The sequence below is a fragment of the Carassius carassius genome, chromosome 30 (assembly GCF_963082965.1).
Source record: "Carassius carassius chromosome 30, fCarCar2.1, whole genome shotgun sequence".
NCBI lineage: Eukaryota > Metazoa > Chordata > Actinopteri > Cypriniformes > Cyprinidae > Carassius > Carassius carassius.
The window spans coordinates 23,130,630-23,202,718 of record NC_081784.1 but is presented as its reverse complement, the minus strand read 5'-3'; the positions used below and the strand labels follow the sequence as shown (position 1 = coordinate 23,202,718).

Sequence of the window (72,089 nt, the reverse complement as noted above, 5' to 3'; positions counted from 1 at the left end):
CCTACGACACCCTCCCAAGCCCCAGCAACCTCTGTCTGTGGTATGGCTCAGAGGAGAGCTGCCAACTTTGCAATTCCCCAAATCCGAGCCTCCAGCACATCCTGTCAAGCTGTAAAACAGCATTGACCCAGGGTCGGTATAGGTGGCGCCATGACCGAGTCCTGTGGAAGCTAGCGGAGATCCTGGAGGTACGCAGGGTGGAATTAGCCAGGGAGCGCCTACCACCAACATCAAGACGGATGATCCACTTCGTCAGAGAGGGAGGAGGGGCCCCTAATATCACGCAGCCACAGAGATCAGTCCTGGCAGGCAGTTGCGTGTGGAATCTGAGAGTGGACCTCGACCGGCAGCTCTGGTTTCCAACTGAGATCACCACAACCAACCTTCGTCCGGGCATCATTCTCTGGTCTGGCACAGCCCGGGCAGTAATTTTGGCAGAGCTCACTGTCCCGTGGGAAGGAGGAATGGAGGCAGAGTTCGAGAGGAAAAAAGATCGGTACCTCGACCTCATAGCCGAATGCAGAGAGGTGGGGTGGTCAGCTGTCAGCTATCTGGTGGAAGTCGGCTGCAGGGGTTTCGTGGGAGCATCTACCCAGCACTTCCTGAAAAGCATGGGAGTTACCGGCCCCAAACTAAGAAAGGCTCTGAAAGACCTGACCGAGGAGGCAGAGCAGGGAAGCTTTTGGCTTTGGTTAAGAAGGAAGGACCAGGCGTGGGGAAAGTATGGTTCCTAGGGCTAGCATGAACCAAGGGCTAACGTCCCTGTCGTTGCTCCACCACTGTGAGATGTTCCGGGATTAATGGAGCGAAACATCAATGAAGGGTGACTCCCAGCTGATGACCCTGCAGCTACCCGCAATGGCACCGTCGGAGGTGCAACAAGCAGAAATGCTTAGCAGGCAGTCACTTGCCTGTGCTACTATCTGATATATAATGCAGCACAGCAATTTCATCTAAATCAATTGAAGGGTTACATAAAAATGATTGACGGCTTAGATTCAGCCTGCAGACTACTAATTAATGAGCCCTGCTCTATAGTCCATATAGACTGCTATAGATCTTTCTGTGGAAATGTACATAGCTGACAGAGAGGAATTTTTAAGCAGTGAAGTTTCTCCTTTGCTGGCACGTCCCAAAAGTCAATGGCTCAGACCTATGTCCAAATAAAGCCTTCAGAGATTCTGATGGACAGATGTGGCCCTGCAGAGCGCAAACAAACTTGAAAAAACTAACTGCATCTGACCCTTTGATTGTCAGCAGGGCTCGGGTAGCCAACACACTCGCTTTGTTTATGGAGGTGATGGGGTGAAACAGAGGCACACATGGTCCCTGTGGTCCTACTTTTTGATTAACTATCAGGTGGTGAAGGTTAATCCTGCTCTTGCTGTTTAACTTCATCTGAGCCATTGATCCACCTATCAGAGAGGATGTAGTGTGTGCCATTAACAAACAGCAGAAGACATCTGACTGTTCAAAAGGTTGGAGACCCAAATCTGAGACCATGGCGCCGAGACCAATTGACACCTCAATAGGGACAAAGATGGGTGGCAATGTGTAATCTAAACGCACAGCTAATGGAAAAGTGAAAGGCATTGAGAGTTGCAATCTGAAACGAGTCCAATCGCTTCTTCTGCCTGCTCCTTCATGAAGAGTGATTTTTATGACTGGTGAAGAAGGTTGGTGATGGCAGCTGCTTAAGTGGGAGACAATGCAAGTGTGAAATATAAACTGTAGAAGAGAGACAATTAAAAAGACATGTCAGTGGGTTAAATTATGAAACTGTCTTTATTTTAGACTCTAATTCTATTTATTTTAGACTAATAGGTTCGAATGACCCATTCCATAACAACCAGAATTGAAACTATTCAAAAGAATCAGTGAAGATGTTTTTCATTGCTTGGAGTTTTATACATTTCTGCTTCCCGGAGGAGTGTGAAAGGACATTATTCCAGGTAAAGAAAGTGCCTTTAGAAAGGACAAAAATGATAGACTGAACTCAAGGCTATGGATGGGGAAAAGCATGTTGAATAGACATGTCATTACAAAGGTTTTGCAAATGAGTCTTTCAAATAATAAATTCTTTGCATATGCCATTAGAATTTACATTTTTATGTTTTCACCTACAGTAATTTGAATCACAGAAATGTAGTCCACAAATAATCACGTTATTCTGTTCTCCAACATGCTTATATTCATAAAAGCATCCACACCTCAATTGTTATCCTTATAGCTATAAATTATTTAAAGTGAATACACAAGATTTCCACTATAGGTAAAAAAATTAGAAGAATATATAAGTGCAGTAAAAGATAAAATTAATTTGCAATATCAAGAATGTTTTTTACAATTAAATAAATGAAATGAGACAACACCGAAGACTCTCATAATCATCATACAAATGGCGGGCCTGCTGAATTCATGCATCTCAATAGTTTACTTTTTTTTTTCATGTGTGACAGTCAGGGTTGTAATTGGGTTGGGGGGCAGATGCCCTTGCATATCGGTAGTCATGGAATCCCCAATGTCAGCCCCACTGCAATATGGAGAGGTAAGCCTAGTCCAGGCATGGTTTTACAAGGGTGATAAATATGAGATAAATCTTATATATTTTTGTATTTGCAATCTGGACAATGTCAAAAGTTACTATTTACAATGTGTTGTTGCAGTGTTAAGCATTGTAGCCAATCACAGACATATCTGTTGATTTCTGGTATGTAACGGCCAATCAGAAAAGTTAGTTATAGTTGGTCAGAATTCACTCATCACTGAAAACATTCAGTGCAGTTCTACATGCTCATTAATCATCTCGTAACAACCTAAGCACAGATGCGATGAAAATAAGAGATTCATTTTGCAGTTTTGAGAGTTTCACTAATTATAACAGATCTGATTAGAACAATACAAAAACATATGCAAATGATTGAGATCTGTATGGAAGCATATGGGTAGCAATATTAAATTTTGAATGTAATATGCAAAAGGACAATGCAATATGTAAAATGGCAATGCATTTCTGTATTTACATTAACATTTACCAATACATTTGTGCAATGTTTGGTGCAAAATGAAAATTAAATTACATCATTTTCATTTGCCATTTTATACACTAGTTTTAATATGTAAAATGAATACTAATTTTAATGCTTTATAAGTTGCAAAATTACAATGAAAATGTATTACAGAAATGATTAGATATGTATAACATGTTCAAGCAAAAACTGTGGCAAAATTTTCATTCAAATGCTATTTTTCTTAATTGCATTAACACTCACAGTCAAGACACTTACGATTGCATTTTCATTCAATGTCCCGCAATGAATGTAGCAAAATTCAATATGCACATTGAAAATGCATTCCGAGCCGATCACGTCTCCGTCCCCTCCCTCCATGTCAATCACTGCGTGAACATGGCGGGGCTTGCAGAAGGTCAAGAGACTCAAGACTCAAGAAGAGAATTCAAGTGAGAGAGCATGGACAAGACAGTTGGTCGGTTTATGGCTTCAATATTTCATTCGCACTTGTGGGCGGAGCTGAAACGCTGCTTTCATCTGATTGGTCGAATTGCTCCGCCTTCAGCTCGGTCTTTTCATTCTTTCAGGCAGAATAAGAGTCAGTACGAGTGCAGCACTGTGATGTCTGAAACCACCGCTCACTGTTAATTAGCATAATATTTTAATCAGATGTAGCTGGGCACATAATCCGTGCTGCTGCGACCTGCAAATTATTTCTAGGTTGTAGTATTGTATAAATATAGTGGAAAGGGTATGAAAATATTCTACTCAAGTAAAAGTACCATTACATTAATTAAATTTTCTTAAGTACAGGTAAAATTACCAGTCTAAAAATCTACTCAAGTACAAGTAAAAATTTTCTATTTTAAAATTTACTCATTTTACCAACTTACACATCTGATCCAGCTAATCTAATCATTCAGGCTTATTTGAAAACTACATGGTATGTGTGCTGAAGCAGGGTTAGAACTAAAATCTGCCGGGCTGCGGCCCTCCAAGAACCGAGTTTGACACCCCTGGGATAGGCCTATAAATCTCAAACCAGTTTTTTTTAATTAAAGGAATCAGTTATTTAGAATAAAATGAAAAAATAATTGATATCAACAAAATTCCGATTTTCAGTGCAGAGGAAACACAGAAGCTTCATCAGAAGTGGATTTTAGATGTATATTTACCCACTGTTAAATGCAAGACATGAATGCATTTAACCTGCAGTTACAAACACAAAAACAATGTTTCAATATATAAGACATAAAATGTTAAATACTCATTTGAAAAAAAAAATGTATATATAATAAAATCAGAAGATACTTTAAATGTGAAATCAAAACAGCCAGTAGGTTTCAGAAAGTCACTGTTAATAAGTGAGTGTCACAGTGTCTGGTCTGTGTTTCCCTGAGTGTCCACTAGTGGTCTCACTTCCCCATAGGCACCTCACCGCAGGCACTACATTTCCCACAAAGCCTTGTCCCTTCATCACTGTTAATTGCACACCTGTTAATTGCACTCAGCTGTCTCCACTTTCATCGTTTTCACCTGTCTATATAAACCGGTCTGTTTCTGTCTGTTTCATGGAGTCCTTGTTTTCCGTCACCCGGCTTTCTCGTGTTCCCTTGTGTTTTTCTTGTTCCTTGTTTTTGGACTGTTTTTGTTGTTATGACCTCTTGACTGTTTTTTGGATGTAATTTTGGATTCCCCATTAAATACTGCGATTGGATCTCTTGTTTCCTGTGTGCATTCGTTACAGAAGGACTCCATCATGCCCAGATCCAGCAGTGTGGGATTTCGTATCCGTTCCCCAGCCAGCGTGGAGGAGTGGAGGGGAAGGTTCCGAAACCTAATCACTCTCCGTCAAGAGGGGAGTAAGGTGGGTGGTTTGGCACAATTATTCTGGACCATGGCGGTAGGAATGGGGTACAATGATGAGGCACTTAAAGACCTTTTTAACGCCTGCCTGGATAACCCTGTGCCCTGGATAACTCCCTGAGTGGGAGATGAAGGAGCTGGAGATCCTGGATTTTTGGGGGTTCACCATGTACCTACAACATCAGTCACAGTGGGATACCCCAGCCACACCTGTCTCTCCAGGTGTGATGGCCAACTCTAGACCTGTGTCTCCAGACCGGAGGACCACCAGCCCAGCGCCACTGCACAAGATGGCAGCCACAGGTGACTGTCCAGAGTCGAGTCAGGTCCCCGTGGTCCCTCCAGAGTCGAGTCAGGTCACCATTAACACTCATGAGTCAAACAAGATGACAGTTAGACCTCATGAGTCAACTTAAGTCACCAATGATTTTCATGGGCAAGGTCAAGTCACCGTTGATCTTCCTGAGTCAAGTCAAGTCACCGTTGATCTTCCTGAGTCAAGTCAAGTCACCGTTGATCTTCCTGAGTCAAGTCAAGTCACCGTTGATCTTCCTGAACCAAGTCAAGTCACCGATGATCTTCCTGAACCCAGTCACGTCTCTGCTGAACTACCAGAGCCTCTTCATGGAGGCCATCCAGGAACTCACCGCCTGCCCTGTCATTGCCACGGAGGCCACCCTTAACCTGTTCATGTTCTCTATTTCAGGCTTACCTATCCAGACTTGCTCTCCTGTGCCATCGATCCCATTGTGGTGGTCTTCTGCGCTGCCCTGGTGGGCTTCTGTCTCGACCACACGGCTGTGGTGGCCCTCTGCGCCGACCTGGTGGGCTTCTGTCTCGACCGCACGGCTGTGGTGGTCTTCTGCGCCGCCCTGGTGGGCTTCTGTCTCGACCGCATGGCTGTGGTGGTCCTCTGCGCCGCCCTGGTGGGCTTCGGTCCCGACCGCACGGCTGTGGTGGGCTTCTGCGCCGCCCTGGTGGGCTTCGGTCTTGACCGCACGGCTGTGGTGGTCTTCTGCGCCGCCCTGGTGGGAGGTTTTTTTGCTGGCAGATTGTGTAGTTGTGACATCTACCAGCAGGAGGTAACTGCACTATGCCAAAAAGTCTGGTAGCCTAGAGCTGTGTTCAGATGCTTCTTGTCACCAGCTTTTACTGAAACACTTAGTGGGAGAAATAAGTCCATAAAAAGCCCTGAAAGAAGGGCAGGCAGTTATTACAGAGCAGAAAGAGAGGATGTCCCATGAGGTTAAACCTTAGTGCAAATCTGTCAATTTGCGACCTTATACACTTGATGTGTTACTGAGGGAGAAAAGAGAGGAAGTGGGAAGAGGAGAGGAAAAATAGAAAGGTAGAACGACAGGTGCGCCCATATTGCATGCGTCTTTCCTTCACCTCTCCTCAACACACAGTGTTTCTCACTCTCTGTTTGCTGCTGTGCTGAAGTCACACAGCCCTCGTTTGCGTTGCTTTGGTGAATAATTTACACCACACGAGGTGTGAGAGGTGGTGGGCAGTATGACTTGTATGTGTGAGTGTGTGTGTTGTTGAACAAGCATTTGTCACTGCGTACGTCTGTCATATTCAATTCTGAATTAACTTATTATTGATTCACTTGGGGATATTACAGTTAAAATGTCTTTGGATTTGTTTATGCATTTCACAAGCATCTAAATCCAGCTAGACCAAACTGTTGCTCAAAAGTTTTGGGGGTTATTTTTTTATTTATTATTATTATTATTATTATTATTATTATTACTTTTATCCAGCAAGGATGCAATAAATTAATCAAAAGTGACAGTAAATGTATTTTCTTTTGAGCTTTCTGTTTGTGAAAAGTTTAAAATTGTTTCCATAAAGAAATTAAGCTGTTTTGAACATTTATATTATTATTACTATTATTATTATTATTATTATTTTACAGTAATAGCATTTAAAGTTACTCTACAAGCAAACAATATTGTAATATTTTTTTATGTTTTTATATTTATAATTTGTATTAAAATATTATTTATTAATTGGACTTATTACAAAGTGACATCCTTTTTATTTTTTTAAATTATATTTATAAAACGTGTTTGTAATTTCCAAGGCAAGGAACCTTCATATATTCTGATTAAATAACTTTTTTTTCTTTCTTTTGGAATATACTGGTGCCTATAAAGTGCCTGCCAAGATGCATATGAAGTACTTTATAAACATTGCATTGTGACAGAAAGGGTAATGCAAAGTTTACATTATAGATTCTAGCTGCTCAGCTGCTTGCAGTTTACTTCTTGACTGCTGTTTATCACTTTTGGGACTCACATTTCCAGGTTGGTGTTCCTCATACATTTGAGGGACCTGAGCTAACAATCCATGTCCTTACATAATGTGCACATCAGAGCTTTGTAAATTGTACGCCCTTTAGTCACAGTGAATGGCTCTTTTACGAGAATCTGCCCTCTTGGTCCCCCATTAACTGCTCTATAGTTTGTTGCAGCATCAGTTTTGATATTAAAGAACTTTTCACATTTGAATTTATGTTTCATCGCTCTATTGCTCTCTTTTTCACACACACAAAACATGCATGTTTGCAAGCACACACTCATCTGTTCCCAGCAATGAGCACTAAGATTATTAGGCAGCATGAGATGTCTTGAAGCATGAGTGAATTAAAGCAATGTGAACACCAATAAAATGCCATTATATCCAGAATTAACTAGATTTAACACCAGTATTGCAATCCTGTTATGAAAGGAAAAGGCTGACTCACCTGATTTTTCATCTCTTCAGCGAAGCTCACGCATCGTTGGTTCACGAGAGGAAGCAAGCGTCCTCCGATAGCATATCAGCGGGACGAGCCATTCCTGAAGCCGCTGGCCAACGCTGCCTTCCACTGTCGTTCCTGCTGCGCTTTCCGGCGCCTATATCCTTTTTATATCCTCGTGTGTGTGTTCGCCCTGCGACACACACTCGTAAAAGAGCTGCATCTTTTTAAAGATGCCTTCTTGCGGCTCGTGCAGAGCCCCGCTCAGCGAGGGAGACCGTCACGTCATCTGTGTCTCCTGCCTGGGTGAGAATCATGCAGCGCTCGCGCTCGCTGACGGCGGCTGCCCTCACTGCGAGCTGTTGCCAATGGTGACTCTGAGGACTCGCTTGGCATTTTTCTCCGAGCCTGCATTCCCCGCTGCGCTGCAAAAAGCGCCGCTCCCAGCGGATTCCGGAACCGTCTCCAGCTCAACCGAGCTCGCCGGTTCGCCCTGCTTCACCGACCTCCCCTGCATCGCTTCCCGATGGTCAGCGCCCGCTGTCTGCCGCTGCGTCTTCCGAGGAAGTCGATCTCAGGGCCGCGTCGGGGGAAGAGGACACGTGCTCTCTGCTAGCTTCGGGCAGTGAAGGCAGGGCGAGCTCCGGGGATCACGCTCTTTCTGCTCAGAAGCCCAGCAGACGAGCTGACATCGAGAAGGAGCTGATGCGAGTGCTCACGTTGGCCGCGACGAGCCTCGGCCTCGAGTGGTCTGCACCAGCGCCCCCCTCTCGTTCCCGGCTGGATGGTAGTTTTCTTCCGGATGAGCGTACTTCTCCGAACTCAAAGCCCGCCCCATTTCTTCCTGAGCTTCACGAAGAGGTGGCAAAGGTTTAGAACGCTCCATATTCAGCGCGAACTCGTTCGTCTGTCTCACCAGCATTCTCTACACTGGATGATGCTAAAAACAGAGGCTACCAGTCACTTCCGCCGGTGGAACAGGCGATAGCGACGCACCTTTGCCCGCCCTCTGCTGGACGGCGGACGAAAGCGGTGTTGCCATCTAAAGCCTGCCGCATAACGTCATCTCTGCTTGCGCGGATCTTTTCTGCTGCTGGGCAGGCTGCGTCTGCACTACACACCATGGCCACGCTGCAGATATTCCAGGGTGATCTCCTCCATAAGCTGGACAAGATGGGACCTGAGGCTATCTATCTCGCGGATTTGAGGAGTGCTTCGGATCTCTCTCTTCGCGCTACTAAGTCCGCTGCACAGGCCATGGGACGAGTTATGGCTTCCGCTACTGTGGCTGAGAGACATCTATGGCTGACGCTGTCAGACATGGCAGAGTCTGAACGCACTGTGTTCCTCGACGCCCGGCTGACTCCCGTTGGCCTCTTCAGATCTTCTGTCAACGAGTTCGTTGAGATATTCGTCGAGGACCAGAAAGCGTCTCAAGCATTCAAGCACTTCCTTCCGAAGCGCTCCGGTTCTGCAGCGAGTCGTGCTAGACCGGCCCCGCAAAGCTCTCAGCCACACCCCCCACTTCCTGCTGCTTCATCGCAACAGCGTTAGCAACGCAGTTTGAGACTCTGCTCTCGCTCTACCGGCCGTCGCCCCGCGCCGCGGGGACCACGGCAGAGGATTATGGTGAGGCCGGAAGCCCTGAAGTCATCCTAGCACTTCTAGGAAAGCGCCGGTGTACGAGTCCCCGAGTCCCGCTGTGGCCGAACTCTCACCCAAGCGCGCCGCTGTTTCAGTTCCAGGAATTGTGACTGTCTCAGCGTCTTCTGCAACGCGCAAGCCTGTACAGTTGCCCGCTTGCCTGCACACAAAAGCCTTATCACGGCTACCCAGATATTTCCCGAAAAGAGTGTAATTTCTGGTGTCCCGGCCACGGCCGATGGTGCTATAAATGTAGTGACGATGCCCACTGCTCAGTGCCCATCTCCACATATAAGCACAGCCCTTCACACAGGGCTCGCGCCCATAAAAGCGACTCAGGTCGATCGCGCGCACTACATAGTAAACGTGCCCACTCCTCAGTGCCCACAAACACTATGTCACACACGGCATGTTGTTTCTGTAAAACGAAACCCGTGCACGTTCATTCTGCCCAGGCAGACAGCGAGTCGAAAGCAGTAAATGTGCACGCTTACAGCACAATTACTCATAAACAGCACGAGTCCCACGGGACCCGCTCAGCCCTCCCTCACTCGGTTAAGCACCGTGGCGGGGTCGAGGACGAGCGATCTGCCCGCTGTGATCAGCGCGCTCCCCGCCTCAAATGTCACAGGCATAACGCCCATGCTGCAGCACATCGAAGCGCTGCCGTTGCCCAGCCAACAGAGCGCGCTTCGCATCCAACCCTTAGCCATTCATGCAGACGCATGGTCAGCGCTTCCAAGGGTTTTGGATTGGGTGCTAGACATTATAAAGAGAGGCTACTCGCTACAGTTTTTTCGACGTCCGCCACGTTTTAGCGCGCGTCAAAACTACGGTCAAAACAGAAGTAGCACACCTACTTCGAGCCGAAATATCAAAACTGTTGAGCAAAGGGGCTGTGGAGCCTGTATCTCAAGCTCAAAGCGAAGGGGGGCTGTACAGCAGATACTTTCTAGTGCCCAAGAAAGACGGGGGTCTCAGGCCCATACTGGATCTAAGACAGCTGAACAAGGCATTGATGAAACGCAGTTTCAAAATGCTCACGACCAGGAAGCTCCTCGCGCAGATTCGCAGAGGGGACTGGTTCATGTCAATAGATCTGAAGGACGCGTATTTTCAAATACAGATAGCGTCACGTCACAGGCGGTACTTGAGGTTCGCCTTCGAGGGCCAGACATACCAGTATACAGTCCTGCCGTTCGGCTTGTCCCTGGCTCCTCGTACATTTACGAGGTGCATGGACGCAGCGCTCGCTCCTCTCAGACTTAGAGGCATGCGAGTGCTGAACTATTTGGACGACTGGCTGATTCTGGCTCAATCACGATCAGAGCTCGTGGAGCACAGGGCCATTTTACTCGAACACCTCGAGAAACTCGGTCTCAGTGTCAACTGGACGAAGAGTTCGCTGAACCCCAGTCAAACGATACTGTTTTTGGGAATAGCTCTGGACTCACAGTCTATGACGGCGCGGCTGTCGCCACAGCACGCATTGGGCATTCAGCGCACAGCAAGCTCTCTCCGCTGCGGCGCGACCATCTCGCTCAGAGAATTTCAGAAGATGCTAGGTCTCATGGCTTCAGCATCACCAGTTCTTCAGTTGGGCCTACTCCGCATGCGCCCCTTGCAGTTCTGGCTGAAAGTGCGAGTACTGCGCAGAGCGTGGATATCCGGGCGGTTGCGTCTCAAGGTCAATCAGAGCTGTGTTACAGCCTTGAAACCCTGGACAGCAAACGACTGGTACCAATCAGGTGTAAGCCTGGGGACTTCCTCGAAAGTGAAAGTGGTGTCGACGGACGCCTCCACTTCGGGATGGGGAGCGCTGCTCAAGGGCAGACCGTTCTTTGGCCTGTGGGCGGAACGGGAAAAGCTACAACATATCAACTGTCTGGAAATGCTGGCAGTGGAGAACGCGCTGACGCCCTTTTGTCCCCGAATCAAGGGCCACCATGTCTTAGTCCGTTCGGACAACATGTCTGTGGTGTCCTACATAAATTGCCAGGGCGGTCTCAGGTCCCGGAACCTGTACAGGTTGGCGGAACGCCTCCTGGTTTGGGCTCAGCGCAACTTGCGCTCGCTGAGAGCGGTTCCTGTGCCTGGGCTACAGAATCTGGGTCCAGACAGACTGTCCAGGAACAACATTCCCATGGGCGAATGGTCTCTACACCCACAGACAGTCCGGCTGCTGTGGGAGAGATTTGGCAGGGCGGAAGTGGACCTCTTCGCGTCCCACGAAAATGCTCACTGCCCCGCGTTCTTTTCCAAGAACGAAAGCGTGCTGTCACGGAGGTGGCCATGCTGCCCGCTCTATGCTTTTCCCCCCGTCTCCCTCCTTCCGCAGGTGATAGAACGGGTGAGGGAAACGAAATGCTCAGTACTGCTTGTAGCACCACTTTGGAAGAACCAACCATGGTTTCCAGATTTGATGCAGTTAGCAGACGCTGCCCCGTGGCCAGTGCCGTTGAGGAGGGACCTCCTCTCGCAGGCCAGGGGCTCGATTTGGCACCCTCAACCGGAGTTGTGGTCCCTCCATGTGTGGGCGCTCAACGGTTACCCGCTGATCTCTCAGTGGGAGTGCTAAATAATATCACTCAGACTAGAGCTCCGTCGACTCGGCGGCTATATGCCTCGAAGTGGTCAGTGTTCTCCAGCTGGTGCACAGCTCGGGGACGTTCACCCCTTAATTGTGAGGTGACGGAGGTTCTCTCCTTCCTGCAGGAGCTGTTGGATAAGGGCAGAGCCCCCTCCACACTCAAAGTTTACGTGGCGGCTATCGCAGCGTTTTCTGAGAGAACGCTCGGTCAGTCAATAGGAAGGAACGATTTGGTCATCCGCTTCCTTAGAGGAGCTAGGAGGCTGAATCCTCCCAGACTTCCGTCAGTCCCTGTATGGGACCTCTCGACGGTTTTGGAGGCCATGAAAGGTTTCCCTTTCGAGCCTATCCAAACGATTAGCCTCAAGCATCTGTCATTCAAGTGTTCTTGTTGGCTATCGCTTCAGTGAAGCGTGTGGGTGACCTGCACGCGCTCTCGGTGAGACCGACGAGCTTGGAGTTTGGGCCTAATGACTCAAGAGTCAAACTCAAACCTAGGCACGGTTATGTGCCGAAATCCCTCAATACACCTTTCGGGCTCAGGTTATTTCCCTGTCTGCCCTGTCGGTGTCTGAAGAGGATGGAGACTCAAGTCTTCTTTGCCCCATTAGTGTTTTAAGAACTTATGTGTCTCGCTCTGCTGTCTTCAGACAGACTGAGCAGTTGTTTGTCTCGTTCAGTGGACGTTCCAGGGGAATGGCTGTTTCGAAACAGAGCCTATCCAGATGGATAGTTGACGCTATTGCGTTAGCTTACACTTCCAGGGGCCTTCAGTCCCCACTGGGTGTCAGAGCACACTCCACAAGAGGCGTCACCTCATCGTGGGCGTGGTCTAGTGGGATTTCCTTACAGGATATATGTATGATGGCAGGATGGGCCTCGCTGTCTACATTTATCAGGTTCTATAACCTAGAGGTTCCCGCTCTGCAAGCAAAGCTGTTGTCGGTATAGTTGAATCAGTGTCCTGATTGGAACTCTGAGATCGCAAGCGCGATGCGCTGCCGACTGTTATATGGGCAGTATTGCATAAGAGCCACATTCCCACATTGGTCAGGCCTTGCCTGGAATATGGGATGTCATATTGCCGCGTCTACGGACGCTGCTAGATATGGGACGGAGGGTTTCCCCCTCCTGTTCTAAAACTCTCTGTGAGTCCCTCTGGTGATTGTGCACTGTAAATCCTGGGCGTCGCTTCCAGGTTTATTGGTGTGTGATCTCTGCACGCACGGCGTTTTACATTGGGTTCCTGCAGCGTCTTAGCTAAGACGCAGTACGAGAGAACTCCCGTAAGAGAACGTACTCGGTTACTAATGTAACCTCGGTTCTCTCTAGAAGAGGGAACGAGTACTGCGTTCTCTGCCGTGCGTACGATTCACTCTGGTTCGCTTCGGCGATGAAATAAATCAGGTGAGTCAGCTTTTTCGAGCTCCCTTTATAGGGCTAGGCCACACCCCTTTCGGCGGGAAGTGTCATGGAGGGCGCGAGCGCCCTCATTGGTCTGATGTTGCATCAGCCTGCGCTCGATAGGCTTATGCAGTTGCCGCAGAGCAGCCAATGAGCGAGCGAGCCGTCTCGCCTATGGCTGTGTGCTGCTGCAAATGCGCTTTACAATAATTCAAAATTAAGGATAATTTTTTGCTTCAGTGTATCGTGAAAAGAGACTTTTCCCGCAGCGTCTTAGCTAAGACGCTGTACTCGTTCCCTCTTCTAGAGAGAACCGAGGTTACATTAGAAACCGAGTACGGTTTGTGCTTTACAAGGGTTCAAATTAATATTATTATTATTATTATTATTATTATTGCAAGCAACAATCACATTTATTTATGTATTTATTTATTTTTCATAAGTAGTATGTATGTAGTTGCAAAATCATTTTTATGATATAGTCATCAGTCACATTGCATTTACAGCTTACCTGTATGTGACATAAATAAATAAATATTTCATGTGACATGAATAAATAAATAAGGTTACATTTTTCCAGCAAATATTTCCATAATAATAATAACATCCTCAACAAAAAAAATACTTTAGATACAATTTGATAAATATGTACATACTGATTAATAGTTAGATTGGATTAATATGTACATACTCAAATTAATATGTACCAGTCAAAAGTTAGGACACATCACTATTTTTAATGTTTTTGAAAGAAGTCTCTTATACTCACCAAGCCTCCATTTATTTTATACATTTATTTAAAATATTGAGCAGCACAACTGTTTAAAAAAATTACAACAAAACAGCATATTAGAATTATTTCTGAAGGATCACGTGACTGTCAGGGATCGGGCAGACCCGGTTCCAACAAATCACCAGCGCTCACTCTCTCCCGAATACTAATCACCAGCACCTGATCTCCATTACCCCTGCACTATAAAACACCTCCGGAAACCCCAATGCATTGTCAAGCCTCCAACAGGGATCGACCTCGTGAACTTGTCTCCGACTCACCTCGTCTTTACGAAGACTGCAGCCATAAAGTATACTCACATTTGAGAAAGTAACCTGTGTGTATTTGTTCTCCTGTCTCCAGAACACCCCAGGCATATTCCATGATCTGAACTCCCCTACATGCCTTGATATCTCCTGAGTGCCTAAGTGATCCTTCAACTATTGAACTCCCACTGCAAGAGAAGAGACAAGGATCGGAATCTCGTATTGTGTGGCTTTGACGTCTCGATATATAAGCATACTCACCTGGCTTTCACAGAAGCATACTTACCTGGCTTTTATGGACACGAACTCCAGAAAACCCCGCACCGAGTTTGCACTTCCTTCCCTCGCACTATTCCCTTTAAATAAAGACTGTGTTGAATCCACTTACCTCTGCCTCCGCATACTAACCTGACAGAAGGCTTGACCAACACGGATGGATTTCAACACCAACCGAGGACGGCACTTCCATAAATCCCGCTTCCACACTGGTGTACATCGCGAATACGATCACTCGATCAGTGCCCTTCTCAGGCATGGAGGAGGACTGCAACGGGTTCTTATTACAATGCTCTCTTGTGCTAGAACAACATGCACAACAATATCCCACGGATCGTTAAAATTTTTTTTTTGTGATTTAGCAGTTATCCGGGGCTGCGCTGAGATGGGCAGAAGCACTCTGGTTCCAAGAAACCGCAGTCACTTCATCATTCCAGAGTTTTATTAATCATTTTAAAGAGGTGTTTGGCCGTTCAGTGGGTGATTCCTCAGTAAGTGAACGATTACTACATTTACGTCAAGGAAAAAAATCTGTGTCAGAAAATTCACTCGAATTCAGAACCCTGTCCGCGGCGAGTGGATGGAACGAGAAGGCCCTACTGACGGTGTACCGAGAAGGGTTAAATCCTATGCTGCGGTTACAGCTTGCCATATACGATGACAGTATGGGGTTAGAAAAATTCATGCAACAAGCCCAACGAGTGCATCTTAGATCCAAATCATGCTATCACGACACACCTGCTCCAGTTCTTCTTTCCCAGCAGCTCACGCCTGAGAAACCCCCGGAAACACTGCCAGAGAGCAAGTTGAAATCAAGAGACTGATTCCTACTGAACGAATTTGTCGATGAGAAAACAGACTCTGTCTCTATTGTGGGAAGGAAAATCATTGCCCATATCGTCCCTCACGTTTACTGGTGAGTTCAGTCCTTCCCAAACCCTCTGTGTCGTCCCCATTAACCATCAGTGTCACCTTAAGAATTAGAGATGTCATCATTTCAGTCACGGCCATCGTGGACTCTGGATCCGCAGGTAACTTCATCTCGGGAAAGTTAGCAAAAACCCATGACCTACGAACCACCAGAACCCAGAAACAATACTCCATCTATGCAGTGACAGGCGAGATGATAAAAAAAGGGTATGTGACCTCCCAAATTGCACCCATCACACTCAGTGTACAGAATAATCACCACCAGTCTTTCACTCCCTTCGTTCTTGAGAAAAGCCAGACAGACATCATCCTAGGGCGTCCGTGGCTGATCCAACACCAACCTTCACTAAACTGGGCTACAGGAGAGATTACTAGTTGGGGCTGTAACTGTCATGAAACACACTGCTTATCTCACACCAATGAAAAGCCATGATTGCGCTATAGACCTCGTACCTGGAGAGCCCATTCCTAAGGGTAGGTTATACTGTCTGTGCCTTCCAGAACAAGCTGCAATGCGTGAGTATGTTGAAGAAATCTTGAAACAGGGATATATTAGACCATCTTCCTCACCAGCGGCAGCAAGCTTTTACTTTGCCCCTAAGAAGGATGGTGGTTTACGAGCCTGCATTGATTAATGGGCATTAAATCAGATCACAGTGAAATTTAGTTATTCCCTACCGTTAATTCCATCCTCCCTAGAACAACTTCGCGACGCTCGCATCTTCACCAAGTTAGACCTAAGAAGTGCGTATAATCTGATCAGGATCCGAGGGGGAGATGAATGCAAGACTGCTTTCATTACACCAGCCGATAACTATGAGTATCTAGTGATGCCCTACGGTCTTGTAAACGCCCCTTCTGTTTCCCAGAGTTTTATGGACGAGGTCCTCCGGGAGTTCCTAAACCGATTCGCCCTCGTATACATCGACGACATACTCATCTACTCCCGGAATGAAGCGGAACACCAGCAGCACGTAATCCAGGTACTCCAGCAGCTTAGAAAATTCTCCCTGTTTGTGAAGGCGGAAAAATGTCTCTTTCACCAGACCTCCGTAGAATTCCTCGGTTACCAGATCAGCTCAAGAGGGGTTAAGATGGACCGCTACAGCATCATCAACTCTCCATTAACATCTCCTCTTAAAGGTAAACCCAAGACACTCCAGTGGACCCTGGAAGCAGAACAGGCCTTCCAAGCATTGAAAACCGCCTTCACAAGAGCTCCCTTGCTACAACACCCAGACCCAGAGAAAAAATTCATTGTCGAAGTGGATGCCTCCACCACGGGGGTAGGAGCCATCTTATCCCAGTACTCTGAGCAAGCTCGGAAACCAATGGCCTGAGCATTCTTTTCTAGAAAGTTATCGGCTCCAGAAAGAAACTACGATATCGGCAACCAGGAATTAATGGCGGTGAAACTGGCCCTTGAGGAATGGAGGCACTGGTAAGAGGGAGCCCGGCTGCCTTTCCTTGTACTTACGGATCATAAGAACTTACAGTATCTAAAGGAAGCCAAAAGACTTAACCCTCGTCAGGCCAAGTGGGCACTATTTTTCACACATTTCCATTTCCTCATATCCTATCGTTCGGGATCGAGAAACACAAGAGCTGACACCCTATCCCGACTACATGGTTTAGAGGAAGCCCAAGAGGAAGTGGAACCTATCGTGCCCACCAAACTCTTTGTAAATTCAATGTAATTCAATGGGATCTTGACAAAGTACTCCGTGAACAAGCCCAGAACCAGCCAGCTCCACCAACGTGGCCCGTAGGTAAAATCTATGTGTCGGAGGATTATCAAGTTCCTCTCATTTCGGACGCTCATTCCTCTGTCGGAACCGGTCACCCAGGATTAACTAAAACTCTCTCAGCTCTTCAGAGGAAATACTGGTCACGGATGCAGGAGGATATCCTGGAATTCATCAACGGGTGTGCACTCTGCGAGATAACCAAGGTACCTCGACAACTACCTACTGGAAAGCCCCTACCCTTACCCATTCCTTAAGGACCTTACCTTACCTCTGCCTCCGCGTATTAACCTGAAAGTGACACTGAAGACTGGACTAATGATGCTGAAAATTCTGCATTGCATCAAAGAAATATATTATATTGTAAAGTATAGTAAAAAAGAAACACATTACTTTAAATTGTAATAATATTTCACAATATTACTTTTTTCCTGTATTGTTTATCAAATAAATACAGGCTTGATGAGCATAAGAAACTTCTTGGAAAAAAAGTAATGTGTCCAAAAATTTTAACTGTACTGTATAGGTAAAAATATATAAAATTTATACGTTAAATAAAAAGGTTTGGAATCATATTTGTCTCAAGTTTTTTTTTATTGGGAGTGGAGGCTTCTATCATGAATTTTGCCTAGGGCCTCCAAATGTCTAGAACTGGCTCTGCCAGTAACATTTCTCTGCCTATTTTCTCTGCGCACTTCAAATCTCGATGTACCGTACAACTAATCAGGACAATTGTAATAATTTGTTTAATATTTCATCATATTTTGACAGCCCAAAAGCTATTAGTACAGGTGGATTGGAGTGTATTAGGAATACACTAAAGTAATAAAACTAATGAGCAATAAGTGAATTTCTTTGACCATTTCAAACTGACTAAAGGTTTGTTTTAGGTTTTTTGTTGTTGTTGTTGTTGTTGTTGTTTTGTTTTTTGGCAAAGCTGTCTGAATGGTGTGGCACTAACTACCTGTCCCTCAAAATGGAGAAGACAAAGGAGGTTGTGATGGACTTCAGGAGAAACTTTGTTTACCTCCCCCCACTGACCATCAACAGCACGACTGTGGAGAGAGTCAGCAGCACTAAATTCCTAGGGGTGCACATCACAGAGGATCTCACCTGGACCACCAACACCATGTCACTCTCCAAGAAGGCACAACAGCGCCTACACTTTCTCCGCCTACACCTTTCCACATCACAGAGAAACTGTCTGAAACATTCTTTTTTTGTGCAATTCAAATCATTTTTGTGCAATTCTCCTCTATGCGCACTAGAGACTTTTCACACACATGAAGTTTCATTAACAAGATCCGGGAGGAACATGTCAGATACTTAGCCTAATTAGCACAGGTGGAGCACACTTAAGATTCAAGATTTTCATTCGTCACATACACAATTATATAGAGCATAATAACCAGCAGTGAAATGTGAGTCTGGTCCACTCCATGGACAGTGCAATTATTAAAGATTACAGCACAGATGAAAATATACATAAATATAGCTATGAAAGAATGACTCGTTCTTCCAGAGTCACATTAAAGATTCGTTCAAAATGAAAAGCTCTTCAGGGCTTTGCAGTCTTGACTGGAGCCTTTCCCATACCACACTGAGATACACTGAGTCAATACACTTTCTATAGCCCCTGAATAGAAATTTTTCAGGATTACTGGTGAGACCCTGAATTTACTCAGCTGTCACAGATGGTACAGTCTTTGCCTGGCTTTATTAACCTGTATTTGAATGTGAGTAGTCCAAGTCAGGTCCTCTGAGATGTTTACACCAAGGTAGTTGAAGCTGCTCACCCTCTCCGCAGGTGTCCCGCTGATCATAAGAGGAGTATAGGGCTGCTGCTGTCTCTTCCTGAAGTCCACAATCAGTTCTTTAGTTTTGCTCACATTCAGAGAGAGACAGTTGTCCTGGCACCATGATGTTAATTTCTCTACCTCATCCAAGTATGCGGTCTCATTATTGTTGTGAATGAGGCTCAGAACCACAGTATCATTGGCAAATTTGATTATAGATGAAGAGCTGTGCGAAGACGCGCAGTCATGTGTGTAGAGAGAGTAGAGCAGGGGACTCAGGACACAGCCCTGTGGGGCTCCTACATTCAGGGTGATAGAATTGGAGGTGTACTGGCCTAGTTTCACCACTTGAGGTCTTCCAGTGAGGAAATCAAGAATCCAGTTGCAGAGTGAAGAATTCAGGCAGAGTTCCATTAGTTTAGAAGCTAGCTTTATGGGGACTATAGTATTAAAATCTGAGCTATAGTCGATAAATAGCAGCCTTGCATAGTTCCCGTTATTGCTGTCAATGTGTGTGAGAGAAGAGTGCAGGATGTGAGAGATGGCGAGGCGACGTCAGTGGATCTGTTTGGGCGATAGGCAAACTGAAGAGGGTCTAAAGTATCTGGGATGGAGGAGCAGATGACGTTTTTTACCAATCCCTTGAAGACCTTCATGACTATTGATGTGAGGGCAACTAGACGATAGTCATTCAGACAAGAGGGTTTATTGTTCTTAGGCACAGGGATGATGACAGATTTTTTGAAGGAGGTAGGAACCACCGATGTAGCAAGAGACTCATTAAAAATGGATGTAAACAAACCAGCGAGCTGATCACGATAGGACCGCAGAACACGGCCAGAAATACTGCTTTCCTTACATTCACTCGCTTTAGTGCCCTCCGAACCTCGTCCTCCGACACGGTGATCACATGACGATCGCTGCTCTGACTGCTGCTTCCTGACGCGCTGATCGGCAGACTCGCACTGCTTAGATTGCTTTCAAAGCGGCCGTAGAAAGTGTTTAGCTCATCAACCAGTGACGGATCTGCTCTCACCTCTGCAGAGGATTTGTTTCCAAAGGCATAGATGGTCCTTAGTCCTTGCCACATGCATTTGGAGTCATTTAGCTGGAAATGTGACTATGCATTCCCTGTATCTGTGTTTGGCGACTCGTACTGCGCATCTTAGAGCATAGCACGATGCTTTGTACTTGCTCATGTTTCCTGATAGAAGTCCGGCGTTGTAAACAGCAATGCGTTTGTTTACTGCTGCACGGATTGTTTTGTCCACCCACGGTTTCTGATTAGAGAAGGTCCTTATAGTTATTGTATCTGTAGCTTGTTTGGCTAGCGTGTTTACAAAGCTTAGTGCTACATCCGTGAACTCGCTGACGTCAGATGAACTTGCCCAAAACATGTCTCAGTCTACGTCATCAAGAGCTGCCTGTAGTGTGCTTCTGAGTGGGTGGATCATCGCGTCACCACCCTCTGCACCGGGGGATCTTGAACAAGCCTTTGTTTATATTCCGGTGTGAGGAAAATGGCCGCATGGTCTGATTTGCCGAAAGCAGGTAGTGAGCGAGCTTTGTAGGCATTCTTAAACTGAGTGTAGTAATTAAATGATCCAGTGTATTCGGTCCTCTGGTTGGACAGGACACATGTTAAAAAAAATTAGGCATATCTTGCCTGAGATTGGCTTTGTTAAAGTCCCCAGCGATGATAATAGCAGCGTCAGGATGTTTGTTGATGTTGCCACTGAGCACATCGTGAAGCTCAGACAAAGCAAAACCGGTGTCTGCTTGTGGTGGGATGTAAACAACAGTAACGATGATCGATGAAAACTCAGATAGATAATGGCAGATAATGGATAAATATTCCAGATGAGGCGAGCAGGAGCGCGACAGAGTGGAGATATTCCTGGGGTCACACCATTTCTTGTTAATCATAAAACACACTCCTCCACCTTTGGATTTGCTGGCCCTGGCTGTCCTGTCCATCCGTAAAACAGAGAAGTTTTCAGACAGCATTACAGCAGCGTCCGGGACCAAGGGCGTGAGCCATGTTTCCGACAAACAAAGGATGTTACAGTCCCTAATGTACCATTGGAAACTTATCCTGGCTCTAAGATCCGTCCATCTTATTCCCCAGAGACTGGGCATTGGCGAGCAGAATGCTTGGTAGAGGAGGACTGTGAGCTCTTTTCCTCAGTCTGTTGCGAATCCTAGCGCGTTTCCAGCAGTGTTTCTTGATCCGTCACCTCGGGTGGTTATTCAGGTGGCCATTGTTCATCTCGGCGTTCCGGAGAATCTCAGATGGCTACGATGGGTTGGAGGAAAAAGTGTCCTTTATAAGTGACACTAGTGGGAGTAAGTGGGGTACTCTAGGTTCGGGCAATTCCCGAGCTCGGAGCCCTTCCCCCTGACAGCATGCCAAATATGCATTATAATACTTCAGCTAATTATATGTAAGTGCGAAATCGTGAAACTGCTGTATGTACATAATCCCACAAAAGACTCAGTAATATGTGCGTTTACATGCTCATGCATTACAAATAATCTTGTACTGTTTCCCAGCCAGCTGCTTGACTTACAATGTTTCTCTTTGCACATGTACAGTACTATGTGAAGCATTCGTTTAGTCTACATATTTTTCTTTTTTAGCTTATGTTTGAGTAAACATTTATATATATAGTACATTTATAGTCAAAATCTGTCAGCAGGTTAGTTTGTATAGGTTTATAATGTTTTACTAAGTTGTTGTATGTCTGTATTTATGTAGATCTGTGGTCCTGTGAGGCACGACATTTCATTCCACTGTGTGTCCACACATGTAGCGAAATGACAATAAAGGTCAACTTGAACTTGAACTTAATTCAAAATAAAATATTAATGCATCCATGTCAAATAATCCCGGGTTGCTGTGGTCACGCAGGTTTGTTTACACATTAAACTCGTGGCCACAAGAAAAAAAATATGTTCCCTCAACATAGCATCTTGAGGCCATGACATAAGGATGTCAGTACCTCAACAAAATAACTTTGTGGCCACGACATAGGCCACGACATATAATTACGTTCCCATGAGTTATTATGTCATGGTGTGACAAAACTAAGTGAACCGATCATGTCATCTCCCAGGCACTGTAATTATTTATTTATTTATTTTTATCAGAGAACACCATTATGAAAATCACTTTTAACAAGTTTCAAACATGTTGAAGATGGAATTACTGTAAAAACCTAGCCAGTGAACTTTCTTGAATATTAATATGTATTTCATCATTCTCCAACTGCATTTGTAAAAGGTATAATATTTAACAAATTAATTAAATTAAATTTGTGTTTGATGAAAGCATGAGATTACTACATTTACAGTGTATTTTAAGTTAGTAGCCATGTCAATTTATTTTTTGTAAATTTATCATAAGGTAAATATATTTTAAATAAAATTCAGTATATTTATTTTTCACTAGGGGTAACCTTACCGAATGCAGGGTGTGTTTTGCCGGGGGGGATGCGTGGCATTTCCCCCTTTATGGTCAATGTATCCCTGCCTCTGCTTAATTATTTTTATCCCCAGTGGGGATAAATTTACCCCCCCCCCCCCAAAGTGATCCGTGCTACTACACTATTGGCGAGACGGATCACAAAACTTATCACGGATCTGTAGTTTATTTAAAGTAATTTTTTTTTAAATGCGCTACTTTGGCTAGCTGTATTCACCACTCTGCAGACTTGCTCAATGTCCCGCACACGGCGCTATCTGATTGGTTACACCTCATGAGTAATAGCCTATTAACACTTGCGAGACGGTTGAAGCTGGTCCGCTGGGCAGTGGAGTTGCTAACTTGGCAACTTTGTCGCTAGATTTAGCACCTTTTTTCCAAAAGAAGTGACTAGCGACAAATCTAGCGACATTTTGGACAATCATTATTTAGTCTCTGAGACTCTCTGGTGCTGCCGTACGAGTGCGAGGTCTCTCTTTCCCAGCGCGAGCCTGTCTCTCTGTATCTGCTGTGTTCAGTGAGTGAAGAGAGGAACAGCATTTTCAGTAAAAAAAAAAAAAAAAGATATTCTGTTGCTTTCAACTCTATTTTACAAGCAAGTATAGCCGACATCAGTCACAGCACAACCACTGACTTTATCGTATGTTTATTTGATTTCATTATTGCAGATTAATGTTTGAGAGCTGGTTGTGTAGTCTTAATGGACCGCGTTTCAGTCATTGTAATATTCATTCCGTTGTCTGACAACAGAAACATTAAAATATAGTATTAAAACAGTTTTATTGAGAATTAAATTAAATGGCTAAATTAAATCGCAGTATGTGAGCACAGGGAGGCAATACAACACGACGCACTTACGTCACAAATATGCTAATTAGCGCATGACGTCATATACTTCATGTTCTCATGATTTATTTTTATGAATTAAAATGTTTCAAAACACCCCCCCCTCTGTTTTTTTCACAAATCGCACCCTGACCAAATGAGTAAAAATGCCTTTTAGAGATCGCAGTAGTGAATATATGCATCACAGGTTAATGTGTTAGTATACATTCATGGTTTTGAAGTGCTTTAAAAGTCCAACATGGCACTTCAACACTTTCACTAACCTCCACCTCTTCAGATAACCTCGCAATTGCTTCAGTCATCATTAAGAAATCATTGCCATCAGCTCTTGACTATGTGTAACAGTTCACTGAACACACGCTGCTTCCATTCTTTTACTTACTCAGTGCTCACAAAGAGAACCACCAGGAGTGGCACCAGGCATCTAGAAGCTTTTAAATCCCATGGGGCTTCAAATTGAATGAAAGCACAAGCCAGAGAGATGTGCCCAGGCTGTGTTCCTCCCCAGGGCTTCATGCATCAGTACAGGCTGTGTATGTTTTTTGTGAGTATGTAGAGCAGCAGTACTGTACTGTTCGATTCTCTTCTCTTTCCTGGAGCGTTCTCTCCTGTGATCCAGTGTTTAAATGTTATTGCTGCTTGACTGAACACATGATAGCGGCATGGAGCAGGGTCACACACACTCAGCACACACATATAAAGCTGACGGATAACACACTGTCTGTATTTTGTTCTTATGCAAGTCCCAGGAACTTAAGAACCAGGTCTGTCTTGGCAATTGTGGATTGATTGACAGGTCAGAGTGGTGAACATTTCCTCCCACATACTCCATATAGCTATAGCCACTTTTTCCCCTCATTCGTTCATCCATGGTTTTCTGTCTCTTTATGTCTATATTTTAAGTTAAAATTATGAGAATTGGCAAAAAAATGCAAAACACAGATACATATAGCCATTAGAGCTGCAACTAACGATTATTTTTCTGTCGACTAATCTAACGATTATTTTTTCGATTAGTCGACTACTCTAACGATTATTTTTATTACAATAAATAATTAATCTAATGTTCTTTTTTTGATTAGCTAATGAATCCTTCGGATAACTTTACAAAAAAATATAAGTGCAACTTCTAATATAATATTTCAACCTTTATTCATTTTCAACCAATGTGGTTGAAGTTTTTACAGTATACAAAAATAAAGAGGCAAAGAAAATTATTTTACTATGGTAAATATGAGTTTACGATAGCGCTTACCACAGTAGCCACAAATGTACAGTTGTCTGAGACGTCATGAAATGTTCTTTAGCATCACAAAACAATAAAATGTAGTCACGGTTCTGCTATGGTTTAGCATGGTTTCCTAAGATCTGGAGCTGATTCAGGGTAGCTCGGTGGTTTGTAACTGTTGTCTCGCGGCGCGCTGCCTTTTAAGGGGCCGTTCACATATCACGTCTTTTGTGCACTCAAGTTTGTTATTTCCAAAGTAGGTGCGCAGTTTGCGCGCTCATAATGGCAGCGACGTGGTCGAGATGCGTATGCGAAAACAGGGGCGTCCACACCGCATCGAGTTAAAAAAATCTCAACTTTTCAGAATGCCGCAAGCGCACCGCGGGTCATGTGACAAGAACTAACCAATCAGCTTCATCCTTTCCCGTAACAACGTTGAAAGCTCAGCTAAGATGAATTAACTGCTGATCATAGCTGTATATGGATTGCCATTTTGAAATAAATTTAGTAGCAGAGCTACTGCAAGTGATTTTTACTGCTGCAAATCCATTTATCCTTCACTGAAATTTCCGCGTCTTCAGGGAGAGAGCACGTCATGGTTGCTTAGGGGCGCAACTGCCCGAGCGCTTTGGAAAGAAGGAGAAAGCGGCGCGACTAGCGTTTCCCATGCGTTTTAGCCGCGATATGTGAACGGCCCCTAACACGTGTTCGAAACCCGCGCCAACACAGACTTACTTTATTTTTTATTTTATCCTTACTTCAGCCGCTATGGGTGATCATACCAATAACTTGTAATCTATACAAGAATATTAGAAACATGCAATGAGCAAGTCTGCGTTTATTAGACACTTAATATCACATCAGTTTGTACTTTTAGAATCGCCGAATCTGCTGCGGTCATTCCATCACATCTGCAGCAGAGACCTGAACCAGGAAGTTGGTCACCAGATCACACGGTATCCAGTTTAACCGTAACACCGGAGAGCACCAGGATGTTTTCCTCATCGCAGTTGTGCTGCCGTGGTACACCATATCGGTTTTTCAAAGGGAACAAATGTCCATTTTATTTGGCCTCTGTTTGAAGTATTCCCATACTTTTGATAACAGTGGTCTCTGTTTTTGTGATAGATTGCAACTTTCTCCATTCCCAGTATGCCATTACGCGAGATGTAAACAGTGTGACGCGTTGACGCATTTCACGCACGTCGACGTATTTTTGTTGTCGACGTAATCGATGACGTCGACGCGTCGTTGCAGCACTAACAGCTATAGCCATTTTTTTGCCTCATTCGTTCATCCATGGTTTTCTGTCTCTTTATGTCTAAATTTTAAGTTAAAATTATGAGAATTAGGAACACACGACAAGGAGAGCTCACATAAACACCCCGGAGGGTGGATTTATTCACAAACAAAGAATCCAGGTGAGTGCAGAGGGTGCTGAGGTGAGCAGGTGCTTCTTCAAGAGTATGTTCCAGTGTCCATGAGGTGCTCATGTTTGGGCTGAATGGTCACGCACTGGTTTCTGGAATGCAAAGGGAGAGAAAATGTTAAATCTCAGCTTCATGGAGAGTATGTCTCAAACACCGTTGGGCCTCACGCGGCTTATCTGGTCATGGGCTGATGACATCCAGCTGTGACCGATCAGCCCATGATGAGTGTGTGCAGGTGATCCTCGTCCATTTCCAGGGCAACACTGATGTAAGCTCGGGATGAACATCACACTCCCCCCACCCCAAGCGTTGTCCTGGTTGAAAAATATGCTGTTAACAAGGGGTATATTGGGGATGGGTGGGGAATGACCCCTGACAGACCTGCAAAAGCAGACCAAATCTGAGAAAGGCCGTCAGCATTGGGATTGGCTGCTCCAGCGCGGTGGCGGACGATGAAGTGGAAGTCCTGGAGTGTGAGGAACCACCATGTCACCCTAGAGTTAGTGTCCTTGGCCCGGGCCATCCACTGTAGGGGCGTGTGATCCGTTATGAGGGTGAATTTAGGGCCGAGTAGGTAGTAACAGAGCTCCAGGACTGCTCAGCTTCTTTTCAACGGTCGCATAATTTTTCTCAGCTGGGGACAGCTTCCTGCTAATAGATAACATGGGATGTTCTTCACCTTCCCGGACTTGAGACAGAACCGCTCCCAATCCCATTTTGGAAACATCTGTTTGCAGCAGGAGGGGGCAGCTGAAGTCTGGGGCACATAGGACGTGGTTCAGAAGTGAGTGCCCACTTCACCCCCTGGAAGGCCTCTTCAGTGTCAGAGTTCCAGGCTATTTGCTCTGGCTTCCCCTTTCTGGTCAGGTCTGTCAGGGGGGTATCTAGAGAGGAGAAGTTAGGGATGAAGCAGCAATAATACCCTGCCAACCCCAAAAAAGAGTCTTCGTGCTGGGTCTGGGGGTGGCGTGAACTGCCTCCTCTTTCTTCTCCTGGGGTTTTATGAGGCCGTGCCCCACCTGAAAGCCCAGGTACTTCACTTCGAAGAGCACTTGATGACACTTGTGAGGGTTGGCGGTGAGTCCAGCCCTCCGAAGCTCCATTAGCACCCCCCACAGACGTTTAAGTTGTCCGCCCAACTCTCCGACTGGATCACCACATCATCCAGGTAGTCAGCTGCATTGTTGGTGCGGCCGTAACAGGATATCCATCAAATGCTGGAACGTGGCCAGGGCCCTGTGTAGGCCAAAAGGAAGGGTCCAGTACTGCCAGTGGCCACTAGGAGAGGAGAAAGCAGTAGGTTTTGCATTTTCAGAGAGAGGTACCTGCCAGTAACCCATGGTGAGGTCTAGAGTAGAAATCTACCAGGCCCTTCCTAAGCGAACCAGTAATTCATACTCCCAGGGCATTGGGTAACCGTTGCATTCTGAAACCTCATTGAGACATTAGAAGTCGTTGCAGAAACGAAGGGTGCCATCTGGTTTGGGAACCAGAACAACTGAGCTGGAGAACGGGTTGTGCGATGGTTCTATAACCCCTAACTTCCAACATCTGCTAGATTTCTATCTCACTAGCCTGCCGACAAGCTTCAGGGATCCAATAGGGCTGTTTCTTAACGGTGACACCTGGGGGAGTTCTGATGTCATTCTGGAGCACCTAGGTCTGCCCGGGTGTCGTGGAGAACACATCGGAGAACTGACTGATCAGGTGTTGTAGCTCGGTTTTCTGGGCAGCCAACAGGTGGAGTTTTATGTCCACAACTACGGGTTCTGTTCTCCGCCAGCCTGGCTGTCTCACTCGGTACGTCACCGGTCCAACCGGCTGCCCAGTTATAATGCCGTTGTTGGGTTTGCGAGGTGTTCCCGGACTAATGGCATGACCCTATTTTCTCCCTCATTTCGGTGACGTGCTCGGTTACCGACTGTTGGGGGGTGGGCTGCTGTTTCTCCCAAGCCTCCTTCGCCACATTGAGCAAAGCCCGGGGTTGTGAGCCGAAAAGGAGTTTGAACGGGGTAAAACCGGTGGATACCTGAGGAACCTCTCGTATCCCGAAGAGCACTTAGGGCAGCATCAGATCCCAGTTCGCCTGTCGTCCGCTACCACCCATCGCAACATTTGTTTTAGGGTCTGGTTGAAGCATTTGACAAGCCCATCAGTTTAAAGATGTTACACTGAGGTCCACAGTTGCTTGTCTCCAATCTACAGTCTCACATCCTTCAGATATCATTCTAATATGCTGATTTGCTACTCAAGAAATGGTTCTTATTATTATGAATGTTGAAAACAGTTGTACTACTTAAAATATATGGGAAACCAAGATGTTTTTCCAGTAACCATCGATGAATAGAATATTAAAAAGAAAAATATTTATTTTAAACTTTTAACATTATAAATGCTTTACTATTGCTTTTGATCAATTAAAAAGTATTGCATTGCCTAAGAGAAAACAAGAGGTTAAAGCATGAATTCATTAATTTTCTTACTTACGTACTTATTTGTTGTCTACATAATGTGTCTCGATCATGAATTGCAAAAAAACTAAAAACAACCACTGAGTCAGCATGATTCTCTCTGGGTCTGACCAGCAAATATTTAAATATCAAACATGGAAGCCAATCCACTGACCGTTATTAAGGCAAGCAATTAACCATCTCATGCATTCAAGGACTAGTCACCAAGATAACTGTCCTGAGATTCAGTGTCCCAGAAACATCATTGCAGAAAAAGTTTCTATACTTGATCATGTCCACATCCAGACCACCTATTCTCGTTCTAAGTTTTGCTCTCTCTCTCTCCCTCTCTCTCGTTATTACACACACATGCCCCTTGATCACATTTCTAAAGCTTCCCTCACAAATAACTCAAGCAGCCAGCAGCACAGTTCACCGGGGCCTCCATGTTCAGCAGTATGTGTTATTAATTCCCAGAGTGTTGTTACTGAGAGAGCTCAGGAAACATTGGCTCTTTTTCTCACTTAGTCTGTAAGCTGTGCACAGCAGCTGTGCCAGGCTGAAGATAGGCGATGACTTGCTCTTATTAAAGGTCAAACATGCTATGAGCATGACAAAGAATAGGTCTGTTTTATAAGATCTCATACATCAAAGGATGGTTAGTAGAAAGCGAAGAGCGCAGATGTAACTTCATGTCCACAAGCAATCATGTTTCATATTCAGATGGTGTTAATCAAGTAAATTTCCCTTTTTTTAGTCACAGAAAAGATGTTATAGGTTTTTTTGTTTGTTTGTTTTTTTTCTCGACTCTTATTGATTGAGTAACTGATCATGCAGTCTCAGCTTCAGGCAGCACACCAACCATCCACCCACAGTCCATTCATTCATGCCAAAAGTCTGCTACATGAAATTACTGACCAACTGACTGATTAATTGACTTGGAACTCCACCAAATGATGTAGATTATTGTATATGTAACTGCTTGATAAAGTTAAAAATGGCAACGTTGAAGGAATGCTACATTAGGTACCATCATTGACAATGAATAAGAAAATGTTTGCTAAATAAATAAAATATTGCATTAAACAGTTACTTTTGATTTTATTTTCGAATTGTAGTGTTCTAGAAACTTTTGCAGTAAGAGTTCTGCGAGTCTGGTTATTCTTCAAATGGAACAGCAGTGTACTTAATTATGTCACTCAGCTTGCCTTGGCTACCCCGGTTATCCTCACTGTATATTTACAATAAAAGGAAATACAATATAAAACACAACTGCCTCTGTTTGTGTTCATTTATAAAATCATGAACATATCAACAGCCACAAAAATGTGGTTCAGTCAATATGTACATACTTTGATTATCTCCACTGCATGGATAATAAAATAAACAGTGACTAGTGCAAATAGCCCGTCTTGTTAACAGAGGCTATTTACAACACCTCCACCTACCAATGTCTGGTTGACATAGACTACAATGCAAAAGATCTCATCAATCACATCAAAATGTGATAATTCTCACTTTTTTTCTGGAAATGATTGAACTTTTGGTTTGACTCTGTTTAAATTGTGGATTTAGCTAAAGTTTCAAAACAGCAAATTATAAAAAAGTGCTTGTGATTATTATTACAAGCCGTATAATAGCTTATAATGGACTGTATAGTGGCGTGATGGTATTTATAGTGGGGGGTTCTTTGGTTTGTACTGTAATGGAAGGCCTACGAAGTACTTAGAACAGTAATGCAATAATAATATTACAGCCTAATAATAGCTGTATGCAATGTTCAAATATGATTAGTAAGCTACTACCACTGTTATTACTGTTGTCACTTTTACCTCCCATAATTACTAAAAATACCAGGAAAAAGCTACCAGAAAATAAACATTAGTAGTCATAGGCTTCTACTACATTCTTTGGTATGAAAGCAAAACAAATTTCATCTTTCAGTAGTTGTTAACCTAGATTTAAAACAGCATATTTTTTTAAACATTTTGAGAAAGACTTTTTTTTCTATTTTGCAGAGTTCTTTTAACTGGGTTCATCTGAGCACAAGAAAAGGCCAAAGGCAAGCATGACATGGCATGTATGCCGTCCCACTTTCAAGTGAAGAGAATTAAAATCGGTCCCCGTGGTTTCATTGTGAAATCACTTCTCTGAAATCTGTCATATATCACCACCTCAGGACACGCTGCACTGAAAAGTGTTAACAAGCTTGAAGACACTCAGATTCCCATCTATACAATAACACACACACACAAACATTTACCAGTACAAGCAAACATATGCATCAGATTATGCATTTTTTATGCATATTATCTAACATCAAACAAACTCAAATCCTCAATTCCTCAAATTCCACAGTCACATTTTCAAGGACACATTCAGAGTCACAAATCAGATTTACCAAGGACAACAATCAATCTTATTAAGAATAAATAATTTACAGCAACAGAGGACAGACCAGATCACACTGACCTATTTTAAAAATTTTGTAAACACGTAAACATGTAAACACTTGATCGGATTGAAAACCGAAACGGGAAAGTACTGCGCATGCACTGTGACGTAGACATAGTGTAATGACGTATGACGCGCGGAACGTGCTGTTCTTCCTGGTGAATAAAGTGTCATAAGTAAGTGTCCTGTCATTATAAAACTCCCCTTTCACTCAGCGTATGTGAAGTGGAACAGGACCACGTTCCACCAGTCCTTGTCCCGTTCTTCGTGATCCCATGTTTCAAACTTTAGTTAGTGTGTTATGTTGTTGTTAGAGTATAAATAATGTCTGTAAAATTCTAAAGCTCAAAGTTCAATGCCAAGTGAGATATTTTATTTAACAGAATTCGCCTACATCGAACGACCAATTTGGACTACATCCCTCTAGTTCCTGCAGTAATGACGTGACTAGAACCATTTTTTGACTAACCTCCGCCCACATGAATACACAAAAAAGGGGGCGTGGCCTTGTTGCTCTCCGACGGAGAAGAGGAAGAGTTGCGTTTGTGTTTGTCGCCATGTCATCGAAACGCTGTTATTTTCATCTCGGAGTCCAATCACCTTTGTTTGGTCTTCCCAGGGACACTGTACTTAGAGATCAATGGTTACAATTTATGTTTAACTCAGTTCCCGAAAATTATAATCCACATGTAAAACTATGTGCAGCACATTTTGCTGAGGACAGCTTCCTCAATCTCAATCAGTTTAATGCCGGATTCGCACAAAGATTATTCTTGAAAGATGGAGCAGTTCCCTCTTTGTGTGGAGAAGGCGTTGTTTATGGACCAAAACCGGTAAGTGTATTTTATTATTTAAGTTGGTGCGTTTAACAGTTTCTGTAACTTATTACACAAAGGGCAACCCTGTTTAGCTTTGTTAACTAGATGGTAGGGCTGTGCAAAAAATAGAATGCAATTTTAATGCGCATCTCGTCAGTAAAAATGCTCCTGTGATTAGAAGTACATCTCCAGCATGTGCGTTCAGATCAGGATTGCCAGGTTTTCCAAACAAATCCTGCCCACTTGCTTTTCAAAACTAGTCCAAAACTAGCCCAATCGCGTTTCCAGGAGGGCAGCGTGCCCTCAGCTGGTGTCGAATCACAACACAGGAACCGCTGGCACAATCAGAACTCATTACGTGTTTCTGAAGGAGGGACTTTATAGAAAAAGGAAGTCATCAGCCACGCGAAACATGAACACATGTTATATTGTACACTGTAAACACAATCAAAGCTTCAAAAAAACACAAAAAAACGTGACATTTAAGACTCTCATCAACAGACGACTAGTTTTGGGTGCGGGAAGGGACACTTTTTCTTTTTTTTTTTAAGTAATGTTAAGCAGCACAACAGTTAATGTGCTGGTCGTCGCCTAATTAGGACCTGAAGTCGATAAATATCAATTGTGCTTTTTAAAACCACAGCGGGAAACTCTGTATATTCATGTAGTGTGCGCATGTCAAAAGAGTAAATCCGATCAGAAGCTTGTGACATGTAAATGCGCATATCAACCCGATCACTTTATTCAGTGTTCATGTAAACACTACGTTCAGATTCGTCAATCAGAATAAATTCAATCCGATGGAAGCAAAAAGTGTCCATGTAAACGCACCTAATGTGAGAGTTGTGATGTTTAGAAATCTCTGGGACGTCAGAGAAGGAAAGGATGGAGTGGGTTGTGAGGTGATTCCTGGCTCTGCTGGCAGAAAAAAATCCCTCAGAGCTCTGGGCTTATCTACAATCCGCCAGCTCGGATTTCCATCTAAATCTAGTTCACCCCATGTACATTTGTATTGCTTGCCAAGTACAACATCAGCTGTTCTGAACCCTGAAACTTATGGACACACTTTGGGACGTTACTGCATGCGCATAATTCATGCACAGTTCATTATGTATTTCCATTCAGGGTTACAGGTTTACATTTATGTCAAATTATGACTTTGCATATTCACTATATTACACAGGTTATAAGTAGGTCTTCTATATATAATAATGAATAATCAATGTGAAATGCTGTTTGCAACCTATCATACATATTCTGACAAGTGTCAGAGTGAAACAGGATTTTCAATAAGAAAAACTGTAGAGTGGGGCTTGAATTCAGTATAGCATACTATCATATGCCCTTACTATTTGTGCCAGATTTGTATAAGGGAAACAATTGAAAAACACAACATATGTACAGTACAGACCAAAAGTTTGGACACACCTTCTCATTCAAAGAGTTTTCTTTATTTTCATGACTATGAAAATTGTAGATTCAAAATTTTAGAATTAAAAATTAACATATGTTAATTTATAGTTTTGATGCCTTCAGTGTGAATCTACAATTTTCATAGTCATGAAAATAAAGAAAACTCTTTGAATGAGAAGGTGTGTCCAAACTTTTGGTCTGTACTGTATATTGTATACAATGTAATTATAATGGGTTTTAGTTGCTTTTGATGTGAAACCTGCATTTAGTGTAGACAGATGTCAGCCGTCAAGTGACTGAATGCCAGTGAGCAGGGCCTATGGTGTGATGACGTATAACTATTCTAGCCTTGTTTTGATGTAGAGGCAGTCATGTGCAAATATATTTGCCAGTGTAACATTACACAAACCATAATATCCAGTCGAGCCATTTTAAGATATGAAACATGCAAGAGGTTTCAATGGTACAAAGATCTCTTAAATGTCAAAATATCGAGGAAAATTATATTTCTCTTGTCATGATCCCTTTAAATGTTGATATAGGTTGACTTAAATACTTTATGGTAATGAATCCACCACCAACCCCAGAAAAAAAGCACATGTATCAGAGTGTGTCATGCTAGCTTGGTATAGGAATCCATGGGAATACTAATAACCTTATACTCCGGGAACCTAAACCACATAGCTACAGAAAGACAGAAAGGAAGCACGCAGAGCGAATGAAATTATAATGATCCAGACACCTCATGTTCTCAGTACACACTCCCACAGAGCAACAGAAATATGCATGAAGACCCAAAACAGGGTGTACGTTTTTAATAGATTGATCATGGTTAAGTGAGGTGAATCTTAAATTGGGATGAGAGAATATGAGAGAAAGACACTGATGAGTATAACTATAAAGAACAATCAATTAATTTTAGATTAAAAGAAAATGAAATAAATTATCACTTCTTTTAACTTTGTCTGGCCCAGGGGCTTTGGTCAAATGAAAGCACTTCTGAAAGCTGGTAGCAGTTAAAGTGAAATACAGGAAGAAACATTCAGTATTTTACACTGAAATTAAACTAGAATTCACCATATAAATGCTCCAAAAATGGTTTCTCAAAAAACTCTTCAGTAATCAGTTCTTCAAATACGGTCTTTCATAGTGTTAAGAACATTTTAGCAATCAGACAAAACCTTCCATTATAGAGAATAATTAATGTAATTTCATGGATGTTAAAGATTCTTTATGGAATCATTAATGCCAATAAATAACCTTGGTCACACTTTAGTTCTCCCTATTAACTAAATATTAACTATGTGTTTTGCCACAATAAACTCCTAATTCGCTGCTTTTTAATAGTAAATTTAGTTTAGGTATGGGGTAGGATTAAGGGATCTGATTTATAAGTACTAATAAACAGCCAATATGCTAGTAAAATGCATGTTAATAAGCAAGTAGTTAGTAGTGAGAATTTGTCACTAAACTCTGGAGCCCATGAAGGGACGTGGCGGTGGAACAAATATGGGAGGAAACAATATTTTTCTAATATTTTGCGTTCTCTTGCAAAACTTTTGGATTGCCCTGAGAAATGTTGCGTTCACTAGAAAAACTTAGCTCTCACTTAGCGCAGCGGCAAAACTTAGCGCAGCGGTTTCCGGTTTGAACAAGATGTTTCCTGGAAATGGTGTGGAACAGCGTTTGAGATACGTTTTCTCTTGTTTGCTGGGTGTGTCAAAAATGTCAGTCCAATCGGCAGCAACGAGTATACAGACCCTGCAGTATTAAAGAAACAGCTCGCACAATGCAATTAACATCAAAATAAATTGGCAAGAGAAAGTGCATTGGTGCGCTGGGCTCATATTCTGGACTGTTCTGCTTGTCTGTAAGTAATATTTTATTAATAGTAAAATTATTAATAATGTTATTAATATTAATAGTGTTCGTATTAATAGTACTTAATGTGATTGTCCCCCAATGTCACTGTTGGAGTAGAATAAGTCACATTAGGTACTTTAGAATGTCCAAAACATGCCTTGAACTAAGCACTGATTGTATTTGTTTATTCTTGAGTCCAAGTTCAAAATGAAGGCCTATGAACCATTCCATTGTGAATGTATGGAGCTGGGTGAACACCAGCAAGCTGTAAAGTAAACAGAAACAGCTTTTTTAACAGCTGGTGATCAGCATCAGGTGCAGGCAGGTTTAATACCATTATTGTTAGAATATTATGGTACAATTCAGTTTTGGGGGCATTAAATAGATTTTGGCCTACAATATCATCCTATATAGGTTTGTTGTATAATATATTTTTGCTTTTGGTTGCATGTATTTGTGAATTGCAAGGTATTTGTGAGAACATTTGATACTGTAAGCTAAATAATAAAGCTAAATAAAAATGACAGGATCAGTCAGTCAGTTGTTGTGCTCTCTGGCCTGTTTCTCTCTACACTCTGCAGCTTTCCACGCTTCACTTTTTTATTTTCAAAGATGTGGTGAAACCTGACCTGTGCTGAAATGTGGTTTTCATGACACTTTAACAGCTCTACTTTCAAGTTGCAGGGCTTAACATCTTGCATATGATTTCACAGAGACAGAAATGCTCTGAAATGTTGTTTGTCTCAAAACCACACATTGAATATTTTTTTCTGAAGCGCTCAAAGATACAACATCAATATATTGTATATACTTTCACAGACTGTCTCTGAACTGTCTGTCTCCTCTCACAGTCTCAGAAGACTCCTCCTCCCCCTCACATCCCGGTTTAGATCTCTAATCAGCCTTTCATGAGTTGGCCTGTCACAACATCTGCTGTTTATTTTTATTTTATTTTATGCAAATAAGGATTCATGCAGACACACCATAAAATTGAAATTAACGAGGCATTGCTATGTCAAACTCTCTTATCAGAGGGTTTAGTGACTCTAATTTTCACAGAGGGAGAGCGAAGGCGTTGACAGCAGAATGGCAGGGGGAATGAAGGCACAGGTGGAGGTCATGGTGCCTTGATTTGCAAAAATTTGTATAATAATAATAATAATGATTTTAGTTAAAGGTGTATCATAAAATAAAATAAAAAATGCTTACAGGCTTAGTTCATGTCACACATACAGTATTGTTGCTTATTGGCTTAGAACTTGTCAGTTTAACTAATTTGACCTAAGTTATTTCAATAATTTAGGGTGAGGTTAGGGTTAGGGTCAGGCTAGGATTCAGACAATATACATTTCAGAGGAAAGTGATATTATGGATAGAATGCTCATATTTTTTGCAAGAAATAGTTTGACGTTGCAAATGTTTAATGTTGGATTTGTTTCTTACAAACACTGAGCTTTTCACTTCACTTAATGTTAATTGATGGAATATAGTCTTATGGATTACTTGTGGATTATACAATATGTTTTTATCAGCTGTTTGGACTTTCATTCTGATGGCACCCATTCACTGTAGAGGATCAAGTGATGTAATACTGAATTTCCCCAAGTCTGTTCTCATGAAGAAACAAACTCATCTAGACCTTGTATGGCTTGAGGGGGAGGAAATGTTCAGCAGTTTTTTTTTTTTACTAAAATACAAAATGCTGATAGGCTTCACAGTTTATGTGCAGGACTTCTTTCGGTCATTCAGCGTTTGAGTTATCCTTTCCTAAAAAAAAAAAAAAAGAAAGAAAAATCACAAATGAGAAATAAAAAAAAAATCATAATCCAAATAACCCTATATGCTGATAATGAAAGTACCCATATTATGTTCATTAACATTATTTAAAACACTATGAAAATAGCATTAACATTATTTAAAAAAACTAAACAAATAAAAACATTATTTTTCTCATACTGTACATTGCTGCAAACCTTCTGCCTGAAATGCTGTAGTTTAGTTATACAGTTGGTATAGAAAAAAATCACCCCCTTTAAAATAATCACATTGTTCAATTCAATTCAATTCAAGTTTATTTGTATAACGCTTTTTACAATACAAATCGTTACAAAGCAACTTTACAGAAAATTATGTTTCTACAATATTTAGTAGTAGCTAGTAGTTTGTGCACGTTTGACAGGATTTTAGAAAAATAAAAAAAATAATAATAATACAAGACGTAGTCAGCTAGATGATGAACTATCAATATTATTAATTAATAGTAATTATATGATGCAGTCACACATGTAGCAATAATTGTTAGTTCTGTTTGTTGATTCAAGGTTAGGATCATCTGGGGTCCTCTGAGGGTCAGCATCATCTCTTCTCAGGTGTTCTGGATCCAGACTGGAGCTTGTGTAAATCCTAGTTACCACTGGATGTAAATCCCGTGGCAAAACATACAAACAAAATAGAGACATCATTAGCATAGCTGCTGATCCAACAAAGTAAAATTTGTTTAACCCAAGCTAAAGAATAAAAATGCAGATGCAACTACACTCACAATTTAAGAGATACATTATTCGAATGCTTGGCGAAAGAGATGCGTTTTTAATCTAGATTTAAACAGAGAGAGTGTGTCTGAACCCCGAACATTATCAGGAAGGCTATTCCAGAGTTTGGGAGCCAAATGTGAAAAAGCTCTACCTCCTGTAGTGGACTTTGCTATCCTAGGAACTACCAAAAGTCCAGCGTTTTGTGACCTTAGGGTGCGTGATGGATTGTAGCGTGGTAGAAGGCTAGTTAGGTACACAGGAGCTAAACCATTTAGGGCCTTATAGGTAAGTAATGATAATTTGTAACTGATACGGAACTTAATAGGTAGCCAGTGCAGAGACTGTAAAATTTGGGGTAATATGATCATATTTTCTTGACCTCGTAAGGACTCTAGCTGCTGCATTTTGGACTACCTGTAGCTTGTTTATTGACGAAGCAGGACAACCACCTAGAAGTGCATTACAATAGTCCAGTCTACAGGTCATGAATGCATGAACTAGCTTTTCTGCATCAGAAACAGATAACATGTTTCGTAGCTTGGCAATGTTTCTAAGATGGAAGAATGCAGTTTTTGTAACATTGGAAATATGATTTTCAAAAGACAAATTGCTGTCTAATATAACACCCAGATTTCTGACTGTAGAGGAAGTAACAGTACATCCGTCTAGTTGCAGATTGTAATCTACAAGATTCTGTGTGGTGTTTTTTGGTCCAATAATTAATATCTCTGTCTTATCCGAATTTAATTGGAGAAAATTATTTGTCATCCAATCTTTTACATTTTTAACACACTCTGTAAGCTTAGATAATTGGGAAGTTTCATCTGGTCTCGTTGAGATATATAGCTGAATATCATCAGCATAACAGTGGAAGCTAATTCCGTATTTTCTAATAATATTACCAAGGGGCAACATGTATATTGAAAATAGAAGGGGACCTAGGACGGATCCTTGTGGCACTCAATATTTTACTGATGATAAATGAGATGACACCCCATTTAAGTAAACAAAATGGTAGCGATCGGACAGGTAGGATCTAAACCATCTTAGAGCCTGCCCTTGAATACCTGTATAGTTTTGTAATCGATCTATGAGTATGTCATGATCTATGGTGTCGAACGGAGCACTAAGATCAAGTAAGACTAGAAATGAGATGCAGCCTTGATCTGATGCAAGAACCAGGTCATTTGTAATTTTAACAAGTGCAGTTTCTGTGCTATGGTGGGGCCTGAAACCTGACTGAAATTCTTCATACAGATCATTTTTATGCAGGAAGGTGCTCAATTGAGCAGACACAACTTTTTCTAAAATTTTAGACATAAATGGAAGATTTGAAATAGGCCTATAATTTGCCAGTACACTAGGATCTAGTTTTGGTTTCTTAATAAGAGGCTTGATAACCGCCAGCTTGAATGGTTTTGGGACGTGACCTAAAGATAACGACGAGTTAATGATATTGAGAAGCGGTTCTTCGGCTACAGGTAACAGCTCTTTTAGTAATTTAGTGGGTACAGGATCTAATAAACATGTTGTTGGTTTAGATACAGTGATAAGTTTATTTAGCTCTTCCTGTCCTATATTTGTAAAGCACTGCAGTTTATCTTTGGGTGCGATGGATGAAACTGAAGTGTTAGACGCTGTAGAATCTACATTCGCTATTGTATTTCTAATGTTATCTATTTTATCAGTGAAGAAAGTCATTACTATTTAACGTTGGTGGAATATTTGAATCAGGTGGCGTCTGGAAATTTGTTAATTTAGCCACTGTGCTAAATAAAAACCTTGTATTGTTTTGGTTATTTTCAATGAGTTTGTGGATATGCTCTGCCCTAGCAGTTTTTAGAGCCTGTCTATAGCTGGACATACTGTTTTTCCATGCAATTTTAAAAACTTCCAAGTTAGTTTTTCTCCATTTGCGTTCAATACTACGAGTTACTTTCTTGAGAGAGTGAGTATTACTGTTATACCATGGCACAGTACGTTTTTCTCTAACCTTTTTCAATTTGATGGGGGCAACAGCTTCTAATGTATTAGAGAAAATGTTGTCAGTAATTTCGTCTAATTCATGTGTATTTTTGGGTACAAATAGCAGTTGAGATAGATCAGGCAGGTTATTTGCGAATCTGTCTTTGGTGGCTGGAACAATAGTTCTGCCCAGACGGTAACGCTGAGACATATAGTTAATATCAGTTATACGCAGCATGCACGATACAAGGAAATGGTCTGTAATATCATCACTTTGGGGTACAATATCTATAGCAGTAAGATCGATTCCATGCGATATAATTAGATCTAGTGTATGATTAAAACGATGAGTGGGCCCGGTGACATTTTGCTTGACTCCAAAGGAGTTTATTAGGTAAGTAAACGCAAGTCCTAATGTATCATTTGCATTATCAACGTGAATATTAAAATCTCCCATGATTAGCGCCTTATCAACTGTAACTAGAAGGTCTGAGAGGAAATCTGCAAATTCTTTTAGGAATTCTGTATACGGCCCTGGTGGTCTATACACAGTAGCCAGAGCAAGAGATACATTAGACTTCTTTTGCATGTCTGACAGTGTAACATTTAGCAGAAGTATTTCAAAAGAGTTAAACCTGTATCCTGTTTTCTGGGTAACATTGAGAATATCACTATATATTGTTGCAACACCTCCGCCACGACCAGTCTGACGGGGCTCATGCTTATAACAGTAGTTTGGTGGAGTAGACTCATTTAGACCAAAATAATCATTTGGTTTTAGCCAGGTTTCAGTCAAGCAGAGTACATCAAAACTATTTTCTGTGATCATTTCATTGTGCAGAGAAACACACGGAGTAGACGTGGTGGGACTGTTAGCAGATCGCTGTATACTTACCCCGGACTTGTGAGCGTCAGCCCGGGATGATTCCAGCGCGGCTCTCCGCTCTCTCAGCTGGGCCTGCCTCACCTCCAGGTCGCGAATCTGCTTTCCCACGGCCTCGAGCTCGAGCTCGAGCTGCACAGAGTGGAGACATTCATCCGCCATTAAAGCAAGTAACAGTGAGTACAGCAGTGGTAATGTGTGTGAATAGAGTATTAGCAATGTAAGCGCAGTTAGCTGCAACCACGCCGCTGATGCTAACGGGCTAAAAGCTAATAGCGGACCCGGGAGATCAAAATAAAACTAGTGATAACGAGGCACTCTGATTGTTTTTGTTGTAGAATACAATAGAGGATATATTCACACGTTATATAAACGGAGACGATGATGTATAAAATTGATTTTTGAGTTAAAAATAGTCAATGAAAAGAATATAGTGACGGAGCTCAAACGCAGTACAGCCGCCAACCCAACCCAATATTCACAGTGTAGGGACATTGTGTTGCTTTGCAGCCTGAAATGAAGATTGACACAGTTTTTGTTTAATCCAGCTGTTTTTACTCAGTGCAACTTATAACATCCAAGTGAAAGATATAACACCAACATGTCAGAATAATAAAAATAAATAATAATAATAAAAATAAAACAGAATCACTGAGTTGGAAAAAGGACCGCACCCCTTGTGTCAGTATTTTGTTGAACAAACTTTTGCTTCTATTACAGCCTTTAGTCTGTTGGGATTTGTCTCTGTCTCTACTAACTTTGCACATCTAGACTTTGAAATATGTGCCCACTCTTCTGTGCAGAACTGTTCAAGTTCAGTTAAATTTGATGCTGAGCGTTTGTGGACTGAAGTCTTCAAGTCATTCCACAGATTTTCAGTGGGGTTTAAAGGGATAGTTCCCCAAAAAAGTAAATTATGTCATTAATAACTCAACCTCATGTCGTTCCAAACCAGTAAGACCTCCATTTATCTTCGGAACACAGTTTAAGATATTTTAGATTTAGTCCGAGAGCTCTCAGTCCCTCCATTGAAACTGTGTGTACGGCAGGCCCGGATTGGCTAATCGGGAGCACCTGGAAAATTCCTGGTGGGCCGGTATGTTTTTTTGGCTGCGAGGGCCGATGTTGTCATGGCACTGGGTGGAAATATATATATATATAAATATATATTTTATTATTATTATTTTACCGCAGCCCCAGTCTTTTTATTTATTATTTTACCACCGTCCCACTATTTTTTCTTTAATATTTTCTCGCAGAGTGCAGCCTGCAAGATAATGATGACGTGATTATCTGTTGACTCCCTTGCCCCGCCCTCAACACGTCACCTTGCAAGTTATGAGATAAATGAGATAAAAATGGATAACAGAAAGCGCAAATGCGGCGCTGAAAAGTCCAGAATAAATAAGAAGAAAGCTTTGGAAACTGACGCGGCCAAATGTTCTAAGCTGAGCACATTCTTCCTCAAAAAAAATCTAACGGAGTACGAGGCCGGTAAGTAAGCTAACGTTAAGGTAGTTAGGAGCAGTTCAAGATGCTAGCGACATTGCAAAACAACGTTGTTTGCAAACCACCGCTCATGTATCAAACTTTTTCTTGTAGCTCTTCAGCAGCATCCGCCTCTAGTCCAGTTTGCTGCTAACAGTGAAGAGCAAGGCACAGTAACGTTATCAAGCTCCAGCCATGAGCCCAACACACCAGAATGGGCAGGTAGGATTGTCATTCAGAAGAGTAATGAAGAGCCCTGCTCAATGAAAAATGCCCTGAGATAATTAATGATACCTGATGATTCAGCAATACATTTTATTTTAATCTTTATTTTTTATTTTGTTTTATATATTTGTTTTTATTAGATTTTTTTCTTTATTTCAATGTTTGGATATTTATGAATACTAAATCTTAAAGAAAATATTTTCTTACACTATCCTGTTATTTACTGTTCTAATAAATCTTCACTGTGAAGCAAAACTTTTCTCTATTCTTTTTGCACTGAATTGGAAATGATGATGTTTTTAAAAATACAATGAATTACAAGGCTGTAGGGAATTATATTCTGAGGTTTTAATTACATTATTTTAATATAGTCAGTTGTGAACTAAAGTGGGCCGGTCTAAGGCATGAAACTCCAGGGCTGAAAATGAATACCAATCCGGCCCTGGTATACAGTCTACTGTCCATGTCCAGAAAGGTAAGAAAAACATCATCAAAGTAGTCCATGTGACATCAGAGGGTCAGTTAGAATATATTGAAGCATCGAAAATACATTTTGGTACAAAATACATTTTACAAAAATAGCAAAAACTACGACTTTATTCAGCATTGTCTTCTCTTCCGTGTCTGTTGTGAGCGCTTTCACTGCAGTGTAGTGATATCCGGTTCGCGAACGAATCACTCGATGTAACCGGAACTTCTTGAACCAGTTCAGTTCTCTCTTCACAGCAGTTCAGTCAGTGTACTGTTTGAGTAAATGAATTACTCCGGGATATTGGTTTATTTTAACTCAGAGGGAGTGTCCGCCACATTAAAAAAGTTAACAGCTTAAGTTATTTGTGGATTAATGCTTATTGTTTCAAATGATTCAGTTCGATTTGGTGAACTGGTTCAAGAAGATCCAGTTACATCGAGTGATTAGTTCGCAAACTGAATATAACTACACTGCAGTGAACGCACTCACAACAAACATGGACGAGAAGACAATGCTGAATAAAGTCGTAGTTTTTACTCTTTTTGGACCAAAATGTATTTTCGATGCTTCAACAAATTCTAACTGACCCTCTGATGTCACATGGAAGCTGAAAACCTTTAACAATGTGTGCAAACAAACAAAAGTACAGATTAAAAACAAAAAAAAAGTGAACAAAGAAAAAAAGTAAAGCAGTCTGCAGCAATTAGGCTGTTGTAGAACGTAGCCTATACTTAACTTTGAAACTTTTAAACTGTCAGCAAATCTTTTTTGCTTTTTTTTCTATTGTTTTACATGTTCTTGTTAAGAAACACGGGCATGTAAACATGATCGGGGGAAAGTCAGCTCCTTAGTCTGTTAACAATAAGGCCGGCTGCGGAGAAAACGCCCTCTGACGGCACAGACGTTGTCGGGAGTCACAAATAACGGTGTGCTAAGCGAATAAGTTTTGTGAAGCGCTTCGTGTTTTCGTTTCACCACTGAATGAGATCCTCATCTGGTGGAATACATGGCTCCAGAAAGAAATGTTCCCACTCGTCTCGGCTCGACTCTCTGTAATCATCGCAGAAGAACTGGCTCAGCCTTTTCCGACAAGTGGGCATTGCATCCTCTTCATCGTTGGTGGCGACGGCTGCATCCGCAGCACTCGCATCAAGGAAAATTTTTGGATAATGTTCAAAAAAGTTTTTTTTCTTTCTTCTCTCATGTTTTCATCAAGAAACCTGAGATTTTTGTGCCGATGGTCTAGGGCAGACGTGAGAAGAGGAGTTTTCACTGCATTCTCCAAGTTAGCGGTGTTTATTCGTTGCTTGAGAGATGCCGCAACAATGTTCTTGAATTCGGTCACTTTCTGTGATTCTCCACGGCATATTTGAAGTACTGTAGAAGACCGCAGTTCTTATTCATTCATTATTTTTTGCTTGCATACATCTTCAAATATGCCGTGGAGAATCCCAGAAAGTGACGAAATTAGGGTTTTATTGTAACCTTCTTTTTTTTTTGCGAAATTCGAATATCATTTTTATTTATCGAATAATTAGAGCAGAACGAATATTCGAATGTTCGACTATCCGTGCACACCCCTAATGGACAGTATACCGTACACACAGTTTCAATGGAGGGACTGAGAGCTATCGGACTAAATCTAAAATATCTTAAACTGTGTTCCGAAGATGAACGGAGGTCTCACGGGTTTGGAACGACATGAGGGTGAGTCATTAATGGCATAATTTTCCCTTTTGGGTGAACTAACCCTTTAAGTCTGGGCTCTGACGAGGCCATGCAACAACATTCACATTTTTGTGAATTCACTCCTTTAACCCCTGTGTGCTCAGTTTTGCTGTGTGCTTTGAGTCATTGTCATGTTGGAAGGTTATAACCTTTTCCCATTGACAATTTCCTGGCAGAGGGCAGCAGATTTTCCTCAAAAATTTGACAGTTTTTGCCCCATCCATTTCTCCTCCAATCCTGACAAGAGCTCCAGTCCCTGCTGCATAGAAACACCCCCATAAAAGGACATTACCACCTCCATGCTTTACTGCAGGAATTGTGTTATTAAGATGGTGAGCTGTACTAGATTTCCATCAGACGTGTAGTTTGGTGTTCAGGCCAAATAATTACATTTTAGTCTCATCTGCCTCTGAATCTTCAAAGTGCATTTAGACAAAGCTCAGTCTGAATGCATGTGACCTTGAGAAGTGGCTTTTTTCTTGCAAGCCTCTTATTACAATTTGACTATTTGACCTAGAAGGAGAGTGATGGGGTGCTGCGCCAGATGACCTGGCCTCCACAGTCACCGGACCTGAACCCAATCGAGATGGTTTAGGGGTGAGCTGGACCGCAGACAGAAGGCAAAAGGGCCAACAAGTGCTAAGTATCTCTCGAGGAACTCCTTCAAGACTGTTGGAAGACCATTTCAGGTGACTACCTCTTGAAGCTCATCAAGAGAATGCCAAGAGTGTGCAAAGCAGTAATCAAAGCAAAAGGTGGCTACTTTGAAGTACCTAGAATATGACATATTTTCAGTTGTTTCACACTTTTTTGTTATGTATATAATTCCATATATAATTCCACAAGTGTTAATTCATAGTTTTGATGCCTTCAGTGTGAATCTACAATTTTCATAGTCATGAAAATAAAGAAAACTCTTTGAATGAGAAGGTGTGTCCAAACTTTTGGTCTGTACTGTATATATATATATATATATATATATATATATACTCACTTTTTTAAAGCAGTATATTAGTATCATAGCTTTACTTTTTGTCTATAATTATTTTATTTTTATAATTGTTTTTTTTATTGTTAATTTATAATTGTTTTAGCCATTTTATGGTTTTTTTTTTAGGCTGGGTACCATTTTACACACTAAAGGAAAGTTGTTTTAATGTAATTTTTCATTGGAAATGTCAAAAGGCCCAGAGTGCTTTTTTTTGTCATACTCTCAATCTTTGAAACACTTACAGCTTCCTGAGAGCACATGCCTTTAATGAATCAGTTCCAAGGACACATTTTATTAAACTGTAAATTATTTTCACACAATGCATCACAAAGGTTGCTATTTAGTAAATAAATACACTGGGGAGCAGAAAAGCAGTATGTCGTGAGAACTAAAATAAGACAGCAGATGTGCTTCTCAATTAGTGTGTGCCAGTTTCACCTGCATTAGCTTTCCATGTAGGTGAGGTCAGGGTAGTTGTTTGTAGAGGCTTTTGTTTTACCAGGCTAGTTATTACACCCAGTCAGTTGCTATGAGAACTGCTGTAGCAGTAATACTTCAGCAAATAAATGATCATGTCTCATAGGCATTAACAAATATGCAATTATGCTGTATGGGTCGATAGCAAACAGAGATAAGATGGCATAAATAACATTAATGACACTGTTGCCTGGAAGTTCCAGACTGTTGGTCTAATGGCAGCAAAGACCTGTGTGACCAGGGCACTGTGTTCTGTCCTGCTGTAATCACTATCTGAGAGATGGGTCCATCATGCCAGTCTTAGCTGTATATTTTTATAACTGCAGGCGAGCACCAGCTCTCTGTGCACCGCACCAAGATTCAGACAGAGAAAGAGATGGTGTTAAATTGAAAATGGCTAATACATGTAATCAATACATTTTTTCTTTTAATTATTCTTACTTTTAATGCTCCTTTTTGGGAGGTTTAAAACAGTTTTGAGATGCTATGGAAGGTTTTTTTTTTATTATTACTATTACAAGTTGTTTGTCTTGACAACATATAATAATTTTAGAGTGATGATGGTCATGAGAATAATTTCTAAACATTAAAATATACAAATTAACCTATTAAAAAGTTGAAAATATTTTAGTAATTTCTATTAATTATCAGGGCTGGATATCACACTTTTGAAATACCCCGATATTTCCAGCAGTGTTGATATTTAGTAAAAATGCAAGCTTGGTTTCTGTGATCGTGTTTAAATGCACTACGTTCCATTTGGTTCAGCATCTTTAAATGTTTTTAAAGAAGTCTCCAATGCTGCATTTCTTCAATTGAAAAAAAAAAAAAAAACCTTGTGCTGCCTGATTGACACTCTTCAATGAATAGAGTTTAAAATAATGTTATGTTTGTAACAATGTAAACATCGAGAAAAGACCAATAACATTTCAGTATGGACATTTTAAGATGACATCACCGTTGGTTAGAATTTTGAATAACAGACTGGAGACTGAAATGAAAAAGACTGAATTCAGCTCAGTCTGTATGTGAAGTAGTTTGGGCTCAGTTTAAATGGCATATTAAGGGTTCAGGGTTTTAATTAAACCTGAACCACATTGTATACCTGAAATCAATACAGCACCACTATAGTAGAGGATGAATCCAAGACAGATGCTCATTTCACATTTTATAAAAACATAAATAGTGGGCATTATGCAGCACTGTGTTTGCCCTATACTGCCAAGAATCAATAGAAATGTTTATTATCTGGTTGCCTAACTCAAAATGTGACTGATAACACTGTACCCCAAAGAACTAATCTAATATCAGTGAATTATAGGTTTTGAAATGGTTTTATGTATCGATTAACACTAATAACACTTACAATCCCATCAGACTCATATCCTGCATGATGAGATGGAGCTGAAGACCACAGGATGTTGTTGCTAATAATCAAAGGCCATCCACTGTTCCAGCTCAACAAAGATGACACACAAGAAGCATTTTACAAACAAAATATATTTATTCTGCTAGATACAAATCGCAAGGACTTCATTTACAGGCTGACAAGCTTGCTGTCATTTACTCAAAAGATATGAGGTGATGCGAATAGGTCAGTACATCAGTGTGCATTATTAACATCCCTGATTGTTAAAAAAAAAAAAAACAGACTGTCAAGGCAAATCACTGTCTAGAAAGAGAGGCTCATCAGATGGCCCCATGAGAACAATGACTGACCGAACCAGATACAATAAACTCTTATATAATAAATGTACATATGAAATAAAATCAGATGCTGCTCACATTGATCTAGATGTACTTGTTTAACCAGTGAGTGAAATCAAAATGCTGGTGTAAATAAAACAATTCTGTCAGTCTTTTAGAGCAAAATGACAAAAATCTGTCATCACTCCAACCATAATATTTACAATATTTTTAAGAATTACACAGGGCACAGGCAGGGCATGTCACTGTGGTTTTCGGGGCTGGGCAGCAATATAGAGAGCCATTAAACAGTAGAGGGTGCCGCCAATCGTCAAGCCCATCGTGGTCCTATACAGCATCTTGTCCATGACTCCACGCTTCAGGTGAACCGGTGCTCCATCTGATTTCTGCAATAGGTCACAGTGTTAAACACACAAAAAATAGATTTTATAGAATACAATCAGCTTATATATTTATCAGAGGTTGCGTTACACTTTAACATGGTCAGTCATTTTGATGGACAGGGTCGTAAAAAAATCTGTCAATCTATTATTATCCGTCTTTTTAATTTTCATATTTTAATCATAACACATTTAATTGCTCAATCCCAGATCATTGAGGTGCTGGCAACTGATTCATTCTAGGTCGGGACTTACAATAACGATTCATTGTTTTCGCTCAATCTTCATTTGGATAAAGCGATAATGATTGCATGAACAACACCTCCCTGAACATCACTTGTAGTGTGCCTCCCATCCAATGATTGCAGTAAGCTTTGTGTTTTGTTAATTTTGATATAAAACACAATTTCATGTAACGTTACATTTGCCTCCGGAAAGACATTCATTATCCATAATCTCGTAAAAAATCGAGATGAGCGTTTTGCTAAACACAGGCACTATATTACATTATATTTTTAAGTAACCTGTTAGTGATCTCATTTATTGATTTAATAAACCTATCGTGAAAACAAGTTATGACAACCACCTTTAAAGGTTAATATAATTATCATAAAATATATAAAAACTGTAAAATTGAATGTTTTCATAACGCTAAATTTTTAAGTGTTGATTATTATATCAAAAAAAAAAAAGGTAGACCTAGCTTCACAAATCGCTTAACGTTAGTTAATGTAGCAGTTTTGTAGTACGAATTTTTGCTGTCAGCAGAGGGATAGCAACAGAAAGATGAATGTTGAAATTTTCCCGTATTTTGGATGAGTAACCCAGGAAATTTCCCTTATGTTCAATGTTGACTTAAGCTATATAAAGTAAATATTCAGATGTTATGGTCTCCGTGGTCGCGCCTCCAAGCAGGAAAGCGGTGGAAGGTTAATCCCTTCTCATTTTTTCCCCCCATGGCGATTATGTGTTGGGCTATTACACCCCACAATACAGCAACGGTTTACCATGGTTGAAACAGATTTTTAATTAATCAAATTAAGACACACGGCTGAGAGGGAGTACGCAGTATGCGCAGTAGTCCAAGTAGCAGTAAAGGAGGCCTTCAACATGGCGGCCACAGCGAGTAATGACGTCACGACGCCCAAGCCCTATTCAATGACACATCTGCTCTTTATCAATGAACCTGAATGTGGCTTTTCCAATTACAATTTAGAGTTTGAATTTATAATATTAGCTGTACTGTTTTGAGTCTTCTGTTTTTAACTCGGGTGTTGCAAAATGTGACACTGTTTTGGGATGTTTTGATGCAAGTGTTCATAAAGTTTTGGCTCATATCCAAGTTTCAAATAAAAAAAGAAATTAGTCGAAGGGGATGGAATACCTTTTCTGTAATGAAATATCTAAATCACTGGGTCATGAAAAATTCACATATCAAAAATCACAGTGCAACACCTGGAAAATCTTCTGCAGCTCAGGAACTTTGTTGATTCCCATGTAGTGTGCCACGGAGCCGGTCTCTGAAACCACCTTGGTTGGTACCGCAAAGATCATGGGAGGAGCTTGAGAGGGAACTATGGCCTTCAGCCCCTTTCAGGACACACACAACGACGGATGAGCCGCAGAGACATTACAACACCAAAAAATGACTATTGGCATTATTCACTTATCTTAACATCAATCCAAACCCCTATGATGGCATCTTCTTCAACTAAACACAAAGGGACAAAATTGCACCGCTCTACACCGTTCAAAGGTCACTCACAGTGAACCATATCGCAAGATGACCATGTAGTCTACAAATCTGTATAAACTCATATCAGACATCCAAAAACTATTCAATTAATACTCTATCCTGACTATATAACAGTCGTATGGTGTTTTAACCTCTTTGGAGAATTATGAAGACACTCAATATTAATTGTAGGAGGAGAAAATAGCTGCATGAGGATTGCTGAAAATGTTTTTTTATCCAAGTCACGGACTGAAGAGATGAGATCATGATAAAGAACTGAAGGTAAACACATTTTAGAAGGGAATGGAACAGAGATTTTAACTCTACAGCTGTCCTTGACATTAAACAAATAGACCTGGACTTTTTACTTAATTTTATTTGGAATAATTTCTGTTCATGCCAAAACCGTTGTTTCCTTTCAACAGCTGGCTCCCAGGACCTCAGAGGAACTGTGTTTTAAGGAGCTATAAAATCCTGCTGAGGCCGAACTGTAGCTCTGGCGTTCGTCTATGATTACTCGGATTCATTATCGTTAATGACAAACGTAGACTACATTACTTTCAATCTAAGACAACGCTTTACAGTAACCAAAGGTAGTCGTGAGTGTTTATAATATCAGCCCAGTATAAAGCCAGCCTTGCGCAGTGACCGAGTGTCTGTGAAGGTCAGTCCAGATTCTCGCTTCTCACAGAACAGCGGCGGAAGGTCTGAGTACCTGCGGGCTGTAAGCGGACGCTGCTGTGGCTCCCGTTAACTTCCCAGTGACTCCGCTGACCTTATAGTACATTTTGGTTAATAGTACTGTGTCACACTGCAGACAGGATCACGTCCCACAACCTGCTCTCTGTGCCTGAGAATGAGAGGACCCCGTCGGAAATTACGTCACTTAGCAGCCCGATTCTTGCTCGATTAAAAAAAGCGTCAATCCTCCCTGCCTCTCTGTTCAGACAAAAACTGTTATTAAATTAAACATATATATATATATATATATATATATATATATATATATATATGTGTGTGTGTGTGTGTGTGTGTGTGTGTGTGTGTGTGTGTGTGTGTGTGACCAGTAAATTGTAAATCGTAATATTTCCCAGCAATAATACTGTTTTACTGTAAACGTGTTTAATGTTTTTTTTTTCCTCCTTGTTTGGAATTTATGACTATAATGTCTGATTAACATTATTCAGAAGCACAAATTAGACTGTCTTCTTGTCTTCTCTTAATATGGCTGCTCTCAAAAATAAAAATATATAATAATAATAATAATAATAATTATATATATATATATATATATATATATACATATATATACATATATATGTGTGTGTGTGTGTGTGTGTCTGTGTCAAGTTTACGTAACATATTGAGCTTATTATAAAAGTTTTTGTGTTTATTTAGCAAATTAAAAAAAAAAACACACCAGTAATTTATTTTTTACTTTTTTATTAATATCAAGTTCAAGAATTTTGTCAAGACCCACTTTAGCTAACACAGTGGCAAACTGTAATTTATTCAAAATAGACTTTATATTAAAAAAAATATATATATATATTAATAATAATAATACACTGAAAGCTTCCAGTACTAGTGAATATAGAAAAAATAGCCACACTGTAGTTAGACTTCACAGGTGGATTTCAAACACTCTTCTATAACTAAACATTATAATGGGGGTATAAAAATCCCTACAAAAAGCTCAAGCCATGTGTGATGAGCCCAAGCTATCATATCAGTGATGCACAACATAGGATCATAATGCACAGCTGTTGTATATATAATAAAATAAGATTCATAAAAAGAGCTTGAGTTAAATATAATAAAACAACAGAGAATGGCATAAAAAAGTGAAACGGATATCCTACTGACAAACTGAGAGATCTGTTGGTTTAAGAGATGTTATTATCTACATTCATGGCTTTTAACTGTCGTGAGCTTTTCATTAGAGCACTGATGTATTTGCATGTAAAGTATATAGGACCCCTTATATATCTACCATGATTAATGAAGCAGGCAAGAGAGAAGCAGTAGGATGAAATTGTATTAAGAACCAATGAGTGGCAGCTGACACCTGCGGTCTTCAACTAATTTCAGCGATTTTGCTTATTTTCACTTTCACATTAATTTCTGGGTGTTGTTGTGTGTACATGTGAGCCAAGGGAGTCGGTGTCTGAAGTGATCTGAAGGCACACTGGAGAGCAGCTCAGCACGATCTCTTCAGGAGGTTTAATTAATGAGGAGGGAAATCTTAGCACATTTTGGTCTGACACATTTTGCTTCCTGTAACCCAAAAAGAGAATGCATCTATTTCCAATCACACAAACTTCTGATTATTAATTCACAAAGGAATGTGCTGCAGTTGGTGACTGCTTTGAGGAATATGAATAAAGATGACTATAAATAATGAGAATCTGGTAATTACAGAGAAAGAGAGAAACCGGACCTTGCGAAAGGTGAATTATTCTTAGAAAAGGTGAAAGGATGTCATTCACTTCCTCAAACAGGTAGCTTGTCTCTCTCTGATGTCAATTTGTATTTTTATTTTTATTAAATCCCTTAGGATGGGACATTTTGTACACGATAGAAAATACATCTTTAAAAATCATATTATATAACATTATTGATAGTTTTTGAACATGAATAAAGTATAAGACATTTGAACCAAATACTGTATGTGTCCTGAAGTACACTTCTGCAGTTAAACATTTATTAAATAAATATTTCAACATAAATAATAATATATATTTTTAAAAAGGAAATGAATGAATGAATGAATAAAACAAAGAAAAAATAAAATAATAAAAATGCATGAATAATCATTATTGCACTGTAAAAAAAAAACATTGTACCATATCATAGTCATATTTTTATGTATTGATGCATAAATTAGATGGACATTGGACTTATGTTTACCATACAGTTAAGAAAAAAAAAAGAAAAAAAAAATGTCGCAAAATGATGCAGATCTCTAATATGCAGTATGTTTTCTTTTAAAGTGAACCTGAAACTTACTTCACTTCTATGATCTGAATATTTACACATGTAACCGACTAGCATATTCAGTGAGGAAAGGTGTAAGATAGGACTTGAATGTATTCATCTGAAACTGACTGAATGCTGAAAAGTGGATATCATGTACCATATGAACCTGTTGGTTGGAGGAAGGGGGTTGAAAACATAACAGAGATTTGTGGTATCAGCTAAAGAAGGTAATTTCAGAGGTGGGGCAAGTTATTAAAATGAACACTTTTCTGAATCTGGAGTAATGTGCACAGATGAATGTGTACTAATAAAATACACGGGGTAAATTTTCATTTTGACTTTCTTAAATGTTGATTTTAACATTTGTCTCACAATTTAAACAGGTCAAGATTATTTACGTTATTTAACATCAAATAACAATTTTGTTACAATTTTACACACTTTTTCCTCTCTAACAGAAGCCCTGCTATGATGCACTTGGAGAAACGTTTAAAGACAAAAACACAGATAACAGCACATTCTCTGAATTTTCATTTAAGAGCATTAAGGAACATAAGAGCCACAACAAAATAGAGACAGCAATGAGTCGGGGAGAAGTGGGTGGCATGGGTGACTCCATGGGAGGAGATGGCCTTGAGGTAGCTGTGTCACTAAAGATCTCCAGAACCTTCCGTGGACTTACAGAGAGCTTTCTGTGAAACCCCAGAAGGTGTACGAGCCTCAAGGCATCTCGCTCCTGTATGAAAACCGGCAAGGCAGTAGAGGACATTCAGAGGTAGAGGATTCGGGGAGAACTCTACATGCTCTGCTTGGTGTCATCCAAAGCACCCAACTCTCCATGACAGCACTCTCTCTCCATGGCCCGTTATGTTCCTCTCAGCATAGCTGCCCACACAGCACTCACTTTATCCTTGTAATTTTCAGACTATTCCACTCATTATGTCCCACTACCTCTGGAGGTTTGCTGTCACACTGAATTGGGTCTACACAACAATTTAGCCTGGAAAGAGTATTCAGAGTGATTTAAATTCATGATTTTGTAACCTATTGTCAGTAAAAAAAAGAGGCTCTAAATATTTTAAATACTGGAAAAAAGTGCTACTGCTTTAAAACTTCATTGCTTATAACTGAAGGCATCATCAAAGAGAAAGGTTCCTGGGTGACAAGATGATTAAATTATTTCTCTCATATCTGCTTGCCAACACTGTGGGCTGCTTAACTGGCATTCAAAAGCTAAATCATTTGGAGGAATGCCACATGTATAGGGTAAAGCGCAGATCTCTATGAGAGCGAGTCTTTTCAAGGCCTCTGAAAGTTTCCCTCCAGCAGTGTGTACCTGTCAAGGACACCTGGCCTCTGTGATACCGTCACCATGGCAGCCTCCTCCAGCCCCTTGAGTAACAGATACAACACATACTGGAGCTCAGCGGCGCTGAGAGAGTCTGTTCTGGAGATGAATGTGGCAGATGGAAATGCCTAGGGAGATCTGTGCACTAGCCATCGATTTCTCCAGTAGAAAGCCTAGATTTGAGTCCTGTTAATTGTGATAGCTAAACCTACCGGGAGGTTTTGACTCAGAGTCAGTTGAGGAACTCGGCAGACAGGCTTTGGGTGTAGCGGGCCGAGCGGAACTTGAGTTCATGGTAGCACTGAACAAAGCTGTGGTAGATGAAGGTTATCGGTAGAGCAAGCAGCACAATACCGCTCACGACGCACAGGCCACCAAGCACACGTCCTGGCACAGTGATGGGGTACATGTCTCCATAGCCGACAGTCGTCATGGAGATAATAACCCACCAGCAGGCGGCAGGAATGCTAGCATATTCCTCGTTCCCAGACTCCAGATCCAAGCCGTGCTCTAGAAGTTGCGCCAGCGCGCCGAATATGGCCATGGCCACGCAAATGAAGACCAGGAGCATGACCATCTCACGGTAGCAGCGCCTCAACGTTAACCCTAAAGTCTGGAGCCCCAGGAAGTGTCGCGCTAGCTTGATGACCCAGAAGATTCGCATCATGCGCAGCACGCGTAGCGTCACACCAGCCCTCTGCAGCTGTGAGTTTTCTCCAGTCAGAACCGTCATGGTGACAGAGATGTAATAGGGGGTAATGGCCAGCAGGTCTATGATGTTCAGTGGACGTCGCACAAACTCACACTTGTCTCGGGACACAATGAAGCGCACGATGCACTCTGCCGTGAACCATCCGATGCACACCGCCTCAATGATCCTGGACAGGTGTGCGGTGATGGAGAAAGAACAGAAAGAAAGTTTGAGAGAAAAAGAATGGGAAAAGGAACATGTTGATCCATAATAAAAATAGAGCGTAGTCTCATTAACCGCATCAGATGTTAAGTTCAATGTGCCTTATATCACTTTGTGATAATTCAAAGCCATTTTAAAGCTTTCACTGAGACTCATCATCTTGTTTGCTAAGCTGTTGAATGCTTTTCCTCATTGCTACAGCTGCTCGCTCACAGATCCGTTGAAAAGCCAACTGAAATTTTCAGAGGCAAAATGTATATGTACTATGGTAAAAAGATAGCAATGGCTTAAGGAATGAACCTACTTCCTTCATTATTATGCTTCTATTCATGAATGCAAAATTGCACCTAAAGCTTTAAAAATGGCTTAGAATTAATGAACTGATGAAATTACACTAGCAAATAAATAAATGAGAAGCTTTTTCATTGTCTTGTGATCCAAGTGACCATTGACTAATTAAAATGTTATTGCTAATTGGAACAAATGCACAGTACATGTATAGTTTCATTATATCTTACATGAAATAGAACTATTGCTGTCTTGAAGCATTTTGAAATGCACTCTGCAATTTAATCCATGCAACTGTTTGGAATCCCATAAGGCCTAGCAACACCGTTTATGGAGTAATGCCAATATTGATCACAGTATTTGTATTCCTCTCAGAGTCTAATGATGACAGTAATGATGTCTGATGAAAGCCAGATAGGGAAAATGGATTGAAGCATATTTACAGAATGCCAATAATTGTTAGTGACTGAGTGGAAAAACAAACAACAACAAAAAACACTATTGTTAAAAAAAATTGTCAATGCTAATTTTCTTTATATGTTTTGGCATTTTGTTAAAAGGGTTGCTGGGTCTTAAAGGGTTGTATAAATAACTAAAATAAATAAAGGCAAACCATTCCAGTTCAGAGCCCTGTCATTTTCTCTTCATTTTAAAAACAAAATCAATACAATTTCAAATTTGATTCTGAAGGTGTGATTAGAATTTGTGAGCTGAGAATTGGTGGAACAGCGATCTGGCAAAAGATAGCAAAGTTTATTTATCTTAAGTTCTCTAAAAGAAAGAAACAAGTCATTGGTTCTCAACCACTTGTCAAGTTGGACATAAATACTGTTTTTCCATTTTAAACAGTTTTGGATTTGGTCTTTTATCAACATCTGTTACACCAAAATGACTGGTGTAGCCTATTTCTGCACCTGTTTCTAACCCCAAAATAGATGCAGAAATGTCTCATTTTAAATCAAGTGGAGTGGAACTTCAGTTTATATGCAAAAAATTGCCTGATGCTTTCGTGTCAGATGTGCTTTTCTGACAGAAGTCAACTTTGAGCTGGAATAGAAGCAAACCAGAGGAAAAATGAAGACATCGAAAGTTGTCCCCAAAGACATCATCTCATACAAATGACAGCTGACACGCATACTAAAAAACAAACCTGATTTTTCAGCAACATAGACCATGTTATATTTTTACACACAAACACACAAAGAATGGAAGTTTGCTCCTCAGGTACCAGTACCTTCAGAACAGTCCGTGTGGCAGTTATGAATATGAAAAACACAGAGGTTAAAAAGGATATAAAAAAAGGAAATTGCTAATAAACTAGTGGTCAGTGGTTGTTTCTAACAATGTTTGTTGTGGGTTTCTAACCAACTAAATAACTAGTGGCATCAGTATTTGACTCACCTTTTGCCCATTTATTTATTAGTCTTATTGTATATTTTCTTTAAATGCCCTTAAATTGGGTCAGAAACACAGTCAAGCTTAAATAATGTCAAAAAGCTGTCATGTTTTGCTGTTTAGAATCTGACACTTTATTAGAAGATGGTCCACCATTCCTCCACATGATCTACAGCTGGCTCTCAACCTTCTTTCAGCACCTTGGAGAGAGATTGCTCTTTCTCCCTCAAAATAGTGCACTTTCCAACTTCGCTTCAGCTTTTAGCTACACACTGTTACAAATCTCACAATCAGTGAAAACTGTGGAGCTCTTAACTTCGAGATGCTCGAGTAGGCTATTTGTTAACTAAACTATGAAACTTTATGACTTATTTTCATGCTGAAAGAGAAAAGAAAACATTTAGGAAAAAGGACAACATGACAATATACACAATACAGAAGACTGTAGACAAGTGTGGCTGCAGATGCATGTTTTATATTTATATAGGCATTGCCGTTTTTTAAGAAACAGGGGCACATACACACATGATGTGTTTTTGTATTAAAACAGCTGGACAAACAGCTTGCATGAAAACTTTTGAGGTGTGTTTTTAAAGGTTGAATTGATTTTGACTGCTCATGGCGTGAGACACCACGCATTGGACAAAGACATCTGACTTCTGACTTCTTTTAAACCTAAAGCAATTAAAAATAGTGCATCTTTGACCAATGTAATTACTTTCACTGTGTTTTCTCCCTCAGCATCCCATGCCATGAACGTTAACTTTTTAGGACTCTGTACTGTGTTAAAGTTACACACACTTGATGGTTTGTATAGGTGGATTATTTCGGGGCTTGGGGTAATGTTTCAAAAAGGTTATTTATTTATTTATTTTTATTTTTTGTCATGAGCTATATTCAGTAGTAAAGTTATTTATAAGTGGAGTAGCATTTGGCTAGTCATGTGATTTCAACATGCCAGCCCCATGAGGAGACCCTCTCCATGTTGGCTAAAATAAAACAGCTGTCATTAGGCTTCTCTATTGCACGTGTTAATCACATATTTATTAAAAAATAAATACAACTTATTTTTTCATGTCTAGCATTTTATTAAGATTTAAAATTAAGTGCCCTTTTAAAATATATACACCATTTAAAAACGGGTTGAGACATCTATGCATGCAGTTTCAATTTCGCTGCGTGGCGTCTAACCGTAATTAATTAATTAATTAATTAATTAATTAATTAATTAATTAATTTATTTATTTATTTATTTATTTATTTATTTATTTATTTATTTATTTATTTATTTATTTATTTATTTATGTTTTGTTTTGTTTTGTTTTGTTTAACACAAGAACGCATCCTGTGTCAACGACCCCTGTGAGGATGTTTTTACAGCTGAATTCTCACCAAAAGGTTAGGAAGTTTATACAAGAAAGAAAACATAAATACCCGGATGGATGCTCTAAAGAGTCTGTGTACCTGTGCTCTTCCGCTGTGTTGCTCTCGGCAGTTTTCCAGTCAGGAATAGTGCTTGCGCAAAGTATTACCATGGACACAATTACAAAAATCACCGACACGGACGCCAAAATTTGCGCGGCCAGAGAGGAGGTGGGCTCCTCGAAAGTCCTGCGCATTCGCTCCAGACACTTTGAGTACCGCTTCCCGTTTGACGACTCATCAGTCCTTGTGTTATTGGCCGTTTTGTGGTGCTCCTCGGTAAAGTGAGTGTACGTGTCCGACATGCGGTCGTCGAGTCTCCGCTGGCAGCAGAACTCCAAATGAGAGCTTTCCAAACCCCAGTAAATCATCTCGTTGTAAAACGACAGCTCGCACATATGCGGGACAAAGCGCAGTTTGCCGTACTTCACGTACAGCATAATGAAGCCGAACGCTTCTGAATGTCTGTCAAAGAAGAACTCGTTCCTCTCTCTATCATAATCATCGCACACTTCCAGCACTTCTCTCTCCGAGGCGCAACTGTGGAGACGACTCACTCTCCTCAAAGGGAAATCCTTGATTACGTCCTTTGGAAAAGCGTACTTGGTGCCACCCACGTTTATGATACAGACGCTTTTGCCAAACTTCATTTTTGCGAACTTTTAATTCCCAGAGTGCAGATGGAAGTCATATTCAGTTGGTAGCGTCAACTACTCCCAGCATTAGCTTCAAAGTATACGCTTCACCCTTCTTCAAGTGTCCACCACGCGGCGTGGGAAGCAGCTGGAAAAAACGCCGTCTCTCTGGGCATTCTCGGTTTGGATAAAACTTGCGCGCTCGCGTTGCGCTTGTACCTGTGCGGCGGCTGTTCCCCGCCAATCTGTACTCCACGCACGCGGCATCACGGGGGCACTTCGGTTTTCGCGATGCACCGAATCCAACCTGCGAGTGAGGCACCGTGCGCGAACAGTGAGGTTATGCGTGCGCGCACACGCATGCACGTACACATAGCTTCAGAAGTAGGCTACTCTCATGTCTCTTCTCTAGATATTCTGTTGTCTATCCACAGATTTCAGGAGACACTTATCAGTCGTTGAGAGTCTACTTTTAAAAACAGATTTCATTATAACTGCTTTCAAATTAATCTTGCACAATCGACTTCTTAGTGTCCTATAGCTCCTAGTTATATATACTGTATGTATACATATATATATATATATATATATATATATATATATGTATATGTGTGTGTGTGTGTGTGTGTGTGTGTGTGTGTGTGTGTGTCTGTGTGTGTGTGTGTGTGTCCTGTAGTTGTTTACCTGCAGAATACCTTACCTACAGGCTTCCTTAACATTGCGCATATTATAAAAGAATGAAAAGGTACTTGTGGTTTCCCAGATCACTTCACTGACTTTGAAAAATCCTGTTGTACTCAAAAAACTTCATAATCAACATTTCAAGTACATTAACAGCTATAATAAGGTTCCTGACAGTCTTGCAGTATATGATTTGCCATATAATTCATGAGAGAATACATGCAACAATTCCCTGTACGAACAATCACATTTGTTTTGTATATTTGTATTTTATATTTGTTAGTTTCTTTTAATGTTGTTTGTGTTTTACAATAGAGTGTTTACAATAGATTTAATTTAGTATTGTTTATTGTATTAATTTGATTGTTGAGTGTTATAGTCTACTTGATGTGTTGTTTGGGCAAAACTGATCTGTCCAACACGCTCTCATGGCAATTTGGGGCTATTTTACATTTAAACGAATTGGTGGCTAATTTGTATAAATTTGTAAACAATCTCATCCATACCTTTTCGATGATCAGTCTACTTCCCACTTAGAATGATGTGTATGGGTGGATCTTCATGTTTACTTTAAAAAGTAAAATATAATAATCCGTTGCCGTACACATAAAATTGTACAAATTCATACACAGTCGCCACCTCGTACATGGTAACATTTTCTCATATGGCCACAGTTGCTAAAGAGTCGAGACTACATTTTTGACAATCAAAAGTCACCATGTGGCTAACAATTGTGTTTAAATTAGATCACTTCAGTCTCAGACTTTATAGCTGAGATAGTTTGATAGTTTGGTATTTTACAATGATAATTTGTAAAGTCACCAAAGTGCCTCCTTTTCTGGAACACTTTTATTAAATAGTGTAGTTGTATTGAGAATGAGGAGATGCGTCACGGTAGCTTGCTGTCACGTGACGAATTGCGCCCGTCCACCATTTTGGGAGGATACGCTATCGGTTGCCAGGGGCAATATATATATAAATACATATATATAATATAGAAATTAAGAAGAAATGGAGAAGAATGCGGCAAAAGAAAAGGGTCCTTACAGGGAGAAACTTACTACCAATGCCAAACAGAGGTATTTAGAGAAACTGGCTAATATAAAAAACGTCGACCCATACGAGCTGCCTGCAGCTGAATGGAACAAAGACCTAGACTCTTTACCACCTTGCACTTACATGGAAATAGTTAATTACTTGGTTTTTGGCATCAGTTATTACACTATGCTAGAATTAAAAAGCCTGAAATCCTTGGAAAGTTACGAGACATTCTGCTGCGGCTGGGTGCGCGACTTGGTCATCTACAAGCCCCCAAACTGTGAAAACACCGTTGTACTGGCAAAGGTAAGTTGCTTCACCTTTTGTCAAGTCACTTTTAATTATATAGTGCTTTTTACAATCCAGATTGTATCAAAGCAGATTAATAATATAATAATAATAACAACAGTAAAATAACAAAGTTTGTTTCTGCTGTAACTTACAGCAGCTCTGGATCAAACAGTGATGGCATTCAGTTCAAATGAAATAGTGTCAATTGGGGGTGTAACAATATCGTGTCTCAATATATTGCAATACAAAAATGCAACAATATATATCGTGGATAGTGACAATATGTAGCAGCTAGTGTGTATAGTTCACCCAAAATGAAAATTACTGTGTGAGGAAAAAAAATCAAGTTTACAGACACCCAAGAAATCCGACATCTCTGTCACATCGGAGACATGCTCTCCCTCATGATTTTTCCATGTAGGGAAACGAAAAAACTGTAACAAATGGTTCCTACGGTTTCCACAACAATCGTGTGAGACACTGGAGCAGTTTTTTACACAGCAGTGTTTTCTAGGCATTCTAGAATAGTGCGACAACCTCCTCTACTACCAATGTAAACAATGAACTGTGCTGGCGGGTATCCTCCCAAAATGGCAGAAAGGGGAGGAGACGCGGTCTCTGGGGGCGGGGCGCTGTGTCGTGACGACATCTCCTCATTCTCAATAGGCCTACTGCACATATTTGTAAGCCTATTGTAGTAACATAAGCTACATGGGAAAAGCTGAAAATGATTTAACTCAGACAAACAGAAAGAGATAGATAGATAGATAGATAGATAGATAGATAGATAGATAGATAGATAGATAGATAGATAGATAGATCGATAGATAGATAGATATATAGATAGATAGATAGACAGATCTTACATACTGCAAATGTAAGATTATTACTCTAACGAGTTACTAGCAAATAGTTACTGCTTAACAATACCCACGGCCTCCTTGGCAAGTAGTTACTGAAGGCACACTGTCAACATTCCTCCCGCTAATGCCCTACTCTGTTCTTGCCATTAGTTCACTAGTAACTCACCAGGACGTGGCGAGCCCCTTACTCAGCATGTCTTAAGCCATCTACTTCCACCGCTCTCACCACTGTTAACGGCATTGAAGAAAGAAGTTATAGCAAGCTCCTCCCTCTGGAAATCTGGTTGCTGTGGATCTGTGCCCTCCATGGGCACTGGGGCTGAAAGCTCATGTGCATCCATCTAAGCCCTGCAGGAATTCCTCAGCCCTGTCAAACAGGGCTTATTTAGCATCTGGCCAGGCTGGCTCAGCGCTTCACACGATGGCGGTACTTCAAGTTTTCTAGGCCGAACATCGCTGCCTGAAACCTGAAGTTGCACCATGGACGAGCCGGCCAGAGTTCTGATACCTTCAGAGAGATGTGCACAGTGACTGACCTGGTTCTGCATGTTACTAAGGCCAATGCGCAGGTGATCGGCAAGGCTGTGGCCAATTTGATGGTGCTGGAACACCCCCACCTTTGGCTGAATTTGACAGAGATCAGTGATGCTGACAAGGTCGCCTTCCTATACTTGCCAGTCTCTCCTAAGGGACTTTTTCACCCTGCCGTGAATGGGTTGCCAAGCGGTTTACAGCGGCACAGAAGTCATTACAGGCAGTGCGTCACTTCCTACTATCAATACACAGTCCTGCCATTCAGACTGTCCCTGGCCCAACACACTTTTATGAAGTGCATAGATTTGGCTCTTTTTCCCTCTGAGACAGGTTTTAGCCAGGTCAGAACAGGAACTCATTGCTTACAGGTCACTGCTGCTTAGCCACCAGGACGCTTGGGTTGAGAAACAATTTTACCAAGAGCTCCTTGTCTCCCAGCCAGCAAGTGGTCTTTCTGGGGACAGTTATTGATTCTGCCTGAATGCAGGCATGGATTACACTCCCTGACTTTTCAGCGACTAGTGGCATTATTCAAATTAGGGACTCCATGTCCCCTCAGGGCTTTCCAGAGGTTGCTCGGCCTCATGTCATTCTCCTCTGGCATTCCTCTTGGCCTGCTCAACATGTGGCCCCTTCATTACTGGCTCAAAGCCCATGTCTCGTCCCATGCTTGACACCTGGGATATTTTCATCTCAGTGTAACTCACTGCCAGTGTTACTTTTAAAAGTAATGCATTACAATATTCTATTACTCCCTAAAAAAGTAACTTAGTTACTTAGTAACTATGTTACTTAGTTACTTTTTATGAAAAATAATGTTACATTACTTTTGTGTTACTTTCGTGTTACTTTTTAAATATGAGCAGGGCTTGATTGTTTTGTAATATAAGAAGTTATATTTACAGCAAATGTAAAAATTTAAAATTGTAAAGAATTAACCTCAGGCTGAAGGAAAAGTAAATTTATGTATGTACAGTAGAACACAGGAAAAGAAGGTTCAACACTCTTCAGCAATAAAAAAAAATCATCAAATTTCAGCAGCAAAGACACTAGTTAATAAAATGGGATTAGATACATTTGTGTTGTTTAACATATTAAATTATTGCAGGTTTGCATCATATTCTGAGTTTGCATTTTACTGTTTTAATTCATTTTGATGAATACTAAATGTGTTTTTTTTTTTTTTTTTGAGAGTGGGATGAATTAATGCGCATTCACATTCAGTCTAGAACTACATCATGTTCACACAGCGGACACTATACCTATGTACTTTCTCCCAGTATGGGGACAGGAGACTAGTCAGTCAGTAAATGGGAAAACAAAGTATCTGGAGTTACTTTTTTGAAAAAGTAACAGATATTTTCTTTTCAAATTGAAAAAGTAATGCGTTACTTTACTAGTTACTTGAAAAAAATAATCTGATTACATAGCTTGCGTTACTTGTAAAGCGTTACCCCCAACACCGCTCACTACTGCATCAAAGCCGTGGCCCCTTCGAAGATGCCTCCAACTTGGGTTAAGGAGCTCTGCATCAGGGCATGAGGGAATGTTTTAAGATCTCAAAATGTTGAATCTGTCCTGAAGAGATCTATAAGAGATCTACCGCAAATGTATACAATAAAATCACTGAGCATCTGAGAGGATAAGATCAATTAGCCTTCCTTAATGAAAATCCATTGTATTTTTGTTTATGTTTCTTTCACAGATTAAATTTCATGAAAACAGAGCTGGACAGCAGAACTGATGCTCACTGTTCACTGTGCTGTAAGGGTAAATAGAGCACACTGATCTGTTCTTGGTGTGTCATGATAGAGAGCAAAAACATTTCAATAAAAATCTGTCATTTTCTTAATCATTTCATGTCATTCCAAACATGTGGAATACAAATGAATAAATCTGGAATAATCAGGCTTCTCTGTGGTGCCTTGGTTTCTCGGTCCTTTTTCCCTGCAATTGTGTGGGAAAATAAATAAAGGGGTGAATAAATGATTAAATAATTTAACATTTTTTGGCTAAACTGTCCTTTTAACTGTTCCTTTCTTATTATAATTTACTTCTTAGCTAAGCATTTAAGAAGTGCTTATAGTTTTTTTCTTAAAAGAAAGGATCTTCATGGATGTTCTTCATGAATAAATAAAACTAATAAAAAAATAAATAAAAAAAAATAAGACCCTGACTGTGTTGTCAAATTTCACAGCTGTATAAAGACAGAAAAAATGTTACAATTTCATCCCAGTGCTGTTCATAAATATTAGTTGATCTCATCTCACAATAATGCTAATATTACTTAATTACCATTATCATCTGTTACTGTAGATTTGAGTAGTTTGGCACGTTCAGACTGGCCCTTTACATTACTCTCGGCATGCATTTAAACTATTTCATAATTAATATTCTAGCCTCATTTATTCGCATATGTCTGGGGTTCTCATGATGAAAGTACTTTGTAATTATTTATGCTGAGTTTTGAAATGGACTTTTTCCTCACGTTCTCCATATCCTTTTTGTGGTTGAGAGAAAAGCACAGGTCGCACTGAAATGTCCAGCAGGGGTATAACCTCCTACGAGTCTGTTTTCAAAAGCCAAGAGCTTGACTTCATCTTAGCAATCAGTAGGCTGTTCTTGAATAAAATAAAAATTCAAGTAATTTTAATTTGGTATTTAAGCACAGTTTGTGCCAGCAATACATCAAAACAAACAGCAGTTGATTCTGGTACTTTTTGGGTAATTGTTAGTTCTCAGCTTGCATGCATGAAGACATCTTTCAGTATCCTCCACAGATTGTTACTGTGGGGTTAAGAGTCTGGCCCTCGTTAGATAACTGTGAGTCAGTCTCCAGAGGGGCAGCTGGAGTGGTGACATGTGGTCAGTCAGACTGGTGCCCTGAACGCTAATTATGCTCATAACAGAAATCATTGAGGATTCATCATGGCACTAATTACCTCCTTACCGTGCCTGGTCACTGTCCTGTCACACATTAATGAGCTACATCTCAATACGAGCTTATTCCTGATCGAAATAATTAGACAATGTTATACATGGCTTTGTCTACTCATCTCTGCCCTGTCTTGAGCCAGGTTGTGTAGGTGGTTAAGAGTCAACCTGACCTGAATGATTTCCAAAAATATTAACTTGGCTTATAGCCCTTTCCTTCTTATTTGTTCACTACATTCTTAATTTGTATTTATACATTTCGCTTTATTTTTTAATGCTTTAGGGAGGAGAGGCATTATGATGGCACAATCATGATCTGTACACACCACTGCTTTAAGATGCCTGTGCTGCCTGGAGGAAATAAAAAAAATGGATGATTCTTAAGCCATTTTTCATAATAATACTAATCCATTTATGTTCATTAAAAATACAATATGATACTGCGTTTTAAGAAAGCCCTATACCCCAGGTGCAGAACCGAGCTCAAATATGAGATTTGAAGTCTGTCATCTTGATCATAGGAAAGAAACCATAAAAACAATTGAAGGAAAACATATCATGACATGCTGACAGTCCCAAACACTTTACTAGTAACTACCCATAGCTGTGACACAAATGTCCATTTATGCTGCGTGAAATTATATTATCTTGCTGTATCTGTGTCGTTTTGTTTACTTGTTCTAAATAAAAGCAACCAAAAGCCATTTTAAAGTGATTAAACAAATTGTAATAATAATTGGCAGGGATTCCCTGACCAATACAATTAGTGTGCTTCCTCTATTTTAAAACCCATGAGCCACCACTGATAAGATTTACTGCAGGTGGTTGATGGCATTTGGGCCATAGCAGCTTTAAAGTGACGTTAGAGGGATAAATAACGCTTGTCAAGGATTTTTCTTTTTTTGGAGGTCACAGGCCAAACCTTAGGAATTAGTCTCTAATTGGGTGAAGAAACTATATTGTGATCATTAAAGAAGTCCTGTCCGTCCGAGGCTTGGTACCAGAGGTGGTCTTCTTGCCCTCTAAGGCTATTGGGATAGCATCTTTATCTGATGGCTCTGCTTTTCTGGGGGAGAAGTTGCAGTCTTCTAATACAATAAACCAGTGGCCTCAATTTTAATTCCTGGAGGGCCAAATACACCTGATTCAGCTAATCAAGGTCTCCAGGATGACTAGGAACTTCCAAGCAGGTGTGAGCTGGTTGGATTCATAATTGTAATTGCACACTGTGTAAACAATAACACTATGTTTTTAAACAAGCACATGACATGTCTGACACATTGCATTTTATTCTTTGTGAGATGAGAGTAAAAAACTGAGATAATGGAAAATTGAACACATTCCCCTTAAGTCCTCTTAAGTGTTATCCATTAATTACAGCCTAAATACAATCTAAAGAAACCTGTAGTTCTCTTAGGGATTCATTTACCAGTATATATTCCAAAGTCATGCGTCTAAAACACAAATTTGTAAATGCACAACTGAAGCTTGACAACATGATGGTGACAATCATGCTTGCATGCTCATCCACTGCAGTTCTCAAATTATAAAAATATTCAACTGTGACCCGATGGAAAACAACTGGCTCATGCCCACAGATAATCAGAGTCTGAAACCCCTTTTTAAGACAGTCCTCAAACATTTCATTTCTGCCTTGAGCCACTATACTAAAAAGTGAAATTGTTTTCTTCCTGCCTTAAAGGCTTTGTATCAACTAACGTGTTAACAGGATGCTCTTAAGATTTTGCCCAGACACCCATAAGGTCACTGGATAGCTGTCTTACCATCCTATTACAAACTCGTCAAGTTTATTCAAAAAGGAAGACAAAGATTCTCTGAATTAGACAAAAGGACTGTGAAATGTATAAAGACTAAAGCTGGCTTCATCTAGCTTGAGATGCCAGAAGCGAATCATTTTACTCTGATTCATGTGTGATTTGAATGTTCTCTCCTCACTGCTGTTCAGATCATACAGGTAAAAGCAAATTCATGTTTGACTTTTCAACAATCACGAAGGGTTTGATCCACAGGGAAGGCACTTCAGTATTTTTCATTCTGATTTTTGATTCTCAATATGATTGGTATCTTTCTTGGTGGGTAGACTTTTGAAAGTAAATTTCTGAATACTGGATTCTCCCTTTAGCCATCCGATGCCCTCAAACACATCTGTGCCACTTTTTGTGTTATTTCCTTACATGTGCTCCTAACATGGTTTGGCTTTTTAGATATTTATAAATAATTTACGTGTTTACATTTATGCTGCAAGAGAGATAACCGTGGGTAGCTCAACTGAATTTGCTATGTAATTAAAAGGATAGTTCATCCACCCAAAATAAAAACTCAGTAATCATTACTCACCCTTGTGTCATTTAAAATCTTTATGACTTTCTTTCTACAGTAAAACATAAAAGATAATTTGAAGAATGTTGGTAACCAAGCAGTTTCTGTTCCCATTGACTTCCATATGGACTTCCATATCTTCCTTTTGGTGTTCTGAAAGTAAGAAAGAAAGAAAGAAAGAAAGAAAGAAAGAAAGAAAGAAAGAAAGAAAGAAAGAAAGAAATGTAAATGCATAAAAGTATAAAAGATAAACAACTTTTCCAATTTTGCTGTACAACACTTCAATAAATAGTTAGATATACAGATGTCAATAACAAAAATATCAACATTACTTTACAACAACAATACAGGTTTTCAGTAGTTTATACATATGTATAGTTAATGCACTATACATCAATTATTGATGAACAATAATATTTTTATAAATTAACATGAACTTAAATTAATTAATTACATTGTTTGTGTATTACTGATTCTTGATTACTGGCTCTGTCATTTGGATGCATGCAGTGAATATCAAACTACTTAATTTAAGCAGTCCAATAGCAGTCTTATGTCTACAGTGCTTTCATTCATTTTTCAAGTAGCTAACAGAAGCAGAAACTAGAAAAAAGTGGCTTTTACAGGGATTTGGATGAAGAGTACAACAAAACAATTAATAATAATAATAAATACAAATAATAATGATAGTTTTTGCTGTGCCTGCTGTAGCACCGGTGAACTAATCAGGAAAATTTCTTTGGATGGAAGTAAAGGTTCAATAAAGCCAGGCCCCTCTGGCATTTATGGAGATGTGCACTTTATTTAATACCTATCAGATGGCCTGATGACCATCTGTTGGCTTATGTAATGTATGACTAATACAATGTGATTTTAGGACACAAAACAAGGAAGAGAGAAAAGTTACAAATGAGGTACGGCAAGAATAGCAACTGATCAGTAGAGAAGATAATACCTTAACAGTATCCTTCTTAAAACCTTCTCACCATGCTGCTTTATTTCAAGGAATTTATATATGGATTGGGCAAATCAATATTAATTCAATATTAATTTGCATGCATAGTTACACTTTGTGACGAGTGGGGCGGGGCCGAGAGACGTGGGAACAGGAGCGAGGCCGGTGGAGTGATTGGAAATGAGCGACACCTGCTCGACCCACCTGTCTATAACAGTAAAATTATATTTTCCTGTGAATCGATGTACAGTAATTTTGAGCAGGATTTTTTTTTTTCTTAGCTGGATAAACTAACTTTAAATATTAATGATGGAAGTTTTTTTTTTATTTTTTTTATTTGACCTCTGAAAGTCAATTACAATATTTAATAGTAACTGTGGGCATACTGTGGAATATAATACAGCAACTTACTTGTTGTTACTAGTAGATTTCAAACTTATCTTTTTACAGTGTAGATTTAAGATATGCTCAGTATAGTCAATAATGTGGTGGACCAGAGTGTTCCGTCAAGCAATTGGCCGTACTTTCATCCAAATGAGCAATTATATCAGTGCAAAGAGGAAATGAGAGATTATACTCTATTACGCTGTCCACTTTGTGTGCCCTCTCAGAGAATAATGAACTTTGAAAATGATAAATGCCCTGATGATTTAGTTGCATAAGAGTACAAAGCATTATGCAAGCCATCTTTTCTCATGCAATCAACCCTCTTAAATGTTTTATCCTGCTTTGTATTAATTCTCTTTTGGTCTTCTAATGTATTAGGAGATCACTGAAGATACTCAATTTGTATAATGTTGTTAGAGAATTTAATCAGAATTGACAATTCTCAGTTATTTTAATAACATTATCACACAAACTGTTCAGTGCTATGTTTGGGTAGACCGTGTACAGCTGGAAGATTTTTAACTTTTTACATTACCACACAAAATAACTAGTAAAAATGCTAATTTTTTTCATCTGTTATTTCTTTTCATAGATCAGTAGTACCCATACATATTTCCCACGGTTAGTTCATAAAGACAAGTGTTGTTTGTCCATGTCAGGTACTGTTGGAACCCTAGTACAGTTGAAACACTTATCTTTAATGCTCTAAAATAGTCAACATATCTAATTTTGAATGTTAAAATGTCAATAAATGGTTTATTTTAGCTCTTCATTTTTATTCCTGGTCTTTATTATATAAAACTGGAAATTTGCGGTTCAAAAGCACATCTAGGATTTAAACAGCCCACTGTTAAGCAATAAATCAATGAAAAAATAAGATTAACAGTTAAAATTAAGAAGAGTTAATCTCGAAAACATTCAACAGCAATTTTAATTTACAAAAACATTGACCAATTAAAAATCAGCTCACGAGTATCTCTCTAAAACCTAATAACATCGCTCAGTCAGTAAATAAGTAACTCACTTATTCGCATACAGTAATGATTATTCAACTTACTCTTATTTAAATAGTAATTGCTGTACTGTATCAGGTGCAGTTGTAGCTCCGTCAGTTCGTCCCAAATTATTGGGCCTTGACAGTTTTTACCCCACTGACCAACCTGCACCCCTCCAAATTGCATGGTAACACTGAATACTACCTTGTCATGAAATATGGCATTTTTTAGACGACGGACTAAGGCCCTGTTTACACTAGTGCATTTTTGTTTGTAAAACGTGTGCCACATGACCATTCATGCAGGTAAAACAATAGCTGTGTCCATTTTAAAGGCTGTACCCTTTCAGAGGTCACATTCGAAGGCTGCATACAGTACATCATTGAGGCTGTCTCATTTCAAAAAAGTACACACCTAATGCGACCTTCGAATGCAACATTCTTTCAGGAATTCAGAGGATGCATGAGGTGTATCCTTTACTGATACAGATAACCCACAATTCTTTTTCCGCTCATCCTATGAAGGCCATCTCATTTAATTCTGCGTTGAGGATACTCTATATACGCATCCTTCAGAGGACGTTACCTCAAGTAGTTTTTTCAAACTAAAATGGGGTCTGCAGCATTTTCGAAAATATCCTTTTTCCGGGGATCGAAAACACTGGGGTAGTTTTAGTGTCATGTGTTATGCTGGTGTATGTTTTGTGTTTGTGTGTATCACACCATGCACCTTCATTTAACTTTGCTTTATAATGTAGTTTCTCTTTTCCATTTATTTATTTATTGTATTTTTTCCTCACAGTGTTGTCAGTATATTATAAAGAAGAAAAAAAAAGATTTTAGTAATTTGGTATGTTAACATTATTTCAGTTAATATATCTGCTATAATATATCTGTTTTTAATTTACAATTTATTATTATTATTATTTTTTTTTTTTACAGTTTACAGTTGCAAGTACCCCCTCACACATTTGCTTGCCATCTATTGTTGTGGATCAGTCTCTTCCTCAGTTTCTTTTTTTCCGGCTGTGAAACAAGAGTCACGTCACTGTACTCCGCAGCTGGGACGGCTACAAAACTGATCAGTTAAAGTAGGCATGTTTTGTTTTGGAGGCGTTCAAATGAAATTCTACCATGACATCCTAATGTAGAGGAACTAGACACTTTCAGTATTCATTTATTTATTACAGTACTCATTTTATATGTCAACAGATCAAAGTAAATTAGATTTCACATTTCATAAACCTTTTAAGTCACTATGAGTTATTTAAGTAAATGCGCAAGGACTTATTAATAAGTTAGAAGTGTCTGCTGGATCCTCACAGCAGAACTGCATTCAGGCCTGCTGTTTCTCATTTACTGCCTTCTATATATTCAAAAGGATGGACCACAGGGTAATGGCCACTTTACCCAGGTGACATCTGTTGTTTTTCATATTTGTGCTGCTAATACTCATGCACACACACTTTCACGCTGCCATTTTATCTTAACTTTCTTACCCCCACAATTTTCAAACACACTATTCTAACTAACCCATTTGCTGAGTCGCACTGGCTCTGTGTCATAAGAGGATGATTTGGGTTTATGGATTTGCGTATCTTTATTGAGCACTGGCCAAAGGATGTGACGAAAGCCATGAAGTGCAAATGGCTTCCATTATCCTGCACTTTCCACTGATAACTCACTATTGAAAGAAGTGCTCAGCAGACAGGGTCAAAATGGGTGACAAAAACAGGAATATCACCTAAAACGGTCTTAGCATCATTTTAATTATATATATATATATATATATATATATATATATATATATATATATATATATATATATATATATATATATACATATATATATATATTTGTTTAGCAGAGTTCAATTGATAATGTTATACAAGGTTTCTTGAACACACACACATACATTTTCAAAAGACCATTATACACCTTCTATCTGTACATTAATTGATGCACACACACACACGTTTTTTTTTTATTTTATTTTATTTTATTTTATTTTTTACAAATGTCTCTCATATTTCACTCACTGACACTGTTGTCACCTTGGTGAACTAGCGTACTATTTTTTGACACCACTTTATTGTGGGCAAAATGTTTGGTGGGAAAGATGGAAATGAGGGATTGGTGTATGAATCTTTTTCACACAGTAAATGTTAATACTGATATTCATTATCATGGCAACTGTGGCAGATGAAGTCAGATTAAAGGGATAGTTCACCCAAAAATGAAAATTTGATGTTTATCTTCTTATCCCCAGGGCATCCAAGATGTAGGTGACTTTGTTTCTTCAACAGAACACAAACAAAGATTTTTAATTCAAACCGTTACAGTCTGTCAGTCATATAATGTAAGTGGATGGGAATCATGGCTTTGAAAAATATCCAGCAACTTTAGGGATCTTATCTGTTCCTGAACATCTTGTAACACTCCAAAGAGAAAGGTAAACTTGAAATCGCATCACAT

The 72,089-nt window shown here is 40.4% G+C and overlaps 2 protein-coding genes across 3 annotated transcripts; both read right to left on the bottom strand.

Moving 5' to 3' along the window:
* Positions 1-47,279: 47,279 nt before the first annotated feature.
* Positions 47,280-50,508, bottom strand: LOC132110931 (cytochrome c oxidase subunit 7A-related protein, mitochondrial-like). Its single transcript, XM_059518038.1, has 3 exons — positions 50,333-50,508; positions 49,338-49,472; positions 47,280-47,888 (listed from the first exon to the last, which is right to left on the bottom strand). Exons 1-3 carry the CDS (start codon positions 50,402-50,404, stop codon positions 47,745-47,747), a joined length of 351 nt encoding a protein of 116 aa, XP_059374021.1. The 5' UTR covers positions 50,405-50,508; the 3' UTR covers positions 47,280-47,744.
* Positions 50,509-52,898: 2,390 nt separating this feature from the next.
* Positions 52,899-58,976, bottom strand: LOC132110930 (potassium voltage-gated channel subfamily G member 3-like). 2 transcript variants are annotated; one of them, XM_059518036.1, is made up of 2 exons: positions 57,975-58,976; positions 52,899-54,822 (listed from the first exon to the last, which is right to left on the bottom strand). In XM_059518036.1, exons 1-2 carry the CDS (start codon positions 58,610-58,612, stop codon positions 54,177-54,179), a joined length of 1,284 nt encoding a protein of 427 aa, XP_059374019.1. In that variant the 5' UTR covers positions 58,613-58,976; the 3' UTR covers positions 52,899-54,176. The 2 variants fall into 2 exon arrangements, with proteins under 2 accessions (XP_059374019.1, XP_059374020.1); XM_059518037.1 differs by having other exon boundaries at positions 58,005-58,976.
* Between the last annotated feature and the right edge of the window lie 13,113 nt (positions 58,977-72,089).

Excerpts from the sequence above, each read along its gene's own strand:
- LOC132110931 (XM_059518038.1), bottom strand. The coding sequence starts at position 50,404 with ATGTACTATAAGGTCAGCGGAGTCACTGGGAAGTTAACGGGAGCCACA. Across the intron at positions 49,473-50,332 it reads CGTCCGCTTACAGCCCGCAG|GGGCTGAAGGCCATAGTTCC; the intron begins GTACTCAGACCT and ends GTGTCCTGAAAG. Across the intron at positions 47,889-49,337 it reads AGCTGCAGAAGATTTTCCAG|AAATCAGATGGAGCACCGGT; the intron begins GTGTTGCACTGT and ends GACCTATTGCAG.
- LOC132110930 (XM_059518036.1), bottom strand. The coding sequence starts at position 58,612 with ATGAAGTTTGGCAAAAGCGTCTGTATCATAAACGTGGGTGGCACCAAG. Across the intron at positions 54,823-57,974 it reads TCTTTAGAGCATCCATCCGG|GATCATTGAGGCGGTGTGCA; the intron begins GTATTTATGTTT and ends ACACCTGTCCAG.